This window comes from Hordeum vulgare, chromosome 6H (genome assembly GCF_904849725.1).
Source record: "Hordeum vulgare subsp. vulgare chromosome 6H, MorexV3_pseudomolecules_assembly, whole genome shotgun sequence".
Taxonomy (NCBI): domain Eukaryota; kingdom Viridiplantae; phylum Streptophyta; class Magnoliopsida; order Poales; family Poaceae; genus Hordeum; species Hordeum vulgare.
In genome coordinates, this window is record NC_058523.1 from 535127414 (window position 1) to 535199080 (window position 71667).

Consider the following 71667-nt stretch of genomic DNA (forward strand, 5'->3'; position numbering starts at 1 on the left):
TTATAAGCCGGTTACTTTTGATTGATTTGAAAAATCGTTGCTTCAATCAAAATCGTCAATCCAAACCAAAATTGAATACCTTATTTGGATGAAAGATTTTCAAAATTAGGGAACAGAGTGAATTAAAATAATTGAATGAGATTGGTTTAGAGATTTTTGACCCAATCATAATTGGGTGACCCAATTCTAAATTGAATACCTCAATTAATTGAGAGGACTTAAAAATTGAAAAGCACAGTGTATCGTATAAAGAAATGAATGAGAGAGTTTTGAGAAATTGTTAAGCCGGTAAAAATCGGGGGACCCAATTCTAATTGAAGACCCCAATTTAGTGTGAGCTCTTTAAAACTAGGGAGTTAGTGTTACACAGGATTATTCCTTAGAAAAAAAATTCTCAAGGATTCTATGCTCCAAAAATCGTATGGAATTCTTCGAATTATAAAGACCCTACATTTACAACAAAGTTGTGTTGTGATACATCGATTTTCATAATCCAAGGAGACTGCTGCTTTTAATTCATAGGAGAGGAAAATGAAAAAGCGGTTGGTTGCTATGCCTGTGCATTTTAATCTTGTGCAATTGCAAAATAAAGGAATTTCACAATTGTTTTGTTGATGGAAGCATATGATTCTCCAAGAGTTCAAATTCATATAAATTTCCTATGAAATATACTAGGAAAATCCCATGGGGTTCAAGTGGACACTTATAACCTAACACCAACCAAATTCTAACCGTCAACTCCGAAATGTATTCTTCCCTAGCTTCATGCATGTTTAGCACCACCCTTCCACGTCATTAGTAACTATGCTTTGCAATCTTCTCTCGGCCATGCAGTCATCACCACATAACCGGTGCTTTCGTGTTGTAATATCACTGTTGTGTAAGGCTACATTCACCAATTTTGTTGAAGAATCACCACAACACGAGGAGGGGGGGGGGGGTATCAGCACCTAAATAAAATTGCTCAAAAGTAATACAATATTAGGCTCCTAACCCTCCTTGTAGATGATTTTTTGTCATGGTACATGAAGTACTTTGAACGCCAAAAGCTTACAACAAATATGAAAAGTCATTTTTTAAAAATAAACGAAAAAGACGACATGGGATGAGGCTCTATAGGGTTAGAATTCTCGATGACCATCGACAAGGAGACTGCCACAAGACGTACGATGAGAAGTGTCATTTGCATTGTTGGAGGGCATCATGAGCCGAGACATTGCAAATTACAACACCACAAGCTTGCTTATCCGCCATACATTAGGAGTCTATCAGGGGGAGATGCAAGATGCAAGACAACGACTGTTGTAGGCAATGTAAAAGGGCCTTACTCCATTGAGACAATAGTGCAAACACATCTCTAATCGGACAATCTCATGCCATCGTCGCGAGGTAATGTACTAACGCCATTGAAGGGTCTTGCAAAATTGCGGTTCCACCAAATACAACATGAACCTTGACCATGAGCTTCGCCATAGGGACAACGTGGAGCACTTTGCAAACTAAGGTTTGGATATCCATGCCTCCAAAGGGTGTGGATCAACCGAGACTGCCCCAAGAGCACGAAACTCGCTACATTGCCATCACCCAAAACCACCGGGCACATATGAGCTTGGCTAGAAAAACAAAGAGCCAATGTCAAAGTCCACATATGAACAACGAGGCATGGAAAATGACAGCTCTACGATCCCTGGCGGTGGCGCCGCCCATCCCCCATCAACACCGTCATTGAGGAGAGTGAATCACAACAAGGATACGAGTGAAGTTCCTCTACTATGTCTTTAGGAAGTGGAATGGCACACACATCCGCCATTGTTGTGGAGCTTGCATCCATAACCACACTTGTATAGGAGTTTCCCCGAACGTCAAAATGACAGTGGCTAACAACTACTAACAAATAAACACGTCGATGAGGTCTTCTCTCTCGGTTTCTAGCTGACACTTCTACTTTGCAATTCAATAGTGTGCAAGGTAGGCGTCAACCGTGTTTTAAAGTAGTGTCGCCACTCTTGTGCTGGAGATGACTGTGCTCCACGATCGCAACCACTCCGTCGAGATCACCTATGCGGGTCTTGTCGCGGTGTCGGCACCGCCACGTTGTGATTCATTGATGTGTCATGCATGGCGTTGACATTGATTGTATTCCAAAATTTGGTGGGGGTATATTTAGTACCAAATAACCACACCGACGCGGTCTTCTCTTTCGGTCATTGGTTGACGTAGCGTTACCGATACGCCTTATTTGCAATCTATTGCACGCGAGGTTGACATTAATTGCATTCTAAAATACAATGAGATATACCTCGTAGCAAATAAACCACCCTGACGTGGCCTTCTCCCTCTGTCCTTGATCAAGCTAGCGTTATCGGTAATTATTATTTACAGCCAATCAACAGGGCGGGAGGCTACCGCGGACCGCGTCTATAAATTACAAGGGGGCGATTATCTAATACTCGCAAACGCATCTCTCCCAAAAACCAAAGAAAAGCAAATCCATGATGGATAAACACAAGTAAACAACAGGGGATACACCAGATGTGAGCTTTGTCACCAACAACTATCCATCTTGCAGGTTGGAAAAGGTAAAGCAAAAGCATTGACACCTCCCTAGCCATGTCTTATCCTTTTTGTTTAGAAGTTAGAGTCGCCATCTGGTGATTTAAATCCAAGTCATTATCGCCCGTTGATTGGTTGCTGTTCCGTTTTTCCAAAACCGATATAAAGTTTTTGTACTACGCCGGAGAGGGACGTGCCGTGGAGATTTCTCTGCCACCGCCACCACCACCACCCTCTGCATCTCCATCTCGACGTCGCCGTCTCCATCAGATCATCATTTATTCCGTCCACCTGCCTCGCCCTCGCCGAATTGCGAGCCCGCGTTCGTGCAAATCGCCCGCCCGAGATTCCCCACATCCTGCCATCCCCCCCGTCGCTGGAATCGCGGGCGGGCGGGAGCTCGGAGGATTCGAGGCGGCGGGCGCCTGTGATCCCCCCTCCGGCCCCTTGCTTTTCTTGCCGGGATTCGGGGCTGATTCGGAGGGGAATTGCCGGTCTCGGTCCCGCTCGCCTCGATCGGGACCAGCGACCCCGGCGGTTCTTGGGGACGGCGGGTTCTTGCCGTCTTTCCCCAACGGTGCCCCCCTAATTTCTGAGGAATTCCGGGGCATTTGATACGGGTTCTCCCCGTGGGCTCGAGGGAGGGAGGGTGTTGTGCCGTGAAGGCGTCGTCTTTGGGCATCCATGGGGTTCCTCAGCCTGGTGGGCAACTCCTTCGGGTGCTCGGCCTCCGGCGAGCGCCTCGTCTCCGCTGCCCGGGACGGCGACCTGCAGGAGGCGCGCGCGCTCCTCGAGTACAACCCCCGGCTCGCTCGCTACTCCACATTCGGCGGCCGCAACTCGCCCCTGCACTACGCCGCGGCGCAGGGTCACCATGAGGTAATGCCATTTTGTCTCCCAGACCGGCTAAAATGTTGACATTTGTATTGGTTGGGCAAAGGAACTGCACTCACATTTGAATGTTGTTGGTGCCATGTCTAGATTGTTTCTCTGTTGCTCGAATCCGGTGTGGAGATCAACCTCAGGAATTATAGGGGGCAGGTAAACTCAATCTCTGCTATGCTGCATATTTGTAATTTTCAGTTCGACATCAGAGATGAAGTCGGTCGGTAACCTGTACTGAGGCCTGTATGTTTCTGATTATGTGTAGACTGCTCTAATGCAAGCCTGCCAATATGGCCACTGGGAGGTTGTTCAGACACTGATGCTCTTCAATGCAAATGTGAGCATTTTGCTTTGATTGTTCACTCCGATTCTTTTTACTGCTTGGATATGTAGTCCTGAGGCGGCGAAATGTCTTTCAGATCCACAGGACAGATTATTTGAATGGCGGGACTGCTATCCATTTTGCTGCACTGCATGGTCATGCCCGGTGCCTTCGTCTTGTGCTTGCAGATTATGTGCCAAGCATCCCAAACTTCTTAAACCAGACGAAGCACAGATCGTCTGAAGAAGTTTCAGATGCTGATTTTGATGATGAGTATGTTGGGTCCATTGCTTGTTTCTCATTTTAGGAGTATTTCTTATAAACGAATCTTGTAGTGATATGCCTGTCTTGGCAGTGGTTTGGTCAAGATGGTAAACTGGAAGGCAGATGGAGGCCTAACCCCACTTCATATGGCAGCGTTAAACGGCCATGTAGAGTGTGTACAGTTGTTGTTGGACCTGGGAGCGTCAGTTTCTGAGGTCACCATTGAAGATGGAACAACTATCGACCTTCTAGGTATTTTGCAACTGTTTTTTTTCAGCTTTATGCTTTGATGCAGATATGATGGTGTTATAACTTATAAGTTCCTTTGCTTTCATCTGACAGGATCAGGTAGCACCCCACTTCATTATGCTGCTTGTGGTGGAAATGCTGTATGTTGTCAAGTATGTTCTGCTAATCTGAAGGCAATTTTGCTGTTTAAATGTATGGCCATTTTCTCAACATCCGCTAACCATACATTGTTGAATGCAGCTTCTTATTGCTCGAGGAGCCAACCTTGCTGCCAAAAATGCCAGTGGGTATGATTTCGAATTCCTGATACCTACAAAGAACTGTCATTGTTTTCGTCCTCGTTATAATTTGGTTGTTCATTTGCCTTATGCAGCTCGACCCCGTTAATGGTAGCTCATTCATGGCATAGAAACTCTATCGAGGAAATTTTGAGTAATGAACCAGGGGGTCAAATACGTACTCTTCCTTCTCCATATTTGTGCCTCCCACTTATGAGTATCATGAGCATTGCCAGGTCAGTGTGTACTAAATCTTGCGAAAGGCTGAACTTTCTGCTTTCCAGTTGGCCTGCTCATGTGCAAATTGAGTTTGTTTAGCTCTAAAAAAAGTATGCAATAAGTTTTTGACGCTGTCCGTATCTTCAGTTGAGAAGGCCGGGGACAATATCTCCACTATCGAAAACTAGAAAGTCTGCTGCTAGATAGGTTATCTTCCCTCTTCTGTAGTCTGCGTTTGAAAAAATGTAATAGAGAATTGAACATTATTCCATATAAGTTGTCATCTGTTGCTATTCATATATGTATTATTGACTTGCATAATTATTGGTCTCTTATAGTATGATGATCAGACCACTATGTTGTCCCTAACCCTGGAAACATGAAGATTGTGGCTTCTATTTTTTAACACACACATATTAAACTACTGTCCAGTGTTTATTGTGGTTAGTGGTAACATCTGATGGTTTGGTGGCTATTTGCTTTGTAGGGAGTGTGGTTGGAGGTACCTAAACAAGTCACCTGTATGTATTGACCCATGTGCTGTCTGCTTAGATGGGAGCTGCTCTGTTGCTGCAGAAGGTACGCAGTGAAATATTACATTTTACTCACATCACATGCTATTGTACTTTAAGCAAACTGTCGGTTTACTGTAAATAATCTGATCTTTCACAAAAGGACATGAAACTATCGAAGTAGTACTAGCATGAGTGCCATATGAAGTCCATCAATCAGCTCACACTTTATGTTCTGGCACATATCCACTTGGTAACTCAACAACCGCAGGGAGCACAAAAAGCAAGGAAGTTGTATCTTGCTTTCGGTCAATAACTGCCAGCCTTTTCACCTGTGCAGGATGCAAGCATGAGTTCTGCACGAGATGCGCCCTATACCTATGCTCGACCAGCTACACGTCGGCGAACCCCGCGGGCGCAATACCGTGCCCGCTCTGCCGGCACCCGATCATCTCCTTCGTGGCGCTCCCTGGCACAAGCCCGAAGAGGGAGCTGCCTCGGAACAGCCTCTCGCTGTCGTTCTGCGCGACGTGCCCGGCGGTGAGCTCCGACTCGGCCGCCCCGGGGGGCACCGAGTTCCATTGCGGCAGTGGCGTGCGCATGCCGCCGATGGGGTCGTCGTCGTTCCGGTCCCTGAGCTGCCAGGCGATGAAGCTGAACCCGTCGTTCTGCATGGGCGCCATGGACACCAACCCGTGCCTGATCCGGTGCTCGCGGTTCGGGTCGAGCCTCAACCGGTCGGCGTCCCATGGCGAGACCAACAGGAGAGGGGCGTGGCCTGTGACGTTCAGCCCAATCGTCGCCACCAGCAGCTGATGAACCTCATCGGATTCCGTCTGTCATTTTTGCGCCTGTTTTTCTTCTGAAAGGGTGTCATATTTTGCCTGTTAGTTTGGCTGGCTGCCCCCCTCCTATCTATTTTTACCTCGGCGGGGCGGGGCGGGGCGGGGCGGTCGGAATCCCCTCCCCTGTTGGTGTCTATGTCAGTAGCAACATATGGGAAATGGAACTATTCCTACCTACATACCTGGGTTTTGTAAATAACCTTGTGTTTTTTGGGCCAGCGATTGGAATGCAGTGGCATTGCTTTGCTTTTTTGAACGCCGGCGTCGCTTTTGTTTGTTTGAACCGGTGGTCGAACGCCTGTGAGTGGCCGGCACAAAGGGTGGTGCGGGCGGCGCTGGTCGGAGCTGGTACAGCCCTGCATGTCGTGTGCGTGCGTTTGTGCTTTTGGTGGCTCTCTGATGACTGTCCCTAGCTCCTCTCCGTCTCCATGTGCTGCGCCGCACGTACTGCTGCAGCACTTGTTTATGATTGTTGCCGTGCTTTCCTGCTGCTGTTGCCAATCGTCAAGAAGAGTTCATTGGAGATTGCCGTACCGCTGCCCCAGAACCAGAAGAGAAGAGATCTTTGCCTTGTGATTAGATTAGAATAGTGCTCCGACATTACAGTTGGAGGGAAATGATGGCGTTGCCCCGCTGAGCTGATTTGGCCGAGGTGGTTCGCATGATGGAAACCTGGCTGCAGGAACTTTGTCTACAGAAGTTTTTATATTTCTCAGGCCACTTTTGCATATTTTATGAGCGGCGTGCACGTCCGGACACGACGGTCGGGCTGCGACGCTGTGAATGGCTGGAGCGCCGGTGGCCACAGCGCATGAGCCCATGTAACAAGGCGTGCAAAGCGAGGGAGAACGATCACTGTGCAACACTACACGGCATCGTTGCTGCCATCCGTTTGGCGTACCAGGCTTTGATCTTTTTCAGCGGCACGGCCACATCGCGCATCGTCATCCCCTGGTCGGCCGAGCGGCTGGAGCAGAGCAAACCATTCCGTAGATGAACACGTCGCACTTCCGTCATTAGTTAAAAAAGGGCTTTTAGCCCCGGTTCGGTTGGAAACCGGGACTAATGCTAGGTTTCTTCGGGTTTTTTTAGCAATTTTTAGGTTTAGAGTTTTGCACTAAATTGTATGGGGCTATTTTGCTGCCCCCTATTTTCTCATTTATTTGTTTTGGACATTTTTTAATTCTTGTTTTACACTAAATTGGATGGTACATACACAACAATAAAGGAACAACTATATTGCACATCGTCATGAATATATTACGTAATCTCATCTGTCGTGCTTTGTCGAACATATTTACAAAATGTAGACACGAGTTACATGCATATATATGCATCTTTTTTACACTATATCATTTCCGTCAAATGGCAATAGTATTCTTCCTTGACATATATGCAACTTTGTTACACTTTTTTTTTAAAAGATAAGAACAAGAGGCTCACCACGGTGGTGCTCACGACGAGATCGCCGCGGGGCGATCGACAACGGTGAGGACGGACACGGGACAACGTCCTACACATGTGGAGACTCTAAGAAGTTAATTTGAGCATTTGAAATGAGCTAAACTAGCAATGACAGATGAAAGAATGAAGTAGATAACCTTTTAAAATACTTGTGCAGTTGGTGCACGGCCAAACCTAGATAAATATTGAGGAAAATGGAGCTTGGAGAGGAGAAAGCTTAAGTAGTGTGGTTCGGGCATTTCATCGAACACCTCATGTGTATGAACTAGAGTGGCAAGAGCATGGCATGGGCACACTTCAATAGCCAAAAAACAGAGGAAAGGGTGTGCAGGGGCGAGGGTTTATATATGCAACACTTTAGTCCCGGTTTTTGTCTAAACCGGGACTAATAGCCCCGCGGCACGCCACGTGGCAGTCGTTGGATCTTTAGTCCCGGTTTTTGCCCCAAACTGGGATTAAAGAGGTGAACCGAACCGGGACCAATGCCCTAGCAAACTGAACCTGGCATTGGTCCCGGTCTTGGTTTGAACCGGGGCTAATGTGTTTTTGTGCTCTGGCCGAAAGACCCATTTTCTACTAGTGCGTGATGCTTTTCCGAGAGACCCGTACTCTGCTCAACAAAGCCGTTAATGGGAATTCAAGCATAGTCACTCAACAATATGGGTCCAGGTGGATATATAATGTATACTTTGGTGAATAGGATAACAAGAGGTAGGTAATTAGGTATCTGGTGCCATGTACTCAACTGTTTCGGTTATGCTTGCAAGTGTCGTCGAGTTGTCATCTAGAACCAACCTTGCAATGCCAAAGTCCGCTGCGTGCGCCGCCTTCTCCTTGTGAAACAACACGTTGCTGGGCTTCAGGTCACAGTGCAAGATCAGCTCGTTGCGAGCGTGATGGAGGTACTCCATTGCCATCGTTGTGAGCTGTGAGGATGGTGTAGGAGCATATCTAAGTTGCCATTTGGCATGTATGGAAGCACTAGTGCTTTAAAATCAACGTTGGAACATGTGTTGGGTATCTTTACCGGGTTGCGGTGTCGCACCATGCGAAGTAATGATACTCGGAATCAAAACTTTGGATTGCGTGCTCCGGTTGCATGTCAAGCACTTTTATCGCGACCATCAAGCCACTACCCAGTTGGTCCTTGAAGACCTTTCCAAAGCTTCCCGATCCCAAGATATTGTCTTCACTAAAACTATTTGCGGCACGAATGAGCTCATGATAGGAGACTATCTCATGCCCTATGACATCAAGTGGATCAATAGAAGTGTTGCCCTCTCCCTTCTTAAGTTTCTTTCTGAACCACATGTATACACAAATAGCGATGGCACCAACTACTACTGTCAGTGTTGGGAGTAGAAATCGCAGCAAGTGTCTATTACTTGAGCGTGGTATTTCAAGACATGGCGAATATCCTAGGCGTGATGCACCACATAACTCAGGATTCCCAATCAAAGATTTCGATGTGAGATTTGAGAAAATACCCCCCTCGGGTATTTTGCCCTTCTAGCCTATTGAATGAGAGGTTCAAGGTAGTCAAGTAAGTGAAGTTGGCAAGGAACATGGGGATGGTACACGAGAGATTGTTAAATGGGAGGTCTAATGATGTTAAGCCTTCTAGTTTTTAGAGATGTCCTGGAATTAAGCCTTTGAATGAGTTAGGAGATAGATTTAGGTAGGCTAGCATATTGATTTGTCCAAATGTTTTATGTGATTCTTCCTACCAAAAAGTTGGAGGAAAGGTCCATTTGATATATTTGTTTTTGACGCGAAGTATGAGTGGGTAGTGCACCAATAAATGAATTGTGAGAAAAGTTTAGTACGATAAGTTTATCTAGGTTGCAAAGTCTCGTGGCTATCGTTGAACTTAGTTGGTTATTTAACAAGTTAATGTTTTCTAACAAACTAAGATTACCAAAATTATTTGGTATTGATCATGAGAACTTGTTTGACTGGAGAAACAACCCTTGTAGACTTGCGAGCATGCCCATTTGTGTTGGTCTACATCCTACCATATTATTGACGGAGAGATTGAGAAGCACGCGATTTTCCAACATGGCTATAGATTTTGGGATTGGCTTGGTGAATAGGTTGTTGCTAGTTCTATCCGTTCAAGATTGCTTATGTTTGAAATTGCTACTGGAAGTCCACCTATTAACTTGTTATAACCCGCACCAAAAGTGACTAATCGTGAAGTGGGATTTCCCAAGTGGGCAGGGAGGAAATCCGTGAAAGAATTATCTTGTAGGACAACGGGCTTGGAGCTGCCTAGCAAGGTCTGGCAAGAAGTTGAGGGTACTCTCTAAAATGTTATGTGATAAATCAAGATGGTACATGGCTGCATTTTCAGCAAGTGTTGTTGGCACTGGGCCGGACAACTGATTTTCTTGCAAATCCAGTTAAGACAATTTTGATAAGTTACCAATGGAAGCTGGAATTTTACCCATCAACCAATTGACTCCAAGATACAAAAATGATAGTTCTTGCAGACGGCCTAATCCCGATGGTATCAAGCCAGAAGAAGTTCCAAGCCTCGTAAGGTTTCCTAAGGCGGTGGGTTTAGAATTTGTCAGCCTATTTCCTGTGAGACCAAGATATGTGAGGCGATGTAGCCTACCAAGCTCTACTGGAATGGAACCCGTGAGGTTATTTTGGGTGAGGTCGAGGATGAAAAGGAAGCAGAGGTTACCGATATGGGGTGGCATGGATCCAATGAGTGTGATGCCTTTAGAAAGGAATTCAAATATCATGTTTTCATTTTTTTGCTAAATCATCATCTGTTTTATCAAAACATTTCCTCGTTTCACATTTGTATTTAGTTTATAGAAACCATGAAGACAATCTTTAATGTCGGAGATGGTGTGGTTGAGTTCACTCCAGATAGGTGATAAGGATATGGATACCGACATGAGCTTAGTACAAATATTTCCAGCATATATTATATCAGGGTTAGGATTTGGGTTTGGTTGAAATTACAAAAAAAATGTTTCTCTCATGAAGTCCAAACATTACGTCGGTTCTCCTCGCCACGAGGTGCTTTCCGCCTCTAATGGGGTGTGGGGAACTGCGACTTGTAGATTGATCATGAAGTTTGCATCGTCCTAACCTTGACCAGGGTTCATTCTGCGTGTATGGCAAGGGGTGGGAGGCGTCACCATCACCAGAGGCTAGGGTTCATTCTGTGTGTATGACGACGTGGGATGGGGAGGGGGGGGGGGGTTGAGGCGATAGCATCGGGGGATAGGATATGTCGGGGAGGCGTGAGACAATTCCAATAACGCTATGAGAGCCAAAGGACAAGCGGACGACATGACCTGCTTTTGTAATTAGGAAAGGAGATTAATACAGTATCTATACCTAATAATAAAGCGGCTATTGCTTCCGTCGGAAAACCCACCGCGACATTTTTATAAAAAAAACCTGTAATTAAAAGGGGCAACCGCGCCAGTCCCGCCGGACGCCATGGACTCGCCGTGTCAAACTGATGGGCCGGGGGGCAAACTAGGTTTGATCTTAAGTTGCTCAAGGCCCATGACCTGCCCACCAAAAAGATTAGGCCGATATAGTTTTAGAAGATCATTTGGCCCATGGGCTCGTCTTCCTAGCGAGTACTGCCTGCTCAGTTTGAACGGGGAGGCTGTGCAGTGGGTCACGTTACGTACCTGCGGACGCGGCCTCGACGGCGTCGGGTCCGGTGTCCCAGAGGTGGAGCTTCAGCCTGGTGCGGTAGCCGGCGTGGCTAGCATCGGCGTAGAAGTCCTCAACAGCCAGCTCAATGCACGTCCAACTCATGTTCCCCACCCATGTCGTCCTGTCCAGGATCACCCCCACGTCCACCACCCGCTGCCGCCGGCGAGGAGCCGTGCCGCCCCCCTTCGCCGCGACATCGGAAGCAGCGCCGACGAGAAGCACCAGAGCAAGGAGGAGGGCGTGCCGGTGGAGGACAACCATGGCGACCCGAGGAAGCGTCACGGCTCTCATACTTTTGATGAAGCGATGGGTTTGTGATTTGTGGCTGCCCTTACTGCCTTACATGCACACGCCAGCCAATTCCTTTCACTAACCACCACGTAGCTCTCTCTCGAAGCTCACATTCAGCTGATCTTAGTTGTGGTTCATACTGTCAATCTGTCATGTGCCTCTATTACTTCTTAGCAATGTGTTAGAGCATATATCTCCATATGTGGTTTTGGTAATTGATGACAATTCCTATGGACTAATGGTTGCCTTAAGTTACATTTATAGGATTTGTCATAGAGACACATGGTTGATCAAGATCTCAGACAAAGAGTAAATCAAGATGATCAACACACAAAGCGTACAAGATGTACCGAGAGGGATCAAGTGATCCCATGGTATGGTAAGCATTGTCCATTACGTATTTGTGTACTAACCCATGGTCTTCATGAGAGTTCTATGTGGGGGTTAGGTGTGTTTCCATGGGCTTGCGTCAAAGGGAAGATCTCATACAACCCATGAGCAAATCAAGATGATCAACACACAAAGCGTACAAGATGTACCGAGAGGGATCAAGTGATCCCATGGTATGGTAAGCATTGTCCATTACGTATTTGTGTACTAACCATGGTCTTCATGAGAGTTCTATGTGGGGGTTAGGTGTGTTTCCATGGGCTTGCGTCAAAGGGAAGATCTCATACAACCCATGAGCAAATCAAGATGATCAACACACAAAGCGTACAAGATGTACCGAGAGGGACCAAGTGATCCCATGGTATGGTAAGCGTTGTCCATTACGTATTTGTGTACTAACCCATGGTCTTCGTGAGAGTTCTATGTGGGGGTTAGGTGTGTTTCCATGGGCTTGCGTCGAAGGGAAGATCTCATACAACCCATGAGCAAATCAAGATGATCAACACACAAAGCGTACAAGATGTACCGAGAGGGATCAAGTGATCCCATGGTATGGTAAGCATTGTCCATTACGTATTTGTGTACTAACCCATGATCTTCGTGAGAGTTCTATGTGGGGGTTAGGTGTGATTCCATGGGTTTGCGTCAAAGGGAAGATCTCATACAACCCATGAAATATGACGTCAAGTTGTGATCGTCATCAAGATTGCGATGTGCAAGTTCAAGTGGATCAACACGAAGATATCATGCTTGAAGCTTGCCGTCCATTGTGGTGGCAATGGACTTGTGAAGATATGCTGAAGAGTGGCTCACCCATAGTGAGTATGGGGGAGCAATCAACTAGTCTTCATCAAGCCAACACAATCAAGAAAGGTGGTCCATCTTGAGGAAGCCAAGATCATCATCATCTAGCTCAAGAGGACGAGGTGCAAGGTATAGGTTTGCCCTTGATAGGTTTTCTGTTTAGGATAGATTGCTGTACTATCAAGGGGGCTCTCAAGTGAGTAGCTTGATCGTATCATTCGTTGAGAGCTCAAACCATTTGCATCCTTGCATCATACTTCTTGGTTCTTGTTTGGTGTTTCTCTTTGTGAGTTTTAGAGCTTATGGTCATCTTCGTGACAAGCTCGAGTTCATCGAAAACGGAGTCCATATGCATCTACTATGATGTTTTCGATGTTGGAGTTATTGTCGGTTCTTCATTCATAGAGGACTCACATCTCTATATCTTTGGCATTTTCATAACCGCATGGTCTTAAGATTTCCCTTGGATAGCCCTTGTCGTCCTGAATCCAACAAGCTTGGGTTTGCTCGATTCGGAGCTCGTATGCGATAGTTATGGCTGTTTCAGTGGCGAGCGGTAGTACCGCTAGACCTAGCGGTAGTACCGCTAGAGTTGGCGGTAGTACCGCTGGCCCTAGCGGTAGTACCGCCCCTGGTCAGTGGTAGTACCGCTCCAGGAGCTTAGCACCACCTGCCTAGCGGTTGTTCGTGGACGGACCTTTTTGCGAAGACTTTCTTGGCGGTGGTAGTGCCGTTGCACTACCAGGGGCCCAGCGGTAGTACCGCCGGAGTGCCAGCGGTAGTACCGCTAGCTGGCGATAGTACCGCTGGAGTGCCAGCGGTAGTACCGCTGGAGTACCAGCGGTAGTACCGCTGCAGCCAGCGGTAGTACCGCTGGAGCTCGTGCAGAAAGTGGGGGTAACGGTCTGATTCCGTCCCCCACTATATAAAGGGGGTCTTCTTCCCCCTTGGTCTGATCTATCCATTGAGCTCTTGTTTTACCTCCATTGTTGACATTCTTAGAGCTTGATTACTCTCAATCCCTCCAATGATTCTTGCTTGTTCTTGAAGGAAAAGAGAGAGGAGATCCAGGTCCACATCTCCACTAATCACTTTCTCCTCTATGTGAGGGGAACCCCTTGGATCTTGATCTTGGAGTTCTTTGTGAGCTCCTTGTTCTTCCTCTCATATTTCTCCATAGCTTTTGTTGTTGTGGAGGGATTTGAGTGTGAGGGACTTGACCACTTCGTGTGTTCTTGCCATTGCATTAGTTGCATCGGTTTGAGTTCTACACGGTGATACGTGGAAGTGAGAAGTTGAGAAGCTTACTACCTTTGGTACTTAGTACCCTTGATATTGTTCTTCGTGGATGCTTTGGCGTCCTGGAAGCTTGGTGGTGTCTCGGAGCTCAATCATTGTGGTGTGAAGCTCCGAGAAGCGTCGGGGTCTCCAATTAGGTTGTGGAGATTGCCCCGAGCAATTTGTACGGGTACCGGTAACCGCCCCCAAGGGTTGCCACGTGTACGGGTTCGGTGACCGCCCCCAAGGGTTGCCATTTGTACGGGTTCGGTGACCGCCCCCAAGGGTTGCCATTTGTACGGGTTCGGTGACCGCCCTCAAGGGTCCCTTAGTGGAATCACGGCATCTTGCATTGTGCGAGGGCGTGAGGAGATTACGGTGGCCTTAGTGGCATCTTGGGGAGCATTGTGCCTCCACACCGCTCTAACGGAGATTAGCATCCGCAAGGGTGTGAACTTCGGGATACATCATCGTCTCCCCGTGCCTCGGTTATCTCTTACCCGAACCCTTTACTTATGCACTTTACTTTGTGGTAGACATATTGTTTAGTGTAATATATCTTGCTATCACTTAGTTGTTTATCTTGCTTAGCATAAGTTGTTGGTGCACATAGATGAGCCTAGTTGTTTGTAGGTTTTGTGCTTGACATATTAAACGTTAGTTTTATTCCGCATTTGTTCAAGCCTAAACCTTAACTATTTTAAAGCGCCTATTCACCCCCTCTAGGCGACATCCACGTCCTTTTCACAATGCAACTCCGTTTTCTTCGACTAAGCATGATTTATAATTTGGTGAAATTAACAATGGACGGGTTGATTTCTCAACAAAATAGGATAGGACTGACTACATTAGTTAGTTAGCTTATTATTTTAATAAATCAAAATAATTATAAACAAATTAAAAACGTGTGGTATTTTTTTGTCCCGTTGCAACACACGGGCCCTTTTGCTAGTATTTAAAAATCAGTCAGCAAAACCAAAGCCCCAAATAAATTGGGGCTAAAATGAAATTCCCCTGAATTTGCCAAAGTTCAGCCGCAGGCGACGCCGCCCTCTTTTTTCCTTTTCCCCTTTGGAACCCTACCTCGTCCGAACCCGCCCCTCCTCCTCGCCGAACAAATGTCCGACCGCCGCCGCGACAAGGAGAGGCCCCGCGAGCGCGGCGGCTACGACCAGCCGCGGGAGCGCGACCACGACGGCCACCGCGACGCCGAACGCCACCGCGACAGCCACCGGGACCGGGACCGGGACCGGGACCGGGACGTCGACCGCCACCGCGACCGGGACCGCGGCCAGGACAAGGAGCGGGACCGGGACCGGGACTACCGCCGCGCCCGGAAGCGCTCCCGCTCCCGCTCCCCCTCCCCCTCGGCCGACAGGGACCGCTCCCGCCGCCGCCGCTCCCACTCCCACTCCCACCGCTCCCGCTCCCCCGACGCCGGCCGCCACAAGCGCCGCCGCGAGGGGTCGCCCGTCGCCGACCCGAAGGAGGACAGGAAGCCGGACCTCCCCTCCGCCCCCAAGGCCGCCGAGGAGGCCGCCCCGGTGGGCGACGGGGACGTGGACGCCGAGGAGATGGAGATGATGAAGATGATGGGGATCCCCGTCGGGTTCGACTCCACCAAGGGCAAGTATGTCCCCGGCGCCGACGTCAGCGGCGTGCGCGCCGTCACCAAGCGCCAGCCGCGGCAGTACATGAACCGCAGGGGCGGGTTCAACCGCCCCCTGCCGCCCGAGGTCAACCGCTGAGGAGGTAGGGTTTAGAACTTCAGATTTCCTTCCTCTTTTCTGTTTCAATTGTAGTTGATTTCAGTTCTGCATTTGCTTGCCTGGAGATTACCGCCAATTCTGATTAATAGCGAAAAGCATGAACTGCAGATCTGTTGAGTATGCGTGGAGTGTAAATATCCTAAATCTATTCCGATGTTTATGAATTTTGAATTACACTATTGTGCTAGAGATCATTACTTCACCGCCGCAAAGAAAAGAGAGCTCTTTATCTCGGAAAGTTTATAGGGCAGCATGTTGAACTGAGCTAGAACAAGTGCACAGCTCAAATTGACAGTGGCGAGCATATAATCATGTACTCCTGACTCTTTGCTGAATGGGGTGCACAGTATAAATGCTTACTTTCCTTCTCTTTTGGGTACTTACAAATGCGGTTAGTGGGGTTAGAAATTGTAGAGCCATAGAAGACAACATCTTGGGCATTTACTTTGAAGTTAACACCATAGTTCTTTTCTTGTTCATCTATTTGATTGAATTCCCAACGTTTCTAATAGTTTGACAATTTTCTGTTTGTAGGCCATCTTCATTATGGCATTGCTTATTGGTCTGACCTACTGTCTGCTTCACCTGTCAAAAGTTTACGAAACATGTCTGCTTTCCAAAATTCAGCTTCAAAACAATTTTGTTGTTTCTCTGTAGTTAAATCCTACTAATCAGGTGTGTAGTTGGTAAAGTCCTTCAGATCCGGGAGTTGATGGTGCTCTTTTCACTTATTTGTCACTGAGAAGGTTATATTAAATTGCGAAATATGATTACTGAAGCTGGGAAATGAGATGTTTAAAGTTTTAACTATGTTCATAAATAAGTTTTCAACATCAAAACAGCAATAGCGCGGCAGCATGTCTAATGTCTGCAAACCCTTCACTTATCTTGAAGCTTATTATCATAAATCTATTCCTGAACAAAACTCTTTTTCTTTTTATAATTGTTCCTGAACACAACTCAGTTTTTTTGCTTTCTGTACTCGGTTCTGTACTTATAGCCTGTTATTACACTGATTGAGTTTTTCATATTTTGTTGAGATTCATACAATGTGATTTCAGATATAAAACGTGTAAAAAAGTCCGATAAGAATCCTAATGGGACCAGGAATCCCCAAGTCTTGTAAGCAACACTTCTCCAGACAGATTTAGGATGAGACTGAGACTATTTTTGTATAAGCCACCAATTTTCAAACTTAAATTTCCTTTTGGGCTTGGTTGCGAAAATTAACCCCAGGAGACACCAAAATAGGGGTATGATCACTGATGATGATAGAAGCTTATAAGCATTAGTGTTAGGGAAGAAGCCACACCATTCAGCATTAACCAATCACTTGTCTAGATGTTCATAAGTAAGTTTTGAGGAGCAACACCTGTTAGTCCAAGTATAAGCAGGACCACTAAAAACTAAATCAATTAGGGCACACAGCTTAACAAGGTCATAGAAGGCACACATACGGTACATGTTAAACATTAGGAGAGCTTTTTGTCTACAACATTGAGAGGATGTTGTTGAGATCTCCCATACATAAGATAGGCTTGCTTAAGTTATCATACACAAAAGAGGCAATCTGATCCCAGATCTGACTAGTCTGACAGTGGTGGGGAGCACCGTAGATGCAAGTTAGCGCAAACTCTACCCTAGTAGCTGTTCTTACAACCGATGCTAATATTTCACAGAAGCTAGAAGTATGAACATTAAACTTAGACATCATCATTACACATGGGCCATAGACCTCCCGAGAATGCCCCCTGATGGAACTATCAACATTCAACAACACTGAAACAGTTAACAAGATTAGCCGAATTAACCTTAGAAGATCTGATTTCTGAAATGTAGGTTACCTGAGTTAGTGGAGCGCAAGCTAGCCCATTTTCTCACTGCCGAGGCGGCGAGGCCCCTGCCCATGCCTTGCAGTTTGTGACTAGGCCTGGGCATTTGGTTACCGAACCAAAAACCAATACCGAAGCGAACCGAAAAAAGGGTTAGTCAAGTACCTGATTGTTGGCACGGTTAGGAAAATCGCTAACCGCCCAGCCTTTGGTTACATAGGTTAGTAACCGAGATTGTTCGGTTTGTACCGAAGTAAGCAGACAGAGCAGCCAATTTGAGGCTTCATGCTCGTATTGGGCTTTGTTCCTCCTCTAAACAGGCCGTTTGGCTTCACTATAACACTTTCACCAGGACCTATCTAGCAAAACGTCTCAATAATAAATTACCAAATACTCCCTCCGTCCCAAAATAACTGTCTTAAGCTTAATACAATTTTGTATTAGAGCTAGTACAAAGTCAAGACAGTTATTTTGGGACGGAGGGAGTAGTTGAACACCAGCACCGCTACGGACACTCTTGTCTCATGCCGTCACGCGGCAGCTGCATTACTTCACTCCTACAAATTACCTCACTCTCAGATTTTTTTTTGAACTCATGGATATGTACTATAACTACACACACATTGTTAACGAGTACTGTTCATTTTCTGGTTAGCTAATTGAAATATATGCCCTTTTGCAGGATGGTGTATCAATGCAGTATACCTCGTTGCTGGATTGCAAACTTGCAGTGGACTTCTAGACTTCTTTGCTGGCCATAGCAAGGGTTGAGCTTCTACTGTCTACCAAGCATGTATAACCTTGATGGCTAGTTACTTTGCCAGACATTGGAGACTAAGACATGTAGTTCTTGTTTTCATCATTTGCTCTGTCGACATTCCAGGGAAAGATATTGGTGGCGTGTTTTTGGAAATGTGGTTTAGAAATTTACATGATGTTTCTGCACATAATTGGGTGAGCGTCAAGAGCAATGTTTGTGCATTTCAACTGCTTCTTAATTGCCTGTGCTTACATTTGTGTTTCTTAGTATGTTTTTCAGGCATGCACCACATGGAATGGAACTTTTTTGGTAATGGTTGCAAATGTGGCTGCAGCATTACGGTTATGAAGATCTTAACACTTATCTATGTATCTGTTGTATCATCATTCCGCAAACCATGTTTTTTCTTGTTGTCATTCTTGCCATTTCGGTGTGTTAAATGTGATTGATCTATATCGGGGGTAATCAACACATTAGGGCAAAAGAGAAAGTCGTTAATTCCTTACAGCTGACTAATTTACAGGAAATGCTTGAAATTCCTCCGGGTACATGTTTTGCCTTTGGAGGATCATTCTCCTCTGAAGAAGCAAACGATATCCCACCTCCTAATGGCTCTCCCCAGCTGCAACTTCACAGGCAGGCACCCTTCAAACCCACCTTGATCCGCCCGACGCTTGAGACTCCGTCGTCGCCGCCGCCCGTCTTTATCATCGGTGAGCCGTGCGCTCTGCATCGCCGGCGATGGGCACAACGGTGGGAGGGCGCCCTCCCTCGGCGGGCTCTTGGGCTTCCCTGGCTCGTCCTCCCACCCAAACGGCACCTTCCCGGTTGCCGCGGAGTACACCCTCATAGACCGTCCCAGCTCATCGCTGCCGGAGCAATGCTGCAGGAGATGGGTCGGCGATGCGGTGGCCTCCATGGATTTCGCCTCTGGTCTCACTCTCTTGTGATTTTTCCTATGGTTTTAATTGTGATTTCGCCTCTGGTGGTCTCTCTTGTGCAATGGCATGGCGGAGGAGGCCAGTTTATATAAGGACTATAGTAAGGGGTCGCCGTCTTCATGGTGTGCTTGCTAGCCAAGGTTTGCTTTTCCCAAAGTCAAACGCTTGGGTTTAAGGCTGGTGAACGCAGCAAGGCAGCTTTTTCTTGTGCTTTGGTTTGAAGATCACGGCGAGGAAAACTGAGTGGCATGGCCGGCGGTAACGGTGGCAATTACGGCTGTGTAAAGCATGGCCGGAGCGGCGGCCACGGAGGGTGGCTTGGTCCAGGTAATCTGTAATCTGGTACACGTTAATGGGTACACAGGAGACAAATATGGCCTGCTCTAGAGGTTTCCCACAGGTTATCATGGACAAGTGTGGTTGTAGGGTCATGAATCTATCTGTAAAAGGAAGCAAGGAGACTGATCAGTTGCAGAGGTGGCGAGGATTCATGGCTGTGGATGGATATGCATACGCCGCCAATTTATTTTCTATCATGTCACCGAATCAGATTTGGATTGTCTTTTGGAAAAAAAATCAGATTTGGATAAACGGTTCAGATCGAACTATGCTCTAGCATTCCTTCTTTCGTGATCAACGAATCAAGAATCTATCCATTGTAAATACATGCTCTTTTGGATATGAACAGTCTTCAAGACAAAAAAATAAATGTTAGTAATACATACTCCCACTGTCCGAAAATATTTGTCACATTAATGAATGCATCTACATGTATTTTAGTTCTAGATACATTTATTTTTATAAATTTGTGCGACAAATAATTTCGGACGGAGGGAGTATGTCACTAGATAGGGGCGTGGTGCCTCCCCTCACGTTGGGAGCTTCCTACATTAAAACTTTGTTCAAATGTTACATCTGATGCGAAAATAGTAGACATGAAGACTCGGGGAGAATTTCACCTATGCAACTAAATAATTGGCGTGTGCTCAAATGTCACTCAACATTTGCCTTAACACTTCAATTCTGCACTATGTACAAAGTTGCCACTTCCTTCAGTTTACCGTCATGGCCATTGAAAACACGATTTCCCCCTTAGCTGCACCCTGTGGTGATTTCAACAAACAATGTAAATATTTTGGAATAATTTCAATTTCAGAATTTATAAAAAATACTAGCATGAAAATGTGACATAGAAATCCATAATAAGTTTAGCATGAAAATAAACAAAATTATGGAACAATATCCTCTTATTAAGCACATCATCACAATTTCCCTAATGGATTTCATCATTTGCCTCCGCGCACTATACTAAACGTCTACACTCATAATAAAAAGTTCACATTTTTTAGCAAGTGTACAAATTATAGTAATTTTAGAACAATGTGGTAAGATAGCACTCGCACCGTCTCATAATGTAGTGTCAATAGACTTTTGAAAAGTCAAAATTCATAAACTTCGACTAAATTTATAGAAAAAAATTCTACATTTACAAATACGAAATAAATATCGTTAGAGATGTCATAAGACACTTTTTTATATTGTATTTATTAGTTTTTCACTAATATTCCATAAATTTGGTCAAAGTGTGTAAGACTTTACTTTAAAAAACAATTGAGTAGATGTGGGCACGGAAATTTAATACCACTTACCCTCAAAAAACAAAATACTAGTACTCACATATTTACCCAATGTATACACGCAAATACCTTCATTTTTTGATAAACTAGATGATGGCCCGACGCGTTGCTGCTGGAAACTTGCTAAAAGAATCATGAAAGTTGTTAAAAAACATATGTAACTTATGGAAAGTGAATGTAAGCTTACAAATGAAAATGAAATATAAAGAGTATAAAAAGAGAAAAAATGCAGTAAAAAGAATGTCATTTTTAACAATAATGTAAATATGAACTAGATATGTATGATACATGCGATCAACACATATATTATCAATACAAAATCTAATGCAAAAAATAACTTAAGAGTAACATGCATGAATTAATGATGTGGTGCTTGCATGCATAGAGTAATGAAAAAACAATGTAATTTATGATTTATATGCATGAGTTGCTCATGTGTCACACTTGCATGTCTATAAAGGGTTGTAGCTATTTAGAAATAGAATATATGTTTTCTTAAACAGGATCACATGCATTTTCCACGAGGATGGATTCCTCTCCAAATTCCTAAAAAAAAAGATTTCCTCTGAAAAACCCATCCAATAATAGTAAGCATAAGTGCAGAGATATGTGAGCATCTAATTGATAATACTTGTATGCCAAGCTAGAACATGCAAGACGAGAACAGTCATAAACACCATGAATATCATCGTCCACCAGAGAGGTCGGACACTGCGCCGAAGCTGGACATGAGCTGGGGATAAGACATGACGGTGGTGCTGAACCCGTTGTCCTGCATCAACCCCTGCATGTCCACGCTCAGCTGCGTCGTCTTCAGCTCCGGCAGCGGGGTCTCGCCGTCGAGGTACTGCACGACCTCCCGCATGCTAGGCCTTGAACCAGGAAACGGGTGCAGGCACAAAAGTCCTATCTTCTGCACGAGGCACGCTTCGTCAACGCCGTAGTCACCCTGGAGCCGTGCGTCCACCGTCTTGCTAAGCATTCGGTTGTTCCAGTGCTCCAGGACCCAGTCCACCAAGAAAACCTGGTTTCCCTCTGCATCTTGCTTCATAGGTTTTTGCCCACATGTAACTTCAAGAAGAAACATGCCGAAGGCGTACACGTCGGTGCGAGGGGACGCCTTGCCCGTGCGCACTAGCTCGGGGGCAAGGTACCCCATCGTGCCGACCATGTGTGTGCTCTGTGGATCGGCGCCATGATCGTATAACCGCGCGAGGCCAAAGTCCCCGAGCCGCCCGTTCATTTCATCGTCGAGGAGGACGTTGCTTGCCTTGATGTCTCGGTGGACCACGACTTTCTCCCACTTCTCGTGGAGGTAGAGCAAGCCGGTAGCAATACCCTTGATGACCTGAAACCTCTGAGCCCAATTTAAGGTGGACTTGCCGTCTTCTTGATGGTGTATAAGTCTGTCGAGGCTACCATTTGACATGTAGTCATACACCAACATCAGTTCACCTTTCCGCCTGCAATAACCAAGTAGCTGCACTAGGTTGCGATGCCGCAGCTTGCCGATGCTAACAACCTCGGTGATGAACTCCTTCATCCCTTGTCTTGACTCATGGGACATTCTCTTGACGGCGATCTCCTTCTTGGACAATTTAAGCACCCCTTTGTATACCTCTCCGAACCCTCCTGCTCCAACTAGGTTCATGCTCTTAAATCCTTGAGTAGCATGGAATAAATCCTTGTATGAGAATCGGTGTGGACCGAACTCGCTCTCCCAATCCTCGCGCACCTCCATATACCTCCATCTCCTTCGCACCGTCAGAATGACAACGGTGCCAATAGAGATGATCAGTGCTGCAGTGGCTATTGGGAGGATAATCGCCAAGAGCTTGGACTGGGCCTTTTGTCGTAGACGCGGCACCTTTGGAAGCTTGGAGATGTCAATGGACGGAGCTGCTTGCCTGTTCATGCCAAAGCTCCATCCAAGAACATAATGACGGGTGTTCATAATTTCAGCCGTGGATGAGAAACCAATATACGCCGTGTCCGTGAGCACGGTTGAGAGGTCATAGGTTGCAGACAACAATGGCCTCGAGGGTTTTCCCACATGAAGTGGAGCCAAGGTCACATTGATCCTTGTTCCTTCCTCCTCATAGTCCACCCACAGCTGCAGCTCTATTTGGGCATTCAACGTCAGGTTCTTGAAGGCACCATTGGAGTCCTCATAGAATCCAGCCGCGTGGGATTGCAAGGACAAAGCACTGTTGATGTCGATGCCGATGTGGTTGTCGTTGATGTCTTGGATGTCGGGGTTCTGGAAGGTGTCGATTTCAATGACAAAGAGGTTGTCATTGTTGTTCGGTTTCAAGATCCCAAAGTACTGCGTCAGCAGCGCGTCCGAGAAATTCTTGCTTGGAGCGATGAAGAAGGCCATGCCGTTAGCGCTCACGCCAGGGTATGCGCCGACGATACAAAAGACGATGGCCGCCGAGAAAGATTGCACTTTACCGTCGGATGAATTGCGGAAGTGCAAAGGAGCGGGGTAAAGAGCGTGGCTTTTGACATTGTTTGTGCCGTTGGACATGTCGAGGAGGCCGCCCTGAGTGACCACGACACTGCCGTCGAGGGCTAGGCTGGATTGCGTGAAGCCGGAGAAGATGAATCGGTCATCGCCGGCGGCAAAGGTTGCGACGGCGAGGCCAAATAGGGGGAGGAGGAGGAGGGGCGGAAGGAATGACGCCCGCTTCATGTTGGTCATCGCCGGAAAGCTGTTTGTGGCTAGGAAGGTGGAACTACTCAAAAAGCATGCACGATTGGATGAGTGCATGCTCATCAAGCTCAAGGTTTACGCACAGCAGCGTGCTTTTATAATTACATCATGGCTCCCTTCAAAGTCTATGCTGCTATTTTTCAACATGCATAAGCTGGTCATTATCTATCGATACTTTTGGAGAGGAACATCTTTTAAAAAAAACACACTAGAAGAGATCTTTGGTCGAGATTTATATATGTACTCCCTCCGTCCTAAAATAACTATCTTAACTTTGTACTAACTTTAATACAAAGTTGCATTAAACTTGAGACACTTATGTTAGGACGCAGGAAGTACTATAAGATAAGGGTGTATGGTAGTTTGCTTGCATCACAATCAAAAATATTGATTTGGATTAACATGGAAATTAATATGTGGCGGAGTTAATTAAACAGAAAGACGGACCCAAGACAAGCCCCCGTGCCACTCTCGTGAGAACGATTCAGGCGGCGACAACACCACTACTCTCCCCTTTTGCCATCATCGAAGGACGAAATCGAGCGAAGCCCGTGCGGCAGATGGAAGCGATGGGGTGGAGGGTGGCCCTCGGACACAACACCAGAATTCCATGCGTGGACGAACAATGCGCCCTAAATATGACTTCTGATTATTACCTTGGAATGACAGGAAATGGGCAACTTACGCACCAGAGTTCCATCAACCTTCGTAATCTTCTGATGTTCATGCTGAAATTTGTTATGCCGTTACCGCAACGACAGAGGATTTCAGTCAACCTTTTCTAGTATTCCATGCAGTAAAATTCGACCCTAAAGAAACTGTCAGATTCTAACAAGATGATGCGGGAAATTTGTCAGGACACGGTATCCTGTAGGATTTTCAACAGCAAATTTCCAAGATGTATTTGAAAAAAGCTCTGATAGAGGTAACGGTCAACAATGGATGTAGACTGTTGAGATTTTTGCAATCTTCACGTGTACTTGTTTACTTTGAAGTCTGAACGATCCAATTTTTTTTACAAAGAATACTTAGAAGATCATCCGCCGTTGTTGTAACGGCATCATAAATTTCAGCACAAACAACAGAAGATTAGGAAGGTTGGTGAAGACCGTCTGGACTTCGCACTCTGAAGTGTGAGCTGCCAGTTTCCCATCACCATCCCAAGTTAAGCCACCAATTAAAAGTCACAGCCCGAGAGTATTACTACACAGTGTCTTGGATCATGCACTGTAAACGATCAGAAGCGGCAATGGCAACGAGGTGCCCTTCGACAGGCTGCAACTCTCCTAGTCCTGCGAGGTGAAGAGTGATCGTCGGGTAAGGGGGTGACATTTTCTCTTTGTTTTTCTCGACATCAGGATACCTTTTGATTAATCCAACAAAATTCCTGTTTTGTTCCCATGGTGTTGGGTGCTAAGTATAAGTTCTGGGGATGTCACTAGGATAGCTCATTTCCAGTTCTGTTTCTTGGTCTCTGTGCTACGTCCTATAGCTGTTGTGTTGTATTAGATCGACTACTAGTTGCCTTCAAAAAATACGGACAAGCTTTCATAGTCATATATCATGTAAATTGGGACAAACAGACTGAAAGTATACCGTTGAATTTTAAAGATGGGACAAGAATTGAAAAATAAACTTGATCCATAATTCCATGCGTGGGTGGACAATATGCGATAAGTGCGACTTCTGACGATTACCTTGGGATGACAGGAAAATTGGGAGCTCACGCTTCAGAGTTCCATCAACCTTTCCTAATCTTCTTGTTATAAAAAAAAACCTTTCCTAATCTTCTGATGTTCATGCTGAAATTTGTTATGCCGTGGCAGAGGATCTCAATCAACCTTTTTTAGTATTCTGTGCAGTAAAAATCGACCCAAAGAAACTGTCAGCTTCTAACAAGATGGTGCAGAAAAATTGTCTGGACGCAATACTGTTCTTTAGGATTTTCTACAAAAAAAAAATTCAAGATGTATTTTTAGAAAAGCGCCGTTGGGTAACGGTCAATAATGGATGTAGAATGTTGAAAATTTTGCGTCAAACAGTACATCTTTAGGTGTACCTGTTTACTTTTAGGTCTGATGATGTAAATTTAATCACTACACATAATACTTAGAAAAGGTAGATTGAGATCTTCTGCGGTTCTGCCGTTGCTGTCGTCATAACAAATTTCAACACTGACATCAGAAGATTAGGAAACTTGATGGAGATCGTCTGGACTTGGCACTGGGAAGTGCCCATCATCCCAAACTAGTCACCAAAAGTCACAGCCAGAGAATACTACACACCGTCTTGGATCATGCACTGCATCCACGCATGGAATTATGTACATCAAGTTTAATTTTCAGTTCTTGTCCATCTTTAATTTCAATGTAATACTTTTTGTCTGGTTGACAAAGTTTACATGACAGAAGACTACAGAAAGGTCGCTCGCAATCGCACATCGATGTTCAAGTTAATCTAAATCAATGTTTTTGTCTGCGACACAAGCAAAACTACGACACATTAGCTTAGACAGATAAAGCTGGATGCCTGGATCAAAGCTGTGTTCTAGAGCTAACCTAACAAAAAGAAAGGCCGACCGGTCCTTAGAAAACTATATGCGATGCTGAGAGTCCTCTGACTGATAAATGGGCGAGTAGAGTAAGAAGTCCGGAGTTGCTCAACTATAAAAACATTCATACATGCACCTGCTTATGCCAGCCATTTTTCATGAGTCATGATCATGTCTGGCATAAAGCATCTCTCCTTTCTGCTACTCAAGCTACTACTCTCTCTTGGCCTTAGCGTGGTACCACCCTTCGTCGCCGCCGATGAGCACCAGTTCAGCTACTCCGGCTTTTCTAACACTAACCTCACCCTCGACGGTGTGGCCTCGGTCACACCCAACGGGTTGCTTATGCTTACCAATGGCACGTCCCGGAGCATGGGCCGCGCCTTCTATCCTGAACCGCTGCGCTTCCGCAATTTGTCCGATGGGGCTGTGCAGTCCTTCTCCGCCTCATTCGTCTTCGCCATGGTCTCCATATACAAGGACTTGAGCAGCAACGGCATCGCCATGTTCATTGCGCCGAGCAAGAATCTGTCCACGGCGATGCGGATGCAGTACTTGGGTCTTCTCAGCAATCAGAATGACGGCAATCAAACAAACCACATCTTCGCAGTCGAGCTAGACACCTTCCAGAACTGGGAGCTTCAAGACATGAATGACAACCATGTTGGTATTGACATCAACAGTCTCCGCTCCATACAATCCCATGATGCTGGCTTCTACCATGACAAGAATGGCACCTTCCAGAGTTTGAGTCTCGATAGCCAAGAGGTGATGCAGGTGTGGGTGGACTACCATGGAGACAAGATGCAGATCGACGCCACCATGGCTCCTATCGGCATGGCCAAGCCTACAAGACCAACAGTATCAGCCAGTTACAACCTCTCAAGTGTGCTCACAGATGTGGCATACATCGGCTTCTCATCTGCAGAAGGCAAGATAACAAAGCATTATGTGCTTGGTTGGAGTTTTGGCATAAATAGTCCTGCTCCAGCTATCAATCTCACCATGCTGCCAAAACTACCCCTTGGTCCTCGTACCAAGGGTCGACGCCGTCTCCGGGTATTGGAGATCATTCTACCACTAGCAACGGCAGCACTCATCCTATCTCTGGCTGCCGTTGTTTCCCTTCTTGTGTGGCGGCATTTCAGGTATGCAGAAGTACGTGACGACTGGGAGGTTGAATTCGGCCCACACCGCTTCTCGTACAAGGATTTGTTCCGTGCAACAGAGGGATTTGACAACAAAAACCTCCTAGGGTCTGGAGGATTTGGAAGAGTATACAGAGGAGAGCTGTCAAGGTCCAAACTAAGGATAGCTGTGAAGAGGGTGTCGCATGACTCCAGGCAAGGCATGAAGGAATTCATAGCAGAAATTGTCAGCATTGGTCGCCTTCAGAATCCAAATCTGGCGCACTTACTTGGCTATTGCAGGCGTCAAGGTGAGCTCCTGTTAGTGTATGAGTACATGCCCAAAGGAAGCCTCGATAAGTACTTGTATGGTGAAGTGGAAAGATCCACATTAAGTTGGGACCAAAGGATTTGGATCATCAGGGGCATCGCATCTGCACTGATTTATCTCCACGAGGAGTGGGAGAAAGTAGTTGTCCATCGTGACATCAAGGCAAGCAACGTGCTCCTTGATGATGAGTTGAATGCACGGTTGGGTGATTTCGGTCTAGCAAGGTTGTATGACCATGGTGTTGAGCAAGAAACTACACGCGTTGTTGGCACCATTGGATACATTGCTCCAGAGCTAGCACGCACGGGCAAGGGTACTCCTCTTACCGACGTATTTGCCTTTGGTGTATTTATTCTGGAGGTCACTTGTGGACAAAGGCCTATCATGCAGAACACACAGGATGAGCAGGTCATGTTGGTTGACTGGGTGCTTGAGCATGTGCAACAAGGATCACTAGCTGATGCAATCGATCCGAGGCTTAAAAGGCAGTACAATGTCAGCGAGGCATATCTGGCGCTGAAGCTAGGACTATTGTGCTCACACCCATTTGCATGTGCAAGGCCTAGCATGCGGCAAGTGATCCAGTACCTAGATGGGCATATTGAACCACCAGAGCTACCAGCACACCTGAGCTTCCAAGCACTGGCCTTGATGCAAAATGAAGGATTTGATTCATACGTCATGTCATATCCTTCATCAAAGAGCGTTGGCACGATATCAAGCATTTCAGGAGGAAGATGAGCCCTATGTTTGATATTGCACATGTAACGTAATGAGGCATGTACGCACATTCTTACCTTCGATAGCTAGATCCGTTGCCTCATGAACAAGATTGATAGGTCTGGTAGAATGATAAGTACCATCTGAATAAAGAGTTTATAATAGGAGGCTCACCTCAGCTGCAGAGCTCTATCAAGTCTGTAATAGTATAAATTACATAGTTCTGTGGTTTCTTCATAAAACGTTTTGTGATTGCTTATTCTTCGTGAATCCGAATATTTATCCATCTGTTCCTCATGACATCTTCTTGCATTTGTTCCTCTATTACCTGGTGATAGGTAGACAGATTGAAATTGAGTTGTCAAAATTCGGGAAGGGCATTTGCACTACTGGCACTACAAAACATGTGTGGCCACGACGAACGGCCCCTCCAATTGTGTGTGCTTTTTACAAGAGTTTGTCTCTCCGTGCTTCTAGACCATTGGATCCAAATCCAATGGCACCTGCATCTCCTTCCTTCTCTGGACATCAGCTCCGTCCTAGCTTAGGAATGGTTAAGGGATCAGGAGCAGCTCCACATCGTTGACAAGCTAGCTCTCCTTGTCCCAGGAACAACACTGGCGCTCCCTCCCTCTTCTATCCGCCCCCTTTCTTTTCCTCCTTGGCCTAGGCGTGCACGCTAGGGTCACGCGCAGCAAACTTAACCCATACTAGCAAAGAAATGCTCAACAGTGGCTAATTTAAGGCTGCAGGTGCAATACTCCATGTATTATTGGTGGTGGATTAGAAGAGGAACAACATTTAACCAGTGATAAGAGCATGAAAGATGAAATGAAATGTACATTAGCATTACATAAAGTAGATGCACTTAATTAGCAGGCACTGGAACATATTGTAATATTTCTTGCGAAAATGAAATAAACTGTCATTGAACTAAAGTGCAACAGCAGCAACATGCAACAAACCTTAATATAACCACTGTATCCAGCACTAATCAGAGAATCATTTGTAGCATCACAAGCTAATCTGATGAGTTCCCCTGCCACACCTAATACAAGATTGAAGGTTAAATTTTCTGATCCAACCAGCTTCAGTGCTCAAAACAGTAAAATTATCATTTCACACTTACAGCACAATCCTCTCAAAAAAGAAAACGAATCCTTGGGCATTTAACTCTGAGTCCCAAGAAAGGTTGTTCTGATCTATGGCCCAGAAAGGAATTCAATACATTCAAATTACAGAAACAAGCATTACCTTAACTGAAGGCTCGGTGCCTGAAGATGGTGTAAGAATATGTTGGTCAATGACAAAGTTCCAAGGACGCATACATATGCCTTTGGTTTATCCACAACATTACACCAATCACGTGCAGTCTCTGAGCTGAAAACATAGGGTTTGATCAGTTTAAAGGGCCATATCATCTACAGATTTAACCAACCCATGTACACACTGGCTGGGATTGTAGTGAGAAACTAGAGTGCGGGCTGCGACAGTTATGATATACGGTAGCAACATTCGCAAGATTGTTCTTTACACAATCAGTAAGCAAATGGCCAGAGGAAACTCGGTATGTGAAACAGAGTTTTCTGGGATCCACCAGTATTGCGATATTCTACTTGTAATTTTATGAACAGCACGAGAGTTAATGACGAACGGCTCCAATTGAAAAAGCATCAAAGAGGTCCTAGATGGCAACACGAAAGGTCAGAACAATTCGAAGGATCCCAAAAAGTTGTGATATCTGGAGAAGGCACTGACTAGGTCGATGACAAAACAAAGGTCGACATGCGACTCACGGACAGCACCATGAGAATCCTGATGTGTGATCTAATCCTCTCTGAGAAGCTACCAGTGTCATCCATTGGTCATTGCATCACACCAAATGCCACGGAGGGACATCTAGCCCAAGTTCCAAAAATCAGGAGCAGAGCAGAGCACCAATGCATGAAGCAAACGATCCCCTAATGTGGAGCAATAGCATTCACATTATATCTTGTACTGCTACTTGGTGATGATACCAGTATGGAGGCAAGTTTTTATACATCAGTGGAAATCGCTGAAATCGGCGATGTGGGACTGCCGGACTGAAATATATCTCAGTGTGGTACAGACTGTACAGTCCAGGTCGTTCTTACCCGAGCCCAAGCTGCCGGCGGCGCCAGACCCAGCCCGCTCCACCGCGAGCGCTTTCCACCACGGCGCTTGTCCCTCCGCCTCCTCCATCACTCCCGTTGCCGGCGCCGGTGCTCGCCGGCCACCATCGATCCCCTCGGCCCACCCTATCTACAGCTTGTCCGAGTTCACTCCGGCGCACCAGAGGTTGGGGAGTGCAGACAAAGAAGCAAAAGAAACAAGCTTGAGAGACGGAGGAAGGACGGCGGCGTGGAGGACGACGGGAGCGGCCGCTCAGCTCTTCAGGCGCCGACCGCCGATGGGAGCTACACTCGCCGCCTACAGCGCTGGCAGGCGCTCCCACGCGTGTTGAGCGGGCCGTGGCCCAACACAGCTGTTGACTGTGGAGATTTTCCTGTTTTGCTTCCTCGGGTCGCCGCCACTTGTAGCTTCCGCATCCACACGACCCACTTCGTGTTTTTGTATCCCTATATGAATTCTGCTTCAATTTTTTTAAAAGTGTAGGGAGCTTATGATCAGTAAAGCACACTACACGTCGGTCATTTGTGGCTACCTACGAGATTTGTTCTTTTCCTATATTTGTTTTTTTCAAAAAAGATCATCTCTTAAACTGTATGTCTAAATCTTAAACTGGTCTTATCGTTAAGTGTTTTGTGTCGAGATCTTTAAAATTAGATCATATGTCAATAGGTCAGGACAAAACATTTTCTCATGAAAAACAGAAAAAAACATATTAAAACAAAAAAAAAGGCGGAAAAGAAAGATAAAAAACAGAAATATAGAAACACAACTATGTATTTTCATTTCAATTTTTGAAGCACAACCGTGTTTTAACCATTTCGAAAAGCACATGTTATGTTTTTTTTCTTTTTAAGAAACACAATTATCCTTCTTGTGAAAACACATGCTATGTTTTTTTTCCTTTTTCGGAAAGTACAACTGTGTTTTTCCCTTTTTGGAACCATAGATTGTGCATCTCGCGAAAGCATAGGTGTGTCTTTTGCCTTTTCGAGAGGAGCACAATTGTGCTTCTTAAAAAGTATTGCTTCCAAAAATACAAAAAATCCGAAAGACGACTTTTTATTTACAAAAACACATGCGGAAAATAAAAACAAAATCTCTAGGGTGCATCAACACATGACACATGGCAGTGTCTGGATGCATCACTTGGCACACTCCCAACCCATCAAAAGTGACCTATGGGTTCCCCCGAGGCCCCGAGGGGTATCCTCTGATTAGTTGCTCTCGCTGGTGGTTCAGAAAAAACTAACACCCATTGGGTCATGGAAAAAGTAAACTTCTAGGATTTATAGATTATAAACATATACACGCAAAACTATTTGCAGATTTGAAATTTAAGAATTTGAAAGTTCACAAATTCAATAAAATGTTCATGAATTTTAGAAGTATTCGCCAAAATAAAATTATTTTGTGAATTTGAAAAGAATTCACGAACTAAAAAAAATCAAGAATTCAAAAATGTTCATGATTTTTTTCAAAAAATTCATAAATTTAATAAATGTTCATAAATTTAAACGGTTCATTGGTTAGGGTTTCTCGTCATGCGGCGATATTTGGTGTCAGGTGTTTCAGATATATGCAAAAGTTCAATGGCGACGAGTGTGCCTCCAGGGCGCTGGTCCTTAGGGCCACATGCATGAAAGCTTCTTGGTTGTCCTGAACAAGGTCAAGCAGGCTCTGGTAGAGAGCAACGGCAACAAGCATTGGTGAATCATTCTGGCGGCAATAGTGATCATTCAATGGTTTCAGAATCTTGATGTAAATTATTATTATTATTAAGCTACTTTATACTTCTGATGAACTTTTATGCTAGATCTGATACTTTCCTCAAACAATAGCACTACGCCGGTTAGTAGAAAGCCAAAACATCATGAGCCATCGAGAGTCTGCGATCAGCCGGTTCCAAACTACATGCTCACAACAAATCAGAACTATCAAACACATGCTTAAAAAAACTAGGCCACCTAAATTTTACAAGCTTTGTTGAAACAAGATCACAAATTATAGTGTCACCCATCAATACCCCCTCCTTTTTATTTACTCTGTTAACACCTAAGTCATACTTTACAAAGTTTGTATTGAAAACCATGTAAATTTTTAATACAAAAATATATATGCTATTAACATACATCGAATGCTGATTCTAATGGTATTGATTTAGTATTGTAGTTGCTTTTTTTATTGCATAAACTTGGTCAAAGTTTTGAAAGTTTGACCCGACACAAAGCTAATATGGAAAGTAAATAAAAATGAAGGGAATTCGTCCTGATCTTCATAGCTCCAGTCTCTTTGGCATATGATTCCAGCCATGACTTTAAGCATAAGCCTTTGCCACCACAATCTTGATCTACATGCTTCTTCATTATTCTTCAACCTAATCCTTTTTGTAAAATGCTCCAACTTGTAAGGTAATGACCAAGATTGAAAACCACTGCATTGGGAAACTTTTTCTCAAGACATGCTTTGGTTCTAGTCTTCTGCAATTTGTAGCAAATAGTGACTCCTCCAATCACCATTACAACTCTTTGGTTCTTGGTAAAATAGTGACTTGCACAATTTTCATTAGCCACATACACATGCCCTCTTCTCCAATGCAAGCAACAAGCACAAACATGCCATCGTTTACTTTCTTATTTTATGTGGACATCACCGACCGACCTGTGTTAATTCTGCCAGGCTAAAAAATGACTGATCATGCCAGCGAGATGGCCAACAACCGTCCTGGCGCGCATGCACCTATGGTCGGATTTGTTGATACGTAGATCCCCTGCCCACACCTTGCCATGCAGATAAGTGGACAGGGCGTATCCAACGTTGACGCTTAAAATAGAAACAATATTTTTCCACAAATTGTTTCAAACTCGTTGACGAACCCGAATACGACAGCCGTACATCCAGTGATGTCCCCCAAAACGTTTGTCTCTGTTTTTTAAGTTCACAACACTCAAAATAATAGCATAACAAATCCTCGATTAGTGAAAATATTCAAATATGACACTAGTTCAAAACTTCAAATGTAAATATTATAATTGAACTAAATTTTGAAATGAAATAGTTCAAACTTGAATTCAACTCGCGCATATGTTCTAATTGTCCCTTTTAAACATCTGTATACGCTTAATTAGATCTTCCTTAAGTTACTTATGAGTTGCTCAATGATGATTTGTTCATGCATTTGGGCGAACCCATCAAACGTGGTTAGACTCTGATGTGGAAGTTGGATAGGACCATCCTTGTTCTCAAATTACAGACCTCCGATGGTATCTTCACTCTCATTCCTCATGATCATTTTGTGCATGATCACACAAACATGGTATCACCTCCCACAAGCTATCTAGATCCCATATTTTTTGCAGGTCCTCAAACAAGTGCAAAACGGGCTTGGATAACTTCAAATGCCTTCTTCACATCTTTTCTAGCTCCTTCTTGTCTTTGCATAAAGTGAGCTATTTTCTTGTCAACTAGCTGAGAGATGGTCTTAAAGAAGGTCGCCCATAGAGGATAGATATCGTCAACCATATGGTAGCACATGCTGTAGTCATTCACATTGACAATATAGTTGCACGAAGGAGCTTGTCCTTCAGTCAACCTAGCAAACAATGGAGATCAATACAACACACTAATGTCATTGTAAGACCCAGGCACGTCAAAGAAAGCATGCCAAATCCAAAGTTCCTATGATGCAACTGTTTCAACAATTTTGGTGGGGTTCTTAACATGGCATGGTATTGCCCTTATAGAGCATATGGGTAGTTCTTCCATCTCTAGTGCATGCAATCAAGAGATTTGATCGTACCTGGCAATCCTCTTGCTTCTGAGAGTGCCGTAATTCTTTTAATGTCTGCGATAGTTGGTTCTCTCAAGTACTGAGGTCCAAACACCTCGACCACCACGCTAGCAAATCTCACCATGACGCATTTGTTGGTTCAACTTTTTCTTAGAACATAGTACAAACACATATCTTCATATACACACACAGTCACCCATGTGATTGCACACACACATCTTACCCTTATAATCACGCACGAGAGATTGAGATGGCAAATTTTAAGATTGATGAAGTCACCATAGACACCTCATAGTCGACGGGGACACCATCTCCCATTGAATGAACATCATCAAAAAACGTGAAAGAAATCTAAAATAATGCGAGCGTCGTTTCAAGTGTCTAGTTTAAACTCGAGTTGGTTAGTTCCATAGCGAGAAACCTAACCATACGAGCTAAGTTCATTTCATAAAGTAACTCTAAATTGATGTATGCAACTACCCACAAGTCATCATCAGAAGCATGATTAGTGCGTTTATGAATATAAATTATTGCAATTTAAAAGTATAATGTGTTGACCAAACATACACAAATTATTGCACGTATCATGAGCATCCAGATCCCTCGCCCTTGATAGAATATCATATCTTTGCAAACTACGAACCACCTAAATACACCATGTGGAAATTTTGATATTGAGATCACCTGCCAATGCCATTGCCTCGTAACGCGTGAGGGATACAAGTGTCACCGGATTCAAGTTACCTACGATCTCCCGTCCCAGATACGACACCATGCACATTGGTCTTCATGACACCAAGAAATTATCCTGGGTCCCATCTCTACGTGCTTCCTCTTCTTTTAGCTTGTCCAAGAATTGGTTAGGAAGTAATGCATCGGTAAAGAACTCTGAAGAACCCCCTCATAGATTTCCTTGCACCATGCAGATCGCGCATGTAGCCTTTATGAACTCGTCCTATATTAGTGTGCTCCATCATCACCTAAATTTTCCGTCTCGGATCGGGTTGGGAGCTCATGCTCATATCTTGAGTGAGCTCCACATCAACAATAGCCAAGAACACGATGCATGCATCCATGGTGTGTAGCACTATATCGATGAATAACCGTCATGGACCAGTCACACCATCTTAGGCGACTCCTCAAGCCTAGCGTGAGGAGGAGAAGGTGGTACTGGAACGAGACCAAGTCTATTTTTTACACATGACAACCTAAGTTTGCAGGTTGAAGTGTTTTTTTTTTCTTTTTTATTGGACGATCCTAGTAGAGAATCATTGTGATTTTCTTATTCTATGCATGGGTCATTGGATAGCGATCACATGCTACCGGCGTTCGCAGACCGACCCATTGTTGTTTCTCCCATTGGTTTTGGAAAGGTTTGGTTCTAGAATCTTCCCTCCAGCAATTTTCTTTTTTCTTGGCTGATTTTACAAGTTTTCTCGTTATTATTTTCCTTTTCCCCTTTTTAATTTCCTTTCTTTTCAACTTTAAAAATCATGAATATTTTTTGAAATTCATTCATGAAATTTGTGAATTTGCAAACTTTTTCTGGATTTACGAATATTTGTTGAAATTCGTAAACATTATTTTGGATACACGAACATTTAATCATATCCTAGATATTTTTGAATCCATGAATATATTTTATATGTATGAACATATTTTTAATTCATGAGAACTCTGAAAATTTTATGAACATTTTTAAAAATTAATATTTTTTTTGAAGTTCAGTAAAATTTAATATGCAACATTTTTTTAGTCGCAAACATTTTTTAAATTCTAAACTTTTAGTTTAAACATTTTTAAAACTCACAAACATTTCCGAAAATCAGGGATTTTTGTTCCAAAATTATGAAAGCTTTTCTAAACCCACAAAAATATCTTTTTGCAGTTTGTTTTAATAGAAACAGTTGGAAATTACAAAATCCAGCCAAAAAACCGCTGCCAAAACGCTATTTTTTGGTTGAGGAAACGCTAGGCACTACGATTTGTTTTACTTTTGAGAATACTGTCAACATACTAGTAGTCGAAATAAAGAAAGAAGAGATGGGGTTCCCAGCCAAACTTACACCAGTCCAATGAACGAGTATGAGGTCGGTCCGGAGACGGGAACGGGGAACCGAGGCTGCTCCTGGGTTGGTTATAGGGTTCGCCTGGAGACAGGGAAATCGCCAATCCACCAAGCCCTAAACCACCAGTAGAGATCCGCGAGATAGAATAACGATGGCCGCCGGCAACGAGGGGTCAATAGCTCAAATGCGACATCTTTCCGTCGAACTGAAAGAAGTGCGACATCTTTTGATGAAATAGCTCTTGTGCGACGCTTTGAAGAAAGAAAATAGCTCACGACTAACATGGCCCTTAAACAGAATTGATCGTTAGCTGTTAGGGTTATGTGACGCTTGGACCCATAACTTATCCACCTCAGCAGCGCGGGACCCACCTCACGGAATCTAAAACAGAGCTGCGCCCGTGCCCGAGCTGGTGCCCGTGCCATTTATTCCCCTTTCCCCAATCTTCCTCTTCTCCGGTGATGGCGCACGGGATGTCCAGCTCCTCCGCCACGCAGTCAAGATGCCGAGATTATGCTGCAGTTCTGATGAGAAGGTGCCCGGACTGCCCACGACCAGAGGCTCTTAAGCGGATGGTCAGTAAAGCTGGCGAGAATGGCAACCTCGGGCGACATTTTGTGTCATGCTTGAGCATTCCCATGATGGGACGGGATGGCAAGGTAAAATGTCAGTTCCTTCCCCGCAATGTCGTAATCTTTTGTTCAGATTTTGCCTTTTTTCTTCTTGAATTTGAGATCTAGGGTCATGTTATTGTTTACATATGCTGAAGAAATGTTCCCATTTTGAGTGGATAGATCAGTACGTTGATAGGCTTGAATCTGAAGGCCACATTGATATGAGCGACACCGCAACCCGGGATCTAATTTTGCCGCCGTTTGTTGTGGAGAGACCCACTTTCAGCTCGGGCAGAGAAGCGTAGGCGGAGAGACCCATGCCGACGGCAAGGATTACGCGCGTTGCTACGGGCCGCCCTTGCTGAACTACCCGTGGAGGCCGAAGTAAACGAGGAATTGAAGAAGGTAAAGAAGCTTCTAAGGTAGATGGTGGATTTGCATAAGCAAGCAAATCTCATGGCAGGAGCATTCTATTCTTGTATCATTGTTCTGTTCTTTCTTTACCTCTTGTTCATCCGTCGTTAGAATGGACAAAAGTGTAAGCAAGCTAGTTTCATGTACTGAGTGTAAGCAGAACTTTCTTAAGTTCTTCAGTGAAGTAGCTAATTTGAAATTTGAATATGCATTTCGAGTTCTTCAGTTAGCAAGTGCGAGATCAAAGTTCAGTTTCAGTAGAAAAAATTATTCGTGGGCTGGCGAATATATGTTGGGCCATGACCCTGAAGTTGAGGAATAACGAGGCCCAAAGAGTGCAGTTACACGAAATAAATAAATCTGGACTGCCTGATAGATGTTGGGCCGACAAACCAGGCCCAAAGAGAAAACAAACCCACCTGCCTAGATTTGACTTGTTTTTATTTCAAAAAAATGGTTTTACTTGTTTTACATGTCTTAGGTCCTAAATAATTTGATTCGGTTTCATGTTTGTATTATTTACTTCATAATTTTTTTGTTACGAGTTGCATGCATTGTTCACCGAAATATTTGTGTCAAATATTTTGTTTCATGAAGTAACATAGAGAGCATCCATAATGTGTTGTTTTTGCTGCCCTTCTCTCTCTTAATAGAGGCAGCCTCTATACATTGCAAACTGCAGCCTCTAGCAAATAGGTTGAGATTTCTTCTGTTTTTAGTATGTTGTAGGGTCCATCTAAGAGGCAACCACAATCTCTATACATTGCGTACTTGTCTATGAAACTTGGAGGCGTTGAATGGGATCCCGCCTAGACATTGTGGATGCCCTCAAAAAGAGAAACATCTAGATGGAGACATTTAGTACTCCCTCCGTCTTGGTGCATTAGGCATCTAATGAAAATCAGAATTTTCCAAAACTAAGTCACGTAACCTTAATTGTTTAGTTGTTTCCTTTACTTACTCATTGGTCCTTCCCCATGCAGCCAGAACTAAGTCACGTAACCTTAATTGTTTGGTTGTTTCCAAAACTAAGTCACGTAAGCCAATGCATGTACTTTTTGCTTGGTGCTCGTTGGGCATTCTGGCCAGATTATTTAGCAAGGATTATGGGGTAAACAGGCTGAGATGATTGGTTATTTTCACAGTTTGATTTTTCCCTTCGTCCACTCACCTCACACCTTGGTTGCGCTGCACCTTCTAATGTGCCTAATGCACTGGTATAGAGGGAGTAGCAAACAATATTACATGCCATAAGTTCTGATGGAAACACATAGATATAGTACATAGATATAGTTGCTCAAACAACACATAGATATAGTACGTAGTAGTAGCGGGCACAACATCATGATTACAACTGGCTTAGAACTAAACATAAAATGATACGAGTCTTTGCATGATGAACCTTAAAGATAAGACGATAGACAAGAAACGATAGAAAAACATATGATAAGCCCGACATGGAGACAGGCGTCTTCACTCCTCATCGTCGGCGGTCGGCAAGTTGTAGGGGAGGGTGTGCATGGCGTGCTCGTTGGACCAGATACTGTCGAGGTCGGCAAGCAGATGAACCCGCACCCACCAAACCAGACACGGCCGAGGAGGTGATACGCATCATACGGGTTGCGGAAGCGCACAAGGATGCCAGTTCCTCCCAGGCGGGGCTCATCGACGGTGAACATCTACGGAGTGCCCACAGGTAGGTGGCGATAGAGGGCGCGAAGGAAGATCATCGCGAACTCCCGTGCACCCCGCCAGCGAGACATGGCCCAGACCCGGAGCTGGTTTTCCACGACGATCGCGGCGGGGTACTGCCTTTCCCGCATGGTGACGGGCGCAAGGAACGTCGGCCCATGGGACTCCATGGTTGCTTGGGGGCTTGGTTGCTTGGATGTGATGCGAGTGGGGAGAAGGATGAAGATGAAGGTTAGAGGTGCACGAGAGGAGGGGTTAAATATGCGTTTCGGGCTGCGTTGCTTCGTCGATTTCGTGCCCGCCATTAATGGATGCCGTTTGCGTTTGCCTATTGGATCAAAGGGTGCGTCATCGATTCACGGGCCCGTCGAGCACGTCGTTCAGACTGCGTCGAGCACGCCCCCGTTCAGACTACGTCGATGCACCACCTATTCAGACTGCGATCCTCGATGCGCTACTAATGGCTTAGATGCGACGCGTGCATGCATGCAAAAGGACGCAACAAAGAAGCACACGAAGTCAGACGCGCGTACGCCAGATCCATGCACCACATCATTGTCAATCATCGGATCTTGTTGGACGGTCTAGATCGAATAGACGGGCCGATCCAAACCCCAGCTTGCCAGCCGATCAGCGCACACGAATCCCTCCACGCAAAGCTTGTCAAACTGGACAGTGATACAATCTTTACTGAGAGGCCTCTTGGCAAAGCCTGTCAAACTGGAAAGTGATACAATATTTACCGAGAGGCCTCTCGCAAAAGAATGTCAACTAGTGGCGTCGTCTAGCATCTTTACCGAGGGCATCCCTCGGCAAACTAGGCGCTCGACATATGTAGGAGACTCACATGTCAGGTGATAGACACATGTCACTTTCCTATTGGGTAGCTTTACCGAGAGCCACTCTCGGCAACACTGAGAGCTCGACGTTGCATGTGGACCCACATGTCAGGCGATAGACACGTGGCGCTTTCCTACTGGGTAGCTTTACCGAGCGTAGCTCTCGGCAAAGACGGTATTCAACGTATAGCCTGGACCCACATGTCAGTAGGCTGACACGTGGCTCTTTCCTACTGGATGCCTTTACCGAGAGTTGCTCTCGGCCTATGTTGCTGGACCCACATGTCATGTTGTCGCCACATGGCAACGGCCGGTCCTGTTTGTGATCCGTTAGCTACTTTATTTTGTCGGGTGCCGCATATGCCTCTCGGCAAACTCTTTGCCGAGTGCCCTTGACCTGGCTCTCGGCAACTTCTTGCTTGCCTGAGGGGTATACGCCGGGTGCCCTTTGCCGGCGGTTAGGAGGCCATTGCCGAGTGTAGTGACACTCGGCGTACGCGTCGATTCGAGTAGTGTATCATTGTGATCTCATGAACCCATGTATGCTATTCGTCTATGATATGTGATTGTCTCTGATGTAATGTCTGATTGTCTTTGCCTACTGGTTGGTTTATTTTAGCCACACAATGCCCTTTTTCTCATTGCATTTCACTTGATGTCATAACTATTTTTTTTGCCGGTTAAAGGGAGTTTTTATTGAAATGTAATAGAGTTACAGTGTCAAGAGGCCACAAATCTTCAATACAAGGTGAAACCGAGCTCAACAACACAACAATAGTTCACTCGGGGCGGGTACAGTTGGCCAACCGATCAACAACTCTATTCCGACTACGATAAATTTTCTGGGGAAAAAACTATTTGTCTCGAGTTGTGATTGTCTCTGGTGTATTGTATGATTGTCTCTGCGTGCTGGTTCGATTGTTTTAGCCACACAATTCCCTTTTTCTTCTTTAACTTCATTTAATGTCACAACTATTCTTATTTATGTGTTGTGTAAAATCGACCTTGGGAAATGCCAATTGGTCCTGTTGTTATCGCTTATTTTGTCAGGTATACTATTATTCTATTAATTTTCTTGCCCTTTTACTAGAATTTTTGTGTTTTCTCCATTGCTGCCACAAGAGAAACTTGTAAACTTCATCACAAGAGTATTAATCCAAAACAATTCTTGCTTTAAGATATAAACACCACATGCCTGTGTTTTTTTGCTTCATTGTTGTTGTGACCGTGATATGTGATCTGGAAGAAGGCATGTGAACACGGTAGAGAGATGTTCGATGAATCAAACCAGATATGATCTTGCTTTTAGTATTTTGGTTTGTAAAGTACAAAATATCATCTAGGTTGATATCTTCAGTGAGATGCAAATAAGTGAGATTATTGAGTCATGTCATATTGGATGATGCACTTTGACATTGTTCTAACGTTAACCGTAAGAGGGTGATCATAGTTCGAGACTGAGATTTGATTATTCGGCGACGGCGAGATATTCTTAGGGCCCTTCTGTGTGCCGGCATCCATCATTTTCTACCGGACACAGCGTGACTTGATCACGGCGGGAGAAGAGGACAAAACTGGTAACGAGGAGACTAGCATAGTGACAATGTGTTTGATTCACGGGGATGTCGATATATCTCTCCTTGGTTTTTATAAAATATCGCGAAGCAACAAGAATAATATAAAGGTATCTAAAGGTTTACTGGAATATCATGTGTGTGAGTATAAGGGTCAATATGGATGTCCATGGTTTCACTGTTTATCATTGAACGAAATATTTTTGGTCATGTTTATATTTCACCCACATTTTCTTTATTTTATAAGGAAAACGTTATAAATCATCCGGCCGATCGCACGCTGGCATCCGCCCTCTTCTTTATACGTCACTTGCCTCATGATCATCATCAAAAGTTTTTGCAACTAGCATGTTGTTGTAATTTTTCATCGCAACAACGGCTCTGCTGCAGGATCTGAATCTTTAAAATTAGATAGTACAGCGACGCAATGCTTCTGCAACATAATCTCAATTGCAAAAAGAAAATCTGCAACAAAACTTTAATTGCGAAAAAATTTATAATAAGATCTTTGTTGCAAAAAAAATCTGCAACAAAACTATCGTTGCAGAAAAACTGCAACTAGACCTAAGTTGCAAAAGTGGAAAAGTTTTTCTGTCGCTCGATGTGAGAGATCTGACGGCTCGCGAGCCGGCGGATATTTAAAAAAAAAACCGCCGACTGAAGCGTAGCACGGCCCATTTTATAATGATGATACTGATATTTCATTCTAAAATCTTGGTCATGCATACCTTTAGATTTCATGGAAATTTATGCACCTTATATGTTGGAACAAAGGGAGTAGTGAACACCATGAAGTGATCACAGTGATTGACCTACACTAACTGTACATAGATGACGCTGGATATGGAGATGGGGGTGGTGTGGGTGAAGATGCTCCAAGTGATGCCTTGATGTTGGTTGTGATGATGATGATGATGATGATGAAAAATTCCCCGGCCTAATGTGCCAAATAAGAACAATAAGCCCTTCTAGAGAAAAACCAGGGCTCAATGGTGACGGTTGCGACTGTCGAAAAAAATACCTGAAAAACAAGGTATGTCTCTCGAGGACTAAAGTGTGCTACCCTTGAAAGTAGAACATGATGCAGATCTGTTGGGCCTCAGACACAGCCTTGCCACATGGTCCCTTAGGCCTCCTCTAGGTGAGTCCCTCTAGCTCTCAATGCATTTCCCTTTATCTACCAATGACGTATTTTCGTTGGATTTCTCCTCGTGCCTAGGAGTGTCATTATCTGCCTGCTTTCTCCACTTTTTGGCAACATCCATGTTTTGTTCTCCTCTGGATGGAAATATGTAAATGCAATGGAAATAATGATAAACTATAGAAAATACGATTGATGTGTTTAATAAATTAGCAATTCATCTTATGAAGTTATGATACAAAATGCAAGTATCATGAGCATCTAGAGATCCTTCGCCCTTGATAGTGTGTCATATCTTTGCAAACTATGAACCACCTTAATACACCATATGGCAATTTTGGTATTGAGATCACATGCTAATGCCAATGTCTCGCAACGCGCCAGGGCTACAAGTGTCACGGGATTCAAGTTACCTAGGAGCTCCCATCGCAGATATGACACCATGCACATTGGTCCCATGACACCAGACCCACTTTGAAACTATCCTAGGTCCCATCTCTACCTGTTTCATCTCTTTTTAGCTCGTCCGAAAATTGGGTATGAAGTAATGCATCAATAAAGAACTCTAAAGAGCCCTCTCATAGATTTCCTTGCGCCATCCAGATCGCCCATGTAGCCTTTATTAACTCCTCCAATGTTAGTGTGCTCCATCATCACATGAATTATATGTCTCGTGTCGCGTTGGGAGGCCACATGCTCATAACTCGAGTGAGTTCCGCATCAACAATTGCCTAGAACATCAAGCATGCATATATGGTGTGTAGCATTGTATCGACGAATCGTTGTCACGGACCAACCACACCATCTTAAGAAGCTTATCAAACCTAGCGTGCGGAGGAGAAGGTGGCACTGGATCGAGACCAATTCTTTATTTTTTACACTTGACAACCTAAGTTTGGAGGTTGTAGTGTTTTTTTTCCCTTTTTATTGGACACTAGTTAGCATGCACGTGCACGCACATAATCTTGATTTTCTTCAATTTTTTTGTATCATAATAATCATCACAATAACATGCCATATTTTAATAACAATAGTAATCTTGCATGTGCTTCCCTTAAAATAAATTCCTAAAAAAAGTAATCTTGCACATAAAACATGTAGCAGTCAAATACCAACAATTCAAGTAAGTGATAAATTTATTAAAATTGCACATTTTTTGCACCAACTTTGTTAAAAAATACATATGAATGACTAACTACCCAGGTCCGCATCGAAGGCGTGCGACATCACCTTCATCCCGGACGGGTCGAAGGCGACGACACCTGCCTGGGTGTCGGAGTGGCCGACGTCGACGAAGGCGACGAAGGTGGGCTCACCGGCGACGCTGAGGTTAGAGCGGTAGAGGCAGTTGCCGAGGGCGGTGGCGGCGAGGTCGTGCATGAGGCGGAGCGGCCTGAGCCCCGCGACGGCCGCCGCGTCGGCGTAGGCGCGGCGCTGCGCCTGCGTGAGGTAGTAGGGCACGGAGATCACGCAGTCGGCGACGGGAGCGTCGAGGTCGTCCTCGCCGAGCTGGCGGAGGTAGGCGAGGAGCATGGCGAGGATGTGGGTCGGGGAGAGCGCGATGCGGCGGCCGAGGTGGTCGACGTGGACGCGGGCGCCGACGTCGACGGGGAAGGGGGGGCGCGGGAGGTCGCGGGGGGCGGGGCGGGAGGCGAGGAGGAGGAGGCGCTTGGGGCTAGAGAAGGGGACGTGGGAGGATGCGGCGCCCGCGGCGTGGGCGCCGAGGAGGCGCACGTTGTGGGAGAAGGCAACGGCGGCGGGCGACTCGCGCTTGGAAATAGTATTGAGCAACACGTCGATCCCCCACTGCCGCGCCGCCGTCGCCACCAGCGTGTCGTTGCCGACGTCGAGACCCACCACACTCATCGCAGCGGCGGCGGCGATGGCGACTGGCTGGCCGGGAATTGGGGTTCCGGATTCGATCGATGCGGCGAGGGGGTCGGCTCGGGAGGGAATGTGATTTTAGGGTGGGTGGGTGCGGGTGTGGGGGCTGGTGCGCCGGAGGGGTGCGGGCCGCGCGCGCTGGGGTGGGCGAGGAGAGGTCGAAAAGCGGATGCAGAGTTTTCGTCCGCTCCCGTAAATTGGTAAACGTACACAGGTGGGGATTACCTATTATGTTAACGGTTAGATCTAATTAGGTGGTCCGGATCGTGTGGTGGTACTTTTATCTAGAATGTCGTGTGTACGTGTTTTCGGATGCGTTTAAAAAAAAAATGTTCGTTTGTTTATTAGTAGTATAGATTCATGGTAGAGAGTCGGTGGGATTACGTATTCCACGCGTGGGTCGTTCGATAGCCCATCACATGTTACCGAATTTCATAGACCAGCCCACTATTCTTTCTCCCACCGGTTTTGGGAAGTTTGATTCTAGAACTTTCCCTTGAGCAACAACTTTTTTTTCTCCTGCTGATTTTACAAATTTTCTCCATATTTTTTCCTTTAATTTTCGTTCCTCTTTTACTTTAAAAACCATGAATATTTTTTATATTCATTCATGAACATTTTTGAATTTCGCAAACTTTTTTTTGGATTCATGTATATTTTTCAAAATAAATATTTTTGGAAAATCATGATTTTTAATTGAATATTTGTTGACATTTGGGAAAATTATTTTGAATTCATGATTTATAATATCGTAGAAATATTTGAATCCACGAACATATTTTATATGTGTCATCATATTTTAAATTTATGAACACTTTGGAAAATTTATGAGAGTTTTTTGAAAATTAATTAACCTTTTAAGTTCAGGAAAAATAAATCTTACTTTTTTTGAAGTCACAAACATGTTTTGAAATTGTAATGTTTTAGCTTTAAACATTTTTTAAAATCTGGGATTTCCAAATTCTTGAAAGTTTTTCTAAATGACCAAAATATATATTGTTTGGCAATGTATTTTAATAGAAACCTTTGGAAATGAAAAGATCCAGCCGGAAAAACCGCAGGCAAAATGCTACATAGTAGATTTTTTTTCTTTTCTTTGGAGAATATCAGAATACTGCCAATAAGCTAGTCAAAATAAAGAAAGAAGTGATGGGGGCCAGCCAAGCCCAATGAACGAGAGTGATGGAAGAGGCCTGTCCGGAGACGGGACTCGAGTACTCCTGGACATATACAGCGAGAGAGACACAGATAAATCATCAACCCACCAAACCCCAACCCTAACCCGACAGGAAAGATCGGCGAGAAAGATCCATCGATGGCCGTCGGCTACGAGGGTTTGCCCTTCACCCCGCTCCAGACGGAGGAGTTCGTCAGGGCGGAGCCGGAGAAGGAGGCAGCGATCCTCACGGCCAAGACAGAGGTGGGCGAGGAGGAGGCGTCCCTCAAGGCCAACGCGGAGAAGGAGGCGACCACTAGTGGGGACGGGGCCTTTAGCCCCGGCCCGTAAGGGGCTTTAGTCCCGGTTCACCAACCGGGACTAAAGGGGCGGGACTAAAGGCCAAACCTTTAGTCCCGGCCCTATTACAAGCCGGGTCTAAAGGTGCTCCACGTGGGCGCCTCGTAGCGCCCCAGGGGCAGGACCTTTAGTCCCGGTTCGTTACACGGGCCGGGACTAAAGAGTTTCAGATTTTGCTTATTTTTGGGTTTTTTGAATGAAATTATTTTTGGGTTTTAGGGTTTTAGGGTTTATGTGTTCGGGAGATTAACGTGATGCCTCGTTTGGTGTTCGGAAATTAGTTTTCATATAATTTAAATAGAAATAATTATGCATATATATATAAGGGTAACTTATCTTACAAGCGAGCATATATATACAATTATATGGAGATCTGAATTATCGGGACTAGAGCCCGTCTATTCAATTACATGGACGAACATCAGTAATGGCCCCTAGCTACACTAAATCGTCCTTTGTCATCTATAACTTCCGTCCTGAGAAAGGTCGCAAGCTCCTCTGCAACAGCAATTGCGCGTTGCTCTGGTAGGACCTTCGTCGTCATGGCTGTGTGCTATATAAGAAGAGGAGATGAATATGAATATCAATCATGATAACAAAGAATGGCGGTTAAAAATAGAGGTGTGAATGTTCATTGCTTACGTCGAATCTGTGATCCTTGTGCTGAGAGGTAAACGTGCGAATGGTCTCGCAAACATAGTATCCGCATAGATGCGTTCCCCGTGGCTGCTGGTCGCACTTTACGAGAATAGAATATATATAATCAAAATAATAATCTAGCATCATAAATGTATTGAAAATAGAAGTATATCATACTACTACTTACCTGAGCCGCTCTAAAGGTCAGCTTCTCATGCTCGATACCGGGAGTCACGCACTTGAACCGCTTCCAAACCCTGCCCGACAAAGATAACGATTTGCTAAGTTTTTCATTAATTGATATATCAGAAAATCATCAAAAGAGACCGATAGAGCGCAAGAATGATTGAAATTACCCTTGGAGCATGTCCTGCAGGCTTTGGAACTGTTCCAAGGGTCTCGATAATGGGTCGAGGGCATCAACTCTCCCCTTATCAATTTGAATGTCCAACAGAATCCAATGGAAGCTGCACATGTATATATATATGTGTGTGTGTGTGTCAGTAACTTATCAATTACACTTATAAGTGAATGGACACAACAGAGTAAAGACCCTCACCTGAAGTTGTATGGAAACAGTATGTGGTCACAGAAATTTTAATCTCTTAGAAACCTTAGAAGGTTTTCCTCCGTCTCCTTGGGATAATCAGTTAGCGTCGCTATATGTATTTTATCTGGATCAATAAACCCAATATTTATGATGCTCTTACTTTTACACTCCAGAATCTTTATTCTGCATAATAGAGTACAAGTTACATATAGACAATGAATTGAAATAACTAAACAAGTTATATTTAGACAACGAATTGAAAAACTTACAGACAATAGCAACTCATAAGCGATTTGTCGAGGGCGTCGCCATTGTACATCTGGAAGAGTTCATCAAAGTCGATATGGATTTCTTCGAAGTGGCCGTAGTACTCCTGTGGGACACTCAGCACGATCATCGTTCTCCCATTCTTTGATTCACTTAAGTACCATTTATGCAAGTAACGCATATTTGTTGGGAGATCATCTTTGCTGACCAAAGGCTCTCCCATGACAAACTGTGGCTTAGGGGCTACCACAGCCTTGGGTATCCCGTCGTCTTGGGAATTAGCCAGCAAATTTTCAACCGAGATACCACATTCATCCGCCAACTCCTTTGCGTTTTCAAAAGCTTGCCCCTGCACCGGAGGGGGAACATTCTCGGTTACCACCTTGAGGGGTGGGATCGACTGTTTGGCCTGTTGTCCAAGCTGAGGAACGTCTGATTTTTTCTTACTTGTAGTTAAACTTGATTTGCTTCCACTTGCACTTGCACGCGATCTGCTCTTTTTCACTTCCTTCTGCAATGTGCGTGTATAGTCATCAGGCTTATGGTGTAAGTCATACTGTGATGGAAGGGTCTTGAAGTATTTTGCAAATGCTGTTTGCTTCTCGGTGTATTCCGGGCGGGGCTCGGGTTCCTTCTTTTTCATCTGCGCATCATGATGTTCCTTTGCTATCCTGGCGTTTTCCTCGGGGGTACGATCATAAGGTCTGATAGGAAGATTAGCATGACGTACCTTTGGGAGGGGCGACCGTTTGCGCTTTGGGGGGCTCCATGGCTTAGGAATCGTCGGCGGAGCGTCCTTGATGGCACGCTCCCGCTTTGTATCCGGAGCGGGCGGCGGCGGAGACGGACGAACCAAGTCCGGCGGCGGTGATCGAGATGGACTCGTGTTGTGGTGGCCGACGTCATGTGGAGGGCTTGGAGGTAATGGAGGTGTAGGTGACCTGCGACGACTCGGAGGCGGTGTTGTCCTTGGGGCCGAGCCTGGAAGCTTGATGTAGTTCTTGTCCCATAGGATGACTCCACGCAGTACTTCTCCGAGTGTCCTCTCATCTTCGGGTCCAGCTATGTCGAGCTCCATATCACGAAACCCCGTGAGGATTTCATCCACCCCGACTTTAGCAAAGCCAGCTGGAATCTCACGGCCATGCCAGCGTGCATTAGGGCCAGAAGGTAAAGCTTGTCCGACGGCCACCTTCATGGATATGTTCTTGAATTTCTGATGGAGTTCACATGATGTTGACTCCTTGATTCCATCCACGGGGTAGTCGGGACCGCCCTCTATCATTCTTCGTGCATCGTCGGGCGGGGCTTCAGATTCAGCCACGCTGCTTTTCCACTTAGATGGGGCGCCGGTAATATCAAGTGCAGGATCTTCCTGGCGCGGTACTCCTCTAAGCTCATCAATCTGCTTCTGTTGCTCATTAATCCTGGCAAGCAACTGGTTGAACTTGTCATTCTCCTCATCCTGCTGCCGCTTCTTTGCTCTCTCTCGGCTTCTGTAAGTGTCTTGGTCTCTGGCAAACCCAAGCCACCACGGGTAAGAAGGACCGAAGGCTCGCGTTCGTCCTCCATGTTCGTCATTGCCGAGGACCAGTGTGAGAAAATCTTTATCTCTATCTACAGTGAACTTTCTTTTTCCCTCCTTAATTTCTTTCACTATCCTTTTCCAATTCTTCATGGGTATCCTAAGACCGTCATTGCAGATGAGGTCCCCTGTTTTTTCGTCGTACGACCCACCATGCGCAAGGAACCAATTTCTTGCTCTCAATTCCCACTCATCACGGAGTGGTTCAGGTATGATGCCTTTATCTAGCAGATCTTGCTCTTTCTTATCCCACTTTGGGATGGCAGTCTCATAGCCCCCTGGCCCCAACTTGTGGTGATATTTCTTCTTGTCGGCATTTATCTTGTTCTTTTCTGATAATGTCTGGGCATCTTCTGACTCCTTGTACTCTTGAAATTCCTTCCAGTGATTCGCCTGCTTGGCTAGATACCCCTCGAATACTGGCACTTTCTTTGTCTTCAGATAGTTTTTCCATAGCTTCTTCTTCGAGCTACGGAACAGTTCGGCCATCTTCTTTAGAGTCCACTGCTTGACTTTGGCCCTCAGTTTGTCTGCGGCGTCTTCATTCTCACATTCTGGCAGGTTGAAATGTGACATGAGATCATTCCAAACATTATCTTTGTACCTTTCGGCGACATAGTCACTATCGGCTGCCCCTTTGCGCTTGTTCCACTCCCGAACGCTGATCGGGACGTGATCCCTAACGAGAACTCCGCATTGCTTCTTGAATGTGTCAGCAGCATTCTTAGGAAGCTTGGGTTCGCCCGTAGGCATTATCACCTCAAAGGTGTAATGCGTCCGTGCATCCAACTTTCTAGTCGGGCCTCGTTTCGTAGATTTGCTCGATGTGGAGGCCTAAGAGGGAGAAACATTCGTCAAATGAATGTATATGTATATAATATAGAGCTATCTCTAATATTTTTCACATATTACAAGTGATTTTCGAACTTCATATGTATACCTCGCCGGACTTTATTATTTCTTCACCGGCTTCTCCACCGGCTTCTCCATCAGTGGAGCTATCACCTTCTCCGTCATTGGACCTATCTCCTGCCCCATCGGCTTCATCTTCGTGTCGCTCGACCTTCATTCCATATCCGGAGTCGTTTAGATATGAAGACGGAGATTCAGCTGGTTCAACGTCGGGGCAGTCTTTGATTATATCTTCGAGAAGTTCTTCCTCTTCGAGGTTCCTGATATGTGGATCCATAGTTCTGCAAAAAACGAACATTTGATTAACTTATAAACTAACAAACTATATAAGAGGGGTTGGAAACTTTGAAGTGTCGTTTTATATAGGAGGACCTTTAGTTCCGGGTCTTGGCTAGAACCTAAACTCTAAAATACCAGCCGGGCGGAGCCCAGTCCCGGACACTTAAGCATATAAAATAGTAAAATTAAACTAGTTCTATTAATTTTCTTGCTAAAAATAAACTATTAACACTTAAGCATATACAATAGCAAAATTAAACTATTAACACTTAAGCATATACAATAGCAAAATTAAGCAATAATCTAAGAAACACTATTAACACTTAAGCATATACACTATACAATAGCAAAATTAAATGACAAAGAAAATATTTCTTCTTCTTATAACCCTAAACTAATTTTTCCTCTTCTTCTATTTCTCCTCTTCTTCTACTTCTACTTCTCCTCTTCTTCTACTACTTCTCCTCTCCTCTTCTTCTATTTTTCCTCTTCTTCGCCTCTCCTCCTCTTCTTATTCCCCTTTTTCTTCTTTTCTTCTCCTCCTCTTCTTATTTTCCTTTTTCCTAATTCTACATATTACTAACCCTAATAATCTAGCACAAACCTAATAACAATAGGAATTAAATGACATTTTTTTTTCTTCCTTTCTTCTCCTTTCTTCTCCTTTTTCTTCCTTTCTTCCATTTTTCTTCTTTTCTTCTCCTTTTTCTTCTTTTCTTCTCCTTCCCTTTTTCTTCCTTTCTTCTCCTTTTTCTTCCTTTCTTCTCCTTTTTCTTCTTTTCTTCTCCTTTTTCTTCTTTTCTTCTACTGGCCGGAGTGTTGGGGAGGAGGGGGCGGGGGGCTTACCGACCGGAGGTGTCGACGGCGCGCGGCGAGGAGGACGGCGGCGCGCGGCGAGGAGGGCGGCGCACGGCGAGGAGGACGGCGGCGGCGAGCACGACGACGGCGACGGCGAGGAGGACGTCAGGCGGCGGCGAGCAGGACGGCGGGCAGCCTGACGGCGTCGTCGAGTTCATCGCTGTGCCGCGCTGGGCAGGAGAACGAGAGGAAGAAGAAGAGAAATGGACGATTTGGGTTCGAAATTTTCTAACTCCCGCTTATACAGGTGGATCTTTAGTCCCGGTTCGGGGCTCGATCCGGGACTGAAGACCCCTTTAGTCCCGGGTCGTGGCTCCACCCGGGACTAAAGGCCCTTTTTTGGCAGACCAAAAGGCGGGAAGCAGGGGCCTTTAGTCCCGGGGCGTGGCTCGAACAGGGACTAAAGACACCCTTTAGTCCCGGGTGGAGCCACGACCCGGGACTAAAGGCCCTTTTTCGGCAGACCAGAAGGCGGGAAGCAGGGGCCTTTAGTCCCGGGGCGTGGCAAGAACCGGGACTAAAGTGTTGCCTATATAAACCCTCTCCCCTGCCCACCATATCCCCTGTTTTTTGGTTGTTGAAGTGTGACCATGCCATGCTCTTGCCACTCTAGTTCATGCACATGACGTGTTCGATGAAATGCCCGAGCCACTCTACTTAAGCTTTCTCCTCTCCAAGCTCGACCTCCAAGCTCCATTTTCCTTAATATTTGTCTAGGTTTGGCCGTGCACCTACTGCACAAGTGTTTTAAAAGGTTAGCTACTTCATCCTTTCATTTGTCACTGCTAGCGTAGCTCATTTCAAATGCTCAAATTAACTTCTTAGAGTCTGCACATGCGTAGGGTGTCGTCCCGTGCCCGTCCTCACCATTGTCGATCGCCCCGTGCCGATTTCGTCGCGAGCACCACCGTGGTGAGCCTCTTGTTTTTATCTTCTTTTTAAAAGAAAAAAATCTTACTTGTATGATTTAGATACATACTTGTATAAATTACTCACTTTCATTATTTTTTGTTATTATACAGTGCGATGGTTTTGGTATCCGCCTTCGTCGGCCCTCGTCATGTCTATGATTCGGATGTGGTATATATTATCTTTTATAACTATTTGTTTTATTTAGTGTTTATGACAATTATGACGACCAACGTGACATATATTTTTTTAATCTAGGAGGTATGTGAACCGGAAATTCCAACCCACATAAAAATTCTTGTCGAGAAGTTTAATTTGGTTGAAAAAGAAAACAAATACTTGAAGAAAAAATTGAAAATAATTGAGGATAAGAATATGGAACTGGAGTTGCATGTCGCCGATGTCATCGATGATCGCAAGATGAAGATGGATGCGATGCGGTTGAAGATGGATGCAATGCGCTTGAAGATGGATGAAATGGGCTTGAAGATTAGGAATATTAGAAAATATGCCATTGATAAAGAGGCTTGGTATCATTATGCTGTTGGGTCAATTGTTACCTTATTTGCGATTTTGATCGCGTTTGTTGTTGCATTTAAATGTTTTACATAGTTGTATGTTGTTTTATGAGAGAACTTTATGTATTTCTTTTTTGCAATAATAACATTTGATCACTACTGTTCTTTGGCTTTAATGTGATAATGAACTTGTATTAATTTGGTCATATGTTCTGCAATGGTTTTTTGATATATTTAATTTCATAATAGAGATGAATTGCCAATGATAATATTTAATTTCATGATATGGTTTTTTGAACTCCATACTTTTTGACTTCATTTGGTATATTCCGTGCATTTACTTATTTTTTTGAGCTAGTTGACCCTGAAATTGAAAAGCACTACAAATAAACTCTGAAAATGTTGAAAGTTGGCATGTTATCATCATTTCACCCACATAGCATGTGTTAAAAAGTTGAGAGGGCTACGACAAAAACTGGATGCACTTCGTGTACAAAACGGACAATCTCTCTCGAAGTATCAGGGTTTCGAACGAGAACTCATCTCTTACAAAGGGATTTCATTTTTTTGAACTTATTTGAACTCCATACTTTTTGTGTGTTCAAAATGCACCATTCAAAGGCACATCACAAAATTTCAACAATTTCTGACTTCATTTGGTATATTTCGTGCATTTACTTATTTTTTTTGAGCTAGTTGACCCTGAAATTGAAAAGCCCTACAAATAAACTCTAAAAATGTTGAAAGTTGGCATGCTATCATCATTTCACCCACATAGCCTGTGTTAAAAAGTTGAGAGGGCTACGACAAAAACTAGATGCACTTCGTGTACAAAACGGACAATCTCTCTCGAAGTATGAGGGTTTCGAACGAGAACTCACCTCTTACAAAGGGATTTAATTTTTTTGAACTTATTTGAACTCCATACTTTTTGTGTGTTCAAAATGCACCATTCAAAGGCACATCACAAAATTTCAACAATTTCTTACTTCATTTGGTATATTTCGTGCATTTACTTATTTTTTTTGAGCTAGTTGACCCTGAAATTGAAAAGCACTACAAATGAACTCTGAAAATGTTGAAAGTTGGCATGCTATCATCATTTCACCCACATAGCATGTGTTAAAAAGTTGAGAGGGCTACGACAAAAACTGGATGCACTTCGTGTACAAAACGGACAATCTCTCTCGAAGTATCAAGGTTTCGAACGAAAACTCATCTCTTACAAAGGGATTTTATTTTTTTGAACTTATTTGAACTCCATACTTTTTGTGTGTTCAAAATGCACCATTCAAAGGCACATCACAAAATTTCAACAATTTCTGACTTCATTTGGTATATTTCGTGTATTTACTTATTTTTTTTGAGCTAGTTGACCCTGAGATTGAAAAGCACTACAAATGAACTCTGAAAATGTTGAAAGTTGGCATGCTATCATCATTTCACCCACATAGCATGTGTTAAAAAGTTGAGAGGGCTACGACAAAAACTGGATGCACTTCGCGTACAAAACGGACAATCTCTCTCGAAGTATCACGGTTTCGAACGAGAACTCATCTCTTACAAAGGGATTTCATTTTTTTGAACTTATTTGAACTCCATACTTTTTGTGTGTTCAAAATGCACCATTAAAAGGCACATCACAAAATTTCAACAATTTCTGACTTCATTTGGTATATTTCGTGCATTTACTTATTTTTTTTGAGCTTGTTGACCCTGAAATTGAAAAGCACTACAAATGAACTCTGAAAATGTTGAAAGTTGGCATGCTATCATCATTTCACCCACATAGCATGTGTTAAAAAGTTGAGAGGGCTACGACAAAAACTGGATGCACTTCGTGTACAAAACGGACAATCTCTCTCGAAGTATCACGGTTTCGAACGAGAACTCATCTCTTACATGGATACTATGAAAATGAAAAGTGTTTGAAATTTAGTACATTCCATACGTGCATTACATAAAAGGCTTAATACATTATTGCACCAATATTCCTATCTATTATTTCTGTTTTCTTCTGGGTCGTAGCCATGGAGAATCTTCATCATTCAGTAGGATGCTTGGGTCAGTTTTCATTTTGAAGGGCGGAATTTCATGAAACTTATTATAATCTTCTGACATGTCTGTCTTGTCATCTAGTCCCACGATGTTTCTTTTCCCTGAAAGAACTATGTGGCGTTTTGGCTCATCGGACGATATCTTCTTTTGCTGATTTCTTTTTCTCGTTTTTGTAGACATGTCCTTCACATAGAAAACCTGAGCGACATCATTGGCTAGGACAAATGGTTCGTCCATGTACGCAAGATTATTGAGATCCACTGTTGTCATGCCGTACTTTTGGTCTACAACTACCCCGCCTCCTGTCAGCTTCACCCATTTGCACCGAAACAAAGGGATCTTAAAAGTAGGTCCATAGTCAAGTTCCCATATCTCCTCTATGTACCCGTAATATGTTTCCAAACAGTGCCCATTCTCGTCTGTTGCATCAAAGCGGACACCACTATTTTGGTTGGTGCTCTTTTTATCTTGGGCAACCGTGTAAAATGTATTCCCATTTATCTCATACCCTTGGAAAGTACATATAGTCGAAGATGGTGGCCTCGCCAAACAGTACAGCTCATCTCCAACGGTGTCGTCATTCATGAGATGTGTCTGCAACCAACTGCCGAAAGTCTTCTCGTGTTCCCCTTTAATCCAAGAGTCAGCCTTCCCTGGGTTTTCGGAGCGTAGAATATTCTTGTGTCTCACGATATACGGAGCCACCACGGTGGAATTGTGTAGAACTGTGTAGTGTGCTTGAGAGAAAGAATGCCCGTCCATACATACTTTTGCTTTCCTTCCTACTATGCCTTTTCCTGTCAGCCTACCCTCATACCGAGATTCAGGAACACCAATCGGCTTAAGGTCAGGAAGAAAGTCCACACAAAACTCAATGACCTCCTCTGTTCCATAGCCCTTGGAGATGCTTCCTTCTGGCCTAGCATGGTTACGAACATATTTCTTTAAGACTCCCATGAACCTCTCGAAGGGGAACATATTGTGTAGAAACACAGGACCGAGAATTCTAATCTCTTCGACTAGGTGAACTAGGAGGTGTGTCATTATATTGAAGAAGGATGGCGGGAACAACAACTCAAAGCTGACCAGACATTGGACCACATCAATCTGTAACCCTGATAGACTTTCTCGATCGATTACCTTCTGAGAAATTGCATTGAGGAATGCACATACCTTCACAATTGCCAGGCGAACATTTTCCGGTAGAATTTCCCTCAATGCAACCGGAAGCAATTGTGTCATAAGCACGTGGCAGTCATGAGACTTTAGGTTTTGGAATTTTTTGTCTTTCATATTTACGATTCCCTTTATATTCGACGAGAAGCCAGTCAGGACCTTGATACTAAAAAGGACTTCAAAGAAGATTTCCTTCTCTTCCTTAGTAAGAGCGTAGCTGGCACGCCCTTGAAACTTCCCTGGATGCATGCCATCTCTTCCTTTATGACGTTCCTGGTCCTCCCGTGCTTCTGGTGTATCTTTTGACTTCCCATACAAGCCCAGGAAGCCTAGAATATTCACGCAGAGATTCTTCGTCAGGTGCATCACGTCGATTGCCGAGCGGACCTCATGGACTTCCCAGTAGGGTAGCTCCCAAAATATAGATTTCTTCTTCCACATGGGTACGCGCTTATCAGGGCCGTTAGGAACAGGTTGGCTGCCAGGACCCTTTCCAAAGATTACTTTTAAATCTTTGACCATATCAAATACTTCAGCACCAGTACGGATGACAGGCTTCCCCCGGGGTTGTGCCTTGCCATTGAAATGCTTGGCTTTTTTCTTTAAGGGTTGCTTGGGCGGAAGAAAACGATGATTGTACGGATACACATTCTTCCTACATTTGTCGAGATATATACTTTCTGTCTGATCCAAACAGTGCGTGCATGCATTGTATCCCTTGTTTGACTGTCCTGAAATGTTACTAAGAGCAGGCCAATCATTGATGGTTACGAAAAGCAACGCTCGAAGGTCAAATTCCTCTTGTTTGTGCTCGTCCCACACACGTACACCTGGTTCGGCCCACAGCTGTAAAAGTTCATCAACTAATGGCCTTAGGTACACATCAATATCGTTGCCGGGTTGCTTTGGACCTTGTATAAGCACTGGCATCATAATGAACTTCCGCTTCATGCACAACCAAGGAGGAAGGTTGTAGATACATAGAGTAACGGGCCAGGTGCTGTGACTGCAACTCTGCTTTCCAAAAGGATTCATGCCATCTGTACTCAGACCTAACCATAAGTTCCTTGTGTCAGCTGCAAATCTCGGGAACTCTCTCTCGATTTTTCTCCACTGCCGACCATCAGCGGTGTGCCTCAACTTATCGTCTTTCATACGATCTTCCATGTGCCATCGCAATAACTTCGCATGATCTTTATTTCTGAACAGACGTTTCAACCGTGGTATTATAGGAGCATACCACATCACCTTGGCAGGAACCCTCTTCCTGGGTGGCTCGCCCTCAATATCACCAGGGTCATCTTTTCTGATCTTATACCGCAATGCAGTGCATACCGGGCATTTATCCATATTCTCGTACTTCTCACCGCGGTAGAGGATGCAGTCATTAGGGCATGCATGTATCTTCTGCACGTCTAATCCTAGAGGGCAGACAAGCTTCTTTGCATCGTACGTGCTGGCGGGCAATTTATTCTTTCTTGGAAGCATCTTCTTCATCAGTACCAGCAACTTTTCGAATGACGAGTCAGTCACACCGGTCTCTGCCTTCCACTTCAGCAATTCCAGTGTGCTACCCAGCTTCTTCTGGTCATCTTCACAAGTTGGGTACAACAATTTGTTGTGGTCCTGTAACATCTACTCGAACTGCAACCTCTCCTTTTCTGTGTCGCAACCTCGCCGTGCATCAGAAATGACCCGGCCAAGATCATCAGCGGGCTCATCTGGTTCCCGTTCTTCATCCTGATCTTCTTCTTCATTGTCTTCCATTGCGGTATCAGCATACTCAGGGAACATAGATCGGTAGTTGTCATCATCGTTCTCTTCTTCTTCATCGTCGTCTTCCATCATAACCCCTCTTTCTCCGTGCTTGGTCCAAACATTATAGCCCGACATAAAACCGGACCGAAGCAGGTGGCTCTGAATGACTCTTGAGGCAGTGTAATCCTTCTCATTCCGACATTCAACACATGGACAAAACATATAGCCACTACCATGCTTGTTCGCATCGGCTGCATCTCGAAAAGAATGCATGCCTTCTCTGTAAGCGGCTGTGCGTCGATCACCGTACATCCATGGATGGCTCATCTGTGTTATACGACAGTATATCAAATACAATCATGATCCTAAAAATTAGTACCGCACGGTCTAAACGAGGAAATATAGTTGCTAACCTTTTAGAATAAGTACAAATAAAGAGGAAGATGTTTAAGCGTGGCTCAGGCATCTCATATCGTAGTTGTGTTCGGTGAACTGAAGCGGCATCGCTCTAACACACATTTCAACAAACACCTCTAGTGCATCAAAAAAAGTGGAGAGCTAGCACCCACCCACAATCCTCCATCCAAGAAAAATGCAAGGAAGAGGGGAGAGGGGGGTTGTGCTATATATAGGCAGAGGACTTTAGTCCCGGTTTGAGATACAAACCGGGACTAAAGGTGGCGCACATGCGGGCTGCCCACCGCGTAGCCCTTTAGTCCCGGTTTGGGACACGAACCGGGACAAAAGGCTCCTTACGGGACGGGACTAAAGCCTCGAGGGAGGCATTGGGAATTGGGGCGACGTGGCCGGGCCTTTAGTCCCGGCCCAGAGGCAGGCCGGGACTAAAGGGTCCCGGCCAAAGGCCTGTTTTCCACTAGTGGGCACTCATCGTCAAGGCGGGGTGCGGCTCCAAGAGGAAGGCGGAGGAGGACCACGAGGAGGCGCCGGCGGCTGTTGACGAGGTGGTGCAATGGAATGGCGGCGGAGATGACTCGGAGGACGAGTTCTACAAGGAAATCACCGCGGACGACTCGATCTACGACTTCGACCCGGATGAGCGCTACGCCAAGGCGAAGGCGTGGTTCGAGAGCCGCATGGAGCTCTTGAACGCTCGCTACCCTGGGATTGTGGCCAAGGGCGAGGCGGCGGATGCTGATGATGATACTGATGATGATGGGTCTCTTGTGGTGCGAGAAGCTAAGATCGATCGGGGTAGATGAATATAGCGGAGGTTCAGTTCACCAATGCTATGCTGTCTACTAACCAATTAACCATGTATATCTAGCTTTATTTCTACTAGTTGTTCTTGTTCGTGTGTGGTATTGATCCACCCACCCGTCTCATGTTATCGCCGAGCTGTAACTCTGTTATCTGCTAATATCATTGTGATCTCCTGAACCCACGGATGCTATTCGTCTGCCATATGTGATTGTCTCTGATGTAATGGATTATTGTCTCTGCATGCTGGTTAGATTGTTTTAGCCACACAATTCCCTTTTTCTCCTTTCATCTCACTTGATGTCACAATTTTTCTTTCTTTGCGGGGTGAAGGGAGTTTTCATTGCAATGCAATAGAGTTACAATACAAGATGGAACCGAACTAAGCTAACATCAGTATTTCTCCCTGGTTAGTTGGCTAACCGAGCGGCAATTCTATTCTGCCTACGATACTTTTTCTAAGGAAATAACTAGTACTACTCATTAAATTCTTAAGCTTTAGAACTAACACTATTATGGAAAACGTTATCGTAGGGCTGATTCTGTAGCGCGGCCATCAATGTTACTGCTTATATTTAGCAGAAGCGTGTTTTATAGATAACGCTACTACTAATTTTGGTATCAATAGCGTTTGTTTATACCCAGCGCCACTAGTAACTTTGGTACTTTTTTCTATCCAACATCACTATTATGCATTTGTATCTTTTTTTGTGCTGTTATACAATGTTATATATGGCAACAACGAAGAGGTAGTGAATGAAACATTGAATGATATAACAACTTATCATTATCATAACTCATCATCATATTATTATAACTGGTCATCTAGCATATCACAAGTTACCAACACTAATTAATTGTTAGCATACTAGTTAAACAACTCCTCATCATTCTAACAACAAACTAGCAAGCGACCAAGTTATCACAAATTAAATAACAAGTTATCTAGTTATCACTAGTTACCAACACGAACTACTGCTCTCTTGTAGGTAAAATAGCATAAAAAAGGTGAACTCTCGCATTTCCCTATTAAAGAATACATATCGACTTATCTCCAACTTGTGGGCTGCGCAAGTTATAATCTCCAAGTGGTTGCCTGGATGCTTTTATTGCGTTGCTTCATCCTTTGATTTTCAGGGTTTTTGCTCTCTTTGAGATATCATGTATTTACCTGGATAACTCACCCACGTTAGTCGTGAGCTAACCATATTTAAATCACCTTCGCTAAACATGACGTTAGGCACGGTCTTTGGCGAAACTACCTGTTGAAGAACATAAATAATAATAATATAGTTAGCAAACTAGTTTTGCTTAAAAAGAATATATGTAAAATATGGACTAGTGATGCAATAGTAAAAAAAATCTTATATCTGAAGTGACGTTATAATGGTTTAACTTGTGCACCAATGGACATATCCACTATAGCTATTGGCAATCATGAGACTCTCCTTAAATGCTCAATATGATGAATAAATGAGATTAGATGATTTTTCTCCAACCAAGTAAGCTCGTAGTCATAACTGTATTAGGTACGCTCTACTATATGTCGTGTATTTTTTTGAAGAAGAGAAATAAGCTGACAATGAAAAATAAATAAGTTTAGTTGGGATAAGTATAAAATATTTTTTAATACACAATATAAATTACCTAACATTTTTTTCACAAACTCACATGGAAGTAGATCTGAAATCAAGTGATCCACATGCACCCAAATTTCGATATTATTATCATGATCATCGTCATGATCAAGATCGAAGGTTATTTTCATGTCCTCCTTAAATCCGTACGCCTTGCATAATGCTCTCCAAGTAGAATAACCAAAATATGTGTGATCTACTGCATTTTTTACCTTAGCAGGACCAAGACATGGAGTCTTGAATGGTAGGAAATGCACTAATCGAATTGTATATTTTTTTTTACAAATCAACTGAAGTAAAAAAAAACACGTCATGCTTCATTAAAAAAATACATGACTTCTTTACACACCGTAGCAATTTTGAAGTCCTCCTTTAGCTTGACTCTGAAGGACGTACCGTTGTCTAGATGAGGATAACGGACGCATATACCCTTGTCGTCGTTGCACCAATCACACTTAGGGACCCCTCGTCGTCAGACATTTCCTGTGTTCATGATTCAAAGATTAAAAATCAACGACACTTATACCAAAAACTATTCAGCATTGGTTGACTTTTGATCCGTCGAGGCTTCCTTTAAAAACTACCATATCTCATGGTGTATATGGTGTGCACTCGCTCACAATGATATGGTGGTGTATGTGGTGGACACTCCCTTACATTAATTTCGATCATCAGTACCGGTTGCTCCTCCCATCGTTCTCGCGTGCATTATCAAAATGTCTAGCACATGAGGAAAAAGGAGGAAGCGCCCCCACGACAACAGTCGAGATTGTTCATCTCTGATATTTCGACAATCGGGGTTGGTCGCTCCTCCCTTCATCCCCACGTGCATTACCAAAATGTCTAGCACACGGGGAAGGAGGAATCGACCTCCATGACAATAGTCAGGATTCTTCATCTGTGGTATTTTGACCGTCAATGATAGTCGCTTCCTTTCCGTCTCTCGCGCATTATACCAAGGTACGTATCACGAGAAGAGGAAGAGGAAGCGACCCTCACTACAACAATCGGGATTCCTCCATCAAGAACATACTAAAAGTTACACAAGAAGTTTTGATATACTGAAAGTGTACCCTAGAAGCATCACTCAAGAACACCTCCGAGATGCCTATGTTTTGCCAGAATGTCGTTTATTTCCTGTTTCGGCACATCCCGGACACTCGAGATTTCCTACTTTATAGCATAAGTCATGCGGAAATTTCGGCGTCACCTTTTTAAAAAACATGACATATCGAGCCCCAGAAATTTGTCGAAACGGAAATAAATCAACATTCCAGCAAAACATAGGCCACTCGAAGGTGTTGCGTGCAAAATCATACACATGTCAAATAGTGACATATATCATTCTCTATTTACAAAGTGATAATAACATAAAAATAATTAAATTGTGCAATACATTTCTATATTGAAAAAATAACTACTAAAAATTTATATACCTCAATTTATTTTACTAAAATTTGTACTCCTAAATTTTGTTACTAAATATTTCTATTACTAAATTTGAAAAACCTATTCTATTATATTTTTATACCTTATTTTTTTATTCTATCCTATTTTTACACATCAATTTTTTTACTAAAATTTATATACATATTGTATTCTATTTAAAACCTATTCTTTTCTATTTAAATGTATTATAATATATTTAAAAAAACAATACCATCTTATCCCCTACAAGAACAGAGGGAAGAGGGAGGGAGGGAAGTGGAGGGAGGGAGGTAAGTGGAGGGAGGAGGGAGGAGCTACCTCGGCGGGCGACGGTGGCGGGTGATGGCGGCGGGCGTGGGTGGAGGGCCTCTGTGTGGGGAGGGATGGCCGGGATGGGGGAGCGCCAACACAGGTGGGAGGGGAGTGGAGAGGGAGAGAATGAGGAGACGGAGAGGGAGGTGGCCGATACTTCTGATCTGCATTGGATTTTCCGTAAAGAGGAACGGGTAATTGCAGCATAATACGAGTAAGTATTCCCCTGAGTTATGAAACCAAGGTTAATGGAACCAATAGGAATTTCTATCATCAACCGTCTTCAGCGGCTGCACACAAAAGAGCAAACAAATTGCACCCAACACGGGCAACAGGGTTGTCAATCCCCTTTGATTTCGTTTTTTGCAAGCGAGTGAGGTGTGTAGATAATTGTAAATTGCACAATAAAATAAATAAAAATAATAAGAGCAAGGAATTATAAGTTTTCTTAATATATAAGTGAATAGACCCGGGGGCCATAGTGTTCACTCGTGGCATCTCTCATGAAAGCAACATGTGGTGGGTAAACAAATTACTGTTGGGCAATTGACAGAAGAACGAATAGTTATGCGATTTTCACAGCAATGATCATGTGTATATGGGGATCACGTCCGTAAGAAAATAGGTCGTCTCCTACCTGCACCTACTACTATTACCCCACTTCAACAACGCTTCTATACTTGCCTCTCTACGTATTAAGTTTATGACAAACGGAGTAATGCTTGGAGAACGATGACATGATGTAGACTAAACTCAACCAATATGAATAAAACTCATCGTTTTATCCTTAGTGGCAACAACACAAAGACACAACTTGTCACCTTCTGTCACTAGGATATAGAAGCTCGCTAGGTTGAACCCACTACAACGCACCCCTCTCATTGAAGAAATACCAAACTACTTGGCATAAAAATTCAATAGATCGGAGAGAATTATGAAGCCATGATGATCATGCAAATAAGAAGCATAATAATTTCAGAGAAAACTCAAATACTTTTCATGAGTAATCTGAACATAAACCCATAATTCATCGAATCCCAACAAACACACCATACAAAAGAATTACATCGGATAGATCAAAGCAAAAATGCGATGACCATTGTATTGGAGATCAAGAGAGGGAGAGATAGCCATCTAGATACTAATTATGGACCCGTAGGTCTGTGGTGAACTGTACTCACACATCATCACAAAGGGCATCAAGGTTGATGAGGAGGCCCTTCGTGAACGACCCCCCTCCAACAGAGTGCCGTAACGGAGCTCCAGATGGGATTGTCGTGGAACAGAGACTCGCGACGGCGTAAAAAGTGTTTCTCTTTGATATTAAGGGTTTTTGGAATATATGTGAATTTATATGCCACACACTGGAGGAAGTGGGGCCACCAGGGAGGGATAAACTATCAAGGCGCACCGACCCCCCTGGTCGCATCTTGTTGGGTTGTGCCTCACTCGCGTAGCTTCCGGCCTCCTCCTGAAGCTTCCAAGTCTTCTTTTGGTCCAGAAAAAATCATAAAAAATTTCGGGGCAACTGGACTTCATTTGACTATCTTAGGATGATAATATATCAGCATGGAACAATCAAAAATTATAGATACGTTGGAGACGTATCAAGCATCCCCAAGCTTAATTCCTGCTCGTCCTCGAGTAGGTAAATGATAAAAACAGAATTTTTGATGTGGCATGCTACCTAATATATAATCTTTTGCATGTATGCTCATTATAAAACAATGAATTAACAAACATGAAGATAGTAACAATTACAAGCACGAGCAACAAAATCATCATTCTTTCAAAGTATACAATCCTAATTAACAAACATGAAGATAAAACAAAGAATGTTTACCCCATTCATCTTCCATATTAGCAAAGCATGACTCTGTCTTCACCATATAAGTACAAATGTCAAGCACCACAGTGTCCAAGTGAGGCAATTGGATCATAATTTTTCAATGTGAACCATGGACATAGCATAAGGGCGAAATAGGATATGGTGGTAGATATCAAAGGGGCAAAAAGTGAAGAAGATAGTCTCACATCAACTAGGCGTACCGACGGGCTATGGAGATGCCCATCGGTAGATGCCAATGCAAGAAGTAGGGATTGTCATGCGAATGATGCACTAGAGCTATAAGTGTATGAAATATCAAATGAAGCTAAGTGGGGTGTGCATAAAACTTGCACTACTAGAGAAAATCTTATACACAGAGGCTTATCAGTAGCGGTATAAAACGAGGCGCTACTGCTAATTTGCAGTAGCACATGTGTACCTTAATTGCCACCCCTCCCACCAGGCTAGGTATAGTAGTAGCTCCCCTTTTGAGACCGCACTACTTCTAAAGCCCTAGTAGTAGCCCTAGTAGTAGCGCTTTTCTAGCGGCCCGCGCTACTACTACCCTTACTCGTAGTTATCCACCCCCCGTGCACGCCCCTCACTCTCTCCCTCTCTCCCTCCTCGCCCTCCCTCCAGACTCCGCCTACACCGACGCTCCTCGCAGCGGCTGCTGTCCCCGACCCCGACCCCGGCGAAGGCCCCAGCGGCCCCGACCCCGTCACCGACAAATTTCCTGTCCCGGCGACGTCCACCCCGGCCCCGACCCCGACCCTAACCCGCGCCCCCGGCACCCTCTTCTTCTCCTACGGTCATCTCCTCCACACGCTGGCTATCTCCTCCGCGCGCCGACCGTGTCCTTCTCTGATGAGACTTCCCCAACCGCCTCCGTCCGTTTGATTGCTAGTTTCAAGGATTGCTAGGGCTGATTTCTAGGGTTCTTGCTAGGGCTGATTGTGGCTAGGGCATTGCTAGGGCTGATTTCTAGGGTTCTTGCTAGGATTGCTAGGGTTAAATTGTTAATGAAATTAGATAGTTAATAAGAAAACTGGGTCGAAAATGAGTTTTAATCGTAAAAATGAGTCAAAAATTCAGGCGCTCAATATGTCCATAGACTTTTTTATGTCGTTAATTATTTTATTATAGATTAAGAATTAAGCGAGGAGACTTAATTGTAGGAAACCATAAAGTACAACATTAAACCATAAGAATGTGTTCTCATAGGAATTTGTTCTCGACGTTGACGATGTCCGGCCTGCATCCTCGTCGTCGACTTGGCGGCGACGTCCTTGAGAGGGGGATTGGGCTCCACCGGGCTGGCACTGGGCGGTGCTACCTTCCGGGACGCGCAGCTTGGTGAGGAATTGGGGTCTCGTCGTTGACCCGGAACTTCTTTAGTGGCGATCGTGTGGGCCATTATTGGTGCAGAGGGAGCGCACCCCCGCGAAAGTGGTACGTCGCCTTGTTAGGGAGGAGGACGAGCACATTCGTCGCTACATGGATGCGTTGGACGCAAGGTTCTTCAATACTTGACATGTTCTTCAGGGATCTCACCGAGTTATGATCCTGTGATGGTTCCTTCTCTTTGGGTGTCCACCACCCATGACTCACGAACCGCTAATCAACTAGATTATTCGATAATATTCGATCTGTATTAGTGATATTATATGATAATATTCTCTTTGGATTATTCAAGATGATGTGTTAGTGATATTATATTTGAGTTCATTATAAATGTATTAGTGATATTATATTCGAGTTCATAATTTGAGATAATGTATTAGTTATAAAATTTTAGTAAACAATCAGGTACTTTTGGGGTGTCGTTGCTCCTTGTGTGACTCATGTGTGTTCCTGATGGAGGAATCCCTATTGTTGTCGTGGGGGCGCCTCCTCCTCTTAGTGCCTATGTTTTGCCGGAGTGTTGATTCATTTCTGTTCCGGTAAATTTCAGACGCTCAATATGTCTTATTTTAATAATGGTCATACCAAATTTTTAAATGTCTGACAATGATAGGATCCCTCAGCGTGATTACTGCGGCAATGATTGGGGCTTGTGCGACATGCCTCACGTGCGAGATGGCAGGTCCTTCACCATCAAGCTTGACGATACCTTCGTTGCTTGTATAGTATCCAATGATGACAAGTGTTTTTTCGTAATTAAGCATGACTTCTGTATCTTTGCTTCAACGTGTAATTTCTGTTTTATACAATTCGACCAGTTCCTCGCTTGCCATGCAAAAAAGTATGTGTTGAAGAGGTTCGGTTTCAAAGACCACGAGAGTATGGAGACGAGGAGAGCTAACCTCAGGACTAAACATGGTCACATATTTCTGATCAAAGTAATGAATGCAGTTAATAACACAGAATTAGGGTGCTCAAATTGGAAAGCTCTTTGCAAGGCATATGGATTTCAGGAGGATATGGAAATAACCTTCGATCTTTGTCGTCCAGATCATATTGAAGGTAATGATACGTCTCCAACGTATCTAAAATTTATGAAGTATTCATGCCATTTTTACAATAATTCTATATGATTTTGGTATGATTTTATTAGAACTAACCCGGACTGACGCTGTTTTCAGCACAACTACCATGGTGTTTTTTTTGTGCGAAAATAAAAGTTCTCGGAATGGGCTGAAAATTTACGGTGATTTTTTATGGACCAAACGAGACCCCTGAAGCACCAGAGTTGGGCCAAGAAATGACCGAGGAGGCCACAAGCCTGCAGGGAGCGACAACCCCCTAGGTCGCGCCCCTGGCTTGTGACTTCCCCGGGAACCTTCTAGACGTGAGGCCCATGCCAAAAATTCCTATAAATACAGAAACCCCCGAAAAGAAACCTAGATCGGGAGTTCCGCCGCCGCAAGCCTCCAGAGCCACAAAAAACCAATCGGGAGCCCGTTCCGGCACCCTGCCGGAGGGGGAAACCATCACCGGAGGCCATCTTCATCATCCCGACGGTCTCCATGACAAGGAGGGAGTAGTTCACCCTCGAGGCTAAGGGTATGTACCAGTAGCTATGTGTTCGATCTCTCTCTCTCTCTCTCTCTCTCTCTCTCTTGTTCTTGAGATGGTACGATCTTGATGTATCGTGAGCTTTATTAATATAGATGAATCATATGGAGTTTTCCCCTCTCTATCTTCTTGTGATGAATTGAGTTTTCTTCCCTTTGAAGTTTACTTATCGGATTGAGTCTTTAAGGATTCAAGAACATTTGATGTATGTCTTGCGATGGGATATCGATGGTGACAATGGGATTTTCTATTGATTTACTTGATGTATATTTTGATGATCAACTTGCGGGTTCCGTGACCTTGGGAATCTATGCATAGGGATTGGCACATGTTTTTGTCTTGACTTTCCGGTAGAAACTTTGGGGCACACTCTGAAGTTCTTTGTGTTGGATTGAGCATGATGAATCTGAAATTATATGATGCATATCGTATAATCAAGCCCACAGGTACTCGATATCTAGGTGACATTAGGGTTTTGGTTGATTTGTATCTTAAGGTGTTATTTTAGTACGAACTCTAGGGTTGTTCGTGACACTTATAGGCATAGCTCATAATATTTATGAGAAAAGAACTTTGAGGTGGTTTTGTACCCTACAATAATTTCTTCGTTTGTTCTCCGCTATTCGTGACTTTGGAGTGAACTCTTTGGCGCACGTGAGGGATTTGTATATGATTCAACTATGTTAGTATTGTTGAGAGAACTTGCACTAGGGAAAGTATGGACCCTAGGCCTTGTTTCCAAGCATTTATACAACATTTTGCTCGTTGTTTACTATTTGTTACCTTGCAATTTTTATATTTTCATATTACAAAGACCTATATCTACCATCCATATTACACTTGTATCACCATCTCTCCGCCGAACTAGTGCACCTATACAATTCACCATTGTATTGGGTGTGTTGGGGACACAAGAGACTCTTTGTTATTTGATTGCACAGTTGCTTGAGAGAGACCATCTTCACCTACGCCTCCCATAGATTTATAAACCTTAGGTCATCCACTTGAGGGAAATTTTCTACTGTCCTACAAAACTCTGCGCTTGGAGGCCCAACACGAGTCTACAACAAGAAGGTTGTGTAGTAGACATGAAGCTCTTTTCTGGCGCCGTTGCTGGGGAGGCTAGGTAAGGGACACTCACATCCCGTCAACGAAGCTAATTTCTGGTGCCGTTGTTGTGGAGGTGAGTGCTTGAGGGTATATCTCTAGATCTTGCAATTATATCTTTTAGTTTCTTGTTTTTCACTAGTCTCATTTTATATAAGAAAACTACAAAAAAATGGAATTGAGGTTGCCTCATATGCTTCATCTTTTTATTGTCTTTCGTGAAAATGATGGAAAGGAAAATTGTGCTCAAGTATTAGAAGAAGAAGTTATTAAAATGTTTGGCACTAAATCTTTGAGTGATGAGCATGGTTGCAATGTTGTTACTATGAATTATTTGAATATACATTGTACTAATGATGATTGCACTAGTCATGATAAAAATATTTCTTATAAGCATGTCAATTTTTGTGGAGTGCATAGAGTTTGTGTAGACAAGCCTAAAAAGGAAGATAGATTTTGTAAGAGAAATAAGTATTTAGAAACTAAATGGTTGCAAGAGAGGCTATATGTTTGTGCTGAAAGACTTAATATTCTTAATATTTCTTGCCGTCCTTGTGAACTTTGCAATGAAAGTGGTCATCTGAATTATTTCATGATCGAATTGTGTCCAAAAACTGTGATCACCTCATTACCCTTGAGCATCATAATGAACTTAGTCTATTTTGCGGGTATGAAGAAATGAAACATAAGACTAAGGATATTCCATCTTGGGTTCTCATGAAAGTGACTAATTTTGATCAAAATGAAGTCTATATGTATTGCGTGGTAAATTGCATTGAGAATCCTTATATTACCAATTACTTAAAGACAAGAAAACAAATAGAAGATGAAGATAATACTAATGAAGGGGGAGAGGTTTCCCAATATCCCCCTATTTTTTCTTATGATGAATCAGGTAACGAGGAGGAACTTTTTGTTCAACCAACCTCTTCAAAAGGAAGCTTAGAGGAATCAAATAAACACACAATTGATGTAGTGAAGAAGAATAAAAGAAGGAAAAGTAAAGGTAAAGAGGTATCTCTCCCAAATAATGTTGCTCCCATTATTGGTAGGCTTCATGAGAATGAATCAAAAATAGTTGAGGAAGATCGTACGCTTGAGGATGATTTTGTTATGCCTATTGCTTGTTGTGATAATTATAATTGGGAAGATAATGGTACTTCTTATAATCTTGAAAATATTTATGGCACCAACTTGGAGGATGATGATAATAATTGCTATACTATTGGTGATATTCATACTATTGATGATGAGAGTGATTATGTTTATGATATACAAAGCCACAATCTTGGGGATGCTATGTTTGATGAAGATGATATTTTTAGTCCTCCAAGTTTTGATGAACAAATTTACTATGATGAAAGCATGCCTCCTATTTATGATGATTATATTGATGAAAGTGGGTTTGGAAGAGTGTCGACTCTAGGTACTAATGATCCCACTAATTTGGAGGGTGTTGAATCTTGTCATAATAATAAAAGTGGATATGGAGAGGTCATGACTTTATTAGTGATGAGTCCACTATTTTGGAAAAGGCTTCAGTTGACTATGACAACAAAGTTGCTATTTATGATGATTATTGTGATGACATGTATGCTATAAAGAATAATGATAACAATGAAACTTGTCATCATGATTTTAATTTTCAAGTGGATTATGCTTCACATGATAGATATTTTGTTCAGTTTGCTACCACTACTATTGATGAGAAGAAATTTTATTTTGTGGAGAATAGTAAAATTTCTATGCTTGTAGATCATGAAAATAATGCTTTATGTGCTGGTTATATTGTGGAATTCATTCATCATGCTACTGAAAATTATTATGAGGGAGGAACATATGCTTGTAGGAATTGCAATAATATCAAGTTTCCTCTCTATGTGTTCAAAGTTTTGAAGTTCTGCTTGTCTTGCCTTCCTATGCTAGTTCATTCTTGCCCCTATAAATTTTTTGCTCACAAAATCCCTATGCATAGGAAGTGGGTTAGACTTAAAATGTGCTTGTCATGAGATTCATGATGCTCTTTTGCATGTTATAATTATTATTCCTATGTGAGCATCATTGAAATCATCATGCCTAGCTAAAAGGCTTTAAAGAAAAGCGCTTGTTGGGAGATGACCCAACACTTTTACTTTCTGTTTTCTGGTGTCCACATGATTAAGCTACTGTATAATCATGTTTATAGCTTTTATTTCAATAAAGTGCCAAGTAATACCTTTGGGATAGTGTGGATGATAGTTGACTTGATTTTGTGCACAAACAAATACTTTTTCTCTCAGTACATGAATTTTGTAAATTCATTGGAACGTGATTTTGATCTGAATTTTTTACACATGATTGATTTACAAATTTCATGGTTTCACTATTTTTTCAAAAAAAATAGAGACAGGGAAGTATGGTTACATTACATATCTTCACAGACTATTCTGTTTTTGACAGATTCTGTTTTGCATGCATAGTTTGCTTGTTTTAGTGTTCCCATAGCTTATATTCAGAGATATAAATCATGTGAATAGTAGCATAAAGTAGGTATAATGTGGGAACAATTATGAATCTTGTCTTAACAGTACCTAAGTGAATGATCATTATTTATTATACTAACCCATCTCACGAAGTTCCGTTAAGTTTTGTGTGATTGAAGTTTTAAAGTTTTGGGTGAGATACCAATATGAGGAGAATAAGGAGTCACAAGAACCTAAGCTTGGGGATGCCCAAGGCACCCCAAGGTAATATCCAAGGAAGACTCAAGCGCATAAGCTTGGGGATGCCCCAGAAGGCATGCCCTCTTTCGTCTTCAACATTATCGCTATATCTTACTTGGAGCTATATTTTTATTCGTCACATAATATGAGTTTTACTTGGTGCGTCATTTTATTTTGTTTTTATCTGTTAGGTGTTATTTACAAAAAAATTTCTTCCAAGAATTGCATTAGGATGCTTGCATTGCATGCTTTGATTGGTGCTGTATAAAAACAGAAACTTTTGCTGTAGTGTTTGAATTTTCATATTTTACTAGCTATGCAAAGTTTCTGAATTTTTTACACAGTGTTTTCATATAAATTTTATAGCTTGTCCTGAATTTTCATAATTTTTTTATTTACAGAAGTACATTGTTTTCATAAATTGCTACAGACTGTTCTGTTTGGACAGATTGCTGTCATAGTTTTCTTATCTACTTATCCTATAATTTCCATAGCCTATATTGATAGATATAAATTGTGGAAATGATAGTAAACAATAGATTATGTTTGCAATTATTATCCAACCTGTCTTGACAGTACATAAAGAGTTGACTTATTATTATGTGCACTAACCTATCTCACGAGTTCTTTTCAAGTTTTGTGTGGATGAAGTTTCTGAGAATAGGTGAAACCGGGATACTAGAGGATCGAACAAGATACAAAAGCTCAAGCTTGGGGATGCCCAAGTCATCCCAAGTAAATTTTTCAAGAACTCTCAAGCATCTAAGCTTGTGGATGCTATGCATCCCACCTC

At 43.7% G+C, this 71667-nt stretch overlaps 5 protein-coding genes across 5 annotated transcripts; 3 read left to right on the forward strand and 2 right to left on the reverse strand.

The window, feature by feature from the left end:
- The first annotated feature begins 2734 nt into the window (after positions 1–2734).
- LOC123401208 (probable E3 ubiquitin-protein ligase XBOS32) lies at positions 2735–6383 on the forward strand. Its single transcript, XM_045094943.1, has 10 exons — positions 2735–3432; positions 3535–3594; positions 3704–3775; positions 3858–4033; positions 4116–4276; positions 4367–4425; positions 4514–4560; positions 4647–4787; positions 5258–5349; positions 5623–6383. The coding sequence occupies exons 1-10, from the start codon at positions 3238–3240 to the stop codon at positions 6096–6098; spliced, it is 1479 nt and encodes a 492-aa protein (XP_044950878.1). The 5' UTR covers positions 2735–3237; the 3' UTR covers positions 6099–6383.
- Positions 6384–15069: 8686 nt separating this feature from the next.
- On the forward strand, positions 15070–18421 carry LOC123401209 (U4/U6.U5 small nuclear ribonucleoprotein 27 kDa protein). The gene is made up of 2 exons (XM_045094944.1): positions 15070–15799; positions 18331–18421. The coding sequence occupies exon 1, from the start codon at positions 15166–15168 to the stop codon at positions 15793–15795; it is 630 nt and encodes a 209-aa protein (XP_044950879.1). The 5' UTR covers positions 15070–15165; the 3' UTR covers positions 15796–15799; positions 18331–18421.
- Positions 18422–21125: 2704 nt separating this feature from the next.
- LOC123401206 (L-type lectin-domain containing receptor kinase SIT2-like) lies at positions 21126–24021 on the reverse strand. The gene has a single exon (XM_045094940.1). The coding sequence runs from the start codon at positions 23763–23765 to the stop codon at positions 21672–21674; it is 2094 nt and encodes a 697-aa protein (XP_044950875.1). The 5' UTR covers positions 23766–24021; the 3' UTR covers positions 21126–21671.
- Positions 24022–24199: 178 nt separating this feature from the next.
- Positions 24200–29315, forward strand: LOC123401207 (L-type lectin-domain containing receptor kinase SIT2-like). Its single transcript, XM_045094941.1, has one exon. The coding sequence runs from the start codon at positions 26419–26421 to the stop codon at positions 28450–28452; it is 2034 nt and encodes a 677-aa protein (XP_044950876.1). The 5' UTR covers positions 24200–26418; the 3' UTR covers positions 28453–29315.
- Positions 29316–29403: 88 nt separating this feature from the next.
- Positions 29404–34496, reverse strand: LOC123405788. The gene is made up of 4 exons (XM_045099344.1): positions 34382–34496; positions 30567–31092; positions 29686–29811; positions 29404–29479 (listed from the first exon to the last, which is right to left on the reverse strand). The coding sequence occupies exons 1-4, from the start codon at positions 34494–34496 to the stop codon at positions 29446–29448; spliced, it is 801 nt and encodes a 266-aa protein (XP_044955279.1). The 3' UTR covers positions 29404–29445.
- Positions 34497–71667: the final 37171 nt, after the last annotated feature.

What these genes read in the sequence shown, in the direction of transcription:
- LOC123401208 (XM_045094943.1), top strand. Translation starts at nt 3,238, where the DNA reads ATGGGGTTCCTCAGCCTGGTGGGCAACTCCTTCGGGTGCTCGGCCTCC. An exon ending in TCAGGAATTATAGGGGGCAG is followed by an intron (nt 3,595 to 3,703) that starts GTAAACTCAATC and finishes GATTATGTGTAG; the next exon opens with ACTGCTCTAATGCAAGCCTG. An exon ending in CTGCTCTGTTGCTGCAGAAG is followed by an intron (nt 5,350 to 5,622) that starts GTACGCAGTGAA and finishes TCACCTGTGCAG; the next exon opens with GATGCAAGCATGAGTTCTGC.
- LOC123401209 (XM_045094944.1), top strand. Translation starts at nt 15,166, where the DNA reads ATGTCCGACCGCCGCCGCGACAAGGAGAGGCCCCGCGAGCGCGGCGGC.
- LOC123401206 (XM_045094940.1), bottom strand. Translation starts at nt 23,765, where the DNA reads ATGAGCATGCACTCATCCAATCGTGCATGCTTTTTGAGTAGTTCCACC.
- LOC123401207 (XM_045094941.1), top strand. Translation starts at nt 26,419, where the DNA reads ATGATCATGTCTGGCATAAAGCATCTCTCCTTTCTGCTACTCAAGCTA.
- LOC123405788 (XM_045099344.1), bottom strand. Translation starts at nt 34,496, where the DNA reads ATGGTGAGATTTGCTAGCGTGGTGGTCGAGGTGTTTGGACCTCAGTAC. An exon ending in AGAAGCAAGAGGATTGCCAG is followed by an intron (nt 31,093 to 34,381) that starts GTACGATCAAAT and finishes ACCGACGTGTAG; the next exon opens with TGTGCTTTACTGATCATAAG. An exon ending in CGCCGGCAGCTTGGGCTCGG is followed by an intron (nt 29,812 to 30,566) that starts GTAAGAACGACC and finishes CTATGTTTTCAG; the next exon opens with CTCAGAGACTGCACGTGATT.